The sequence below is a fragment of the Neolamprologus multifasciatus genome, chromosome 15 (genome assembly GCF_963576455.1).
Source record: "Neolamprologus multifasciatus chromosome 15, fNeoMul1.2, whole genome shotgun sequence".
NCBI lineage: Eukaryota > Metazoa > Chordata > Actinopteri > Cichliformes > Cichlidae > Neolamprologus > Neolamprologus multifasciatus.
The window spans coordinates 1,041,169-1,102,116 of NC_140453.1; the positions used below are offsets into that span (position 1 = coordinate 1,041,169).

The 60,948-nt window shown below is 43.3% G+C and overlaps 2 protein-coding genes and 2 long non-coding RNA genes across 8 annotated transcripts; 2 read left to right on the top strand and 2 right to left on the bottom strand.

The window, feature by feature from the left end:
- Window positions 1–5,390: 5,390 nt before the first annotated feature.
- LOC146501246 (uncharacterized) lies at window positions 5,391–15,841 on the bottom strand. 5 transcript variants are annotated; one of them, XM_085133895.1, is made up of 6 exons: window positions 15,735–15,841; window positions 14,108–14,147; window positions 10,816–13,840; window positions 7,546–7,689; window positions 6,977–7,057; window positions 5,391–6,067 (listed from the first exon to the last, which is right to left on the bottom strand). In XM_085133895.1, the coding sequence occupies exons 3-6, from the start codon at window positions 13,817–13,819 to the stop codon at window positions 5,949–5,951; spliced, it is 3,348 nt and encodes a 1,115-aa protein (XP_084990021.1). In that variant the 5' UTR covers window positions 13,820–13,840; window positions 14,108–14,147; window positions 15,735–15,841; the 3' UTR covers window positions 5,391–5,948. The 5 variants fall into 5 exon arrangements, with proteins under 5 accessions (XP_084990021.1, XP_084990020.1, XP_084990019.1 ...); XM_085133894.1 differs by lacking the exon at window positions 15,735–15,841 and adding an exon at window positions 15,515–15,716; XM_085133893.1 differs by lacking the exon at window positions 15,735–15,841 and adding an exon at window positions 15,471–15,716.
- Window positions 15,842–15,901: 60 nt separating this feature from the next.
- Window positions 15,902–60,510, top strand: vsnl1a (visinin-like 1a). The gene is made up of 4 exons (XM_085133926.1): window positions 15,902–16,150; window positions 24,981–25,147; window positions 55,828–56,043; window positions 58,468–60,510. Exons 2-4 carry the CDS (start codon window positions 24,986–24,988, stop codon window positions 58,663–58,665), a joined length of 576 nt encoding a protein of 191 aa, XP_084990052.1. The 5' UTR covers window positions 15,902–16,150; window positions 24,981–24,985; the 3' UTR covers window positions 58,666–60,510.
- LOC146501248 (uncharacterized) lies at window positions 25,657–33,917 on the bottom strand. Its single transcript, XR_014869567.1, has 2 exons — window positions 33,801–33,917; window positions 25,657–33,764 (listed from the first exon to the last, which is right to left on the bottom strand). It is a non-coding gene; the product is annotated as an uncharacterized LOC146501248 (long non-coding RNA).
- Window positions 37,269–44,130, top strand: LOC146501249 (uncharacterized). The gene is made up of 2 exons (XR_014869565.1): window positions 37,269–37,368; window positions 39,773–44,130. It is a non-coding gene; the product is annotated as an uncharacterized LOC146501249 (long non-coding RNA).
- Window positions 60,511–60,948: the final 438 nt, after the last annotated feature.

Here is a 60,948-nt window from a genome sequence, read left to right on the forward strand (position 1 = left end):
CTTCATCCCGTTCCACACCAAAACACAGATTACAGTGCTGAGAGACTGTGTGGAAACAGTTTTCACCAATATTGCACGTTCACTTTTGATTTAACAGCTTATGAAACGTCCACTGAACACTGTCTGTGTCCCGGTCCACTCCCAGGTGATATCGCATCAGGTTAAAGATGAAGAGCAGCACACACTTTTATTAAAAGTAATGAAATTTCTACAATCAAAATCACTTTCATGCTACTACAGTCCAGCAGTATTACTGCTGGTGCAAGCGTGTGAATGAGTATGGATACAGATGACACATGTTAGAAACATACAGGCTGTAAACAAGCTTTTAATGCAACCAGTGTCTTCATATAAAGGTGAAAAGAATAAGATGTTACACTTTCCTGGAGAAACCTTAGTTGCATATTCAGTGGTCCTATTTTGCTTCTGTCCCAGCCCAAAGAAAAAGCCGCCTCATAACTGCTCTTGCTAGCTGATGAAATATTGAACACATATCAGCTGATTCCTCATTGATTATCGCCTAAATTTCCAGTAATAAGCTTTCTAAGTATAGACCTTGGTCGTTCTTCCTACGCAGTGGAGTCACGTAGATGATTCAAAGGGCATAAAGCGAGAGGGGAAACACGTCTACTCTTCAGGGTCTCTCCGTGTACATAATAACATTACTTGGACCCCCATGCTGGGATAATGCCGTCCTCATTCTGCCAATGAAAATAAACAAATGTGTGCATGTCTAATCCTTCATTTTAGTGGTGTGGACGAAATTAACAAACAGGAATATAAATCCCTGCCAGGTTTCACTTCTTGTGTTGTTTTACATCTCAGGTCCTCGCGTTGCTAGGAGCTCATAATTTTTGCTAAGTGAAATATACAATGAAGCTTTTGATATGGGGGAGGAGTCATTTTGTAAGAACCTAAAAAGAAAAAGTGATAAATTCTGGCTTCACTGGAGCCTTTGAAGTCTTTTTACTGTTTCTAAAGCTGGGATGTTTCTTTCATGCTACATGGAGAAGAAGCAGATGAGCATTTAAAGAAACCTTGTATGACATCCAACATAAAAGGGAAAGGAAAATTAACTCTGCTGTTTGAGTTATTTTATTCAGAAGAAGAAATCCAAGTTTGAAACTTCGTTCCACTTGAGTTGTTTCTAAGTCTGTTCATTATTCCCAGTTAGTATTACTGGGTAGCTGGAACACTGACAGAGGTGGTAGTGTTACACATAATTACACATCTTTATCATTGTGCAAAGCATTGCACTAATCATGACAGTGTTTTTAATCTAAAACGTCATTTAGGTCATTTTAGTCAGATGAAACGACAGCTGTGGTTAGCAGATCTGTAGGGATGGAGTCAACCCAAGACCTCGAGGAAGCTTCGGATTCCTCCATGACAAACGGCGCCTTAAATACTCTCAGCTATTAAAGGACTAAACCATTATTTACTCACAGGTGAGTTCACCAAATTCTTTTTCGTTTGAAAACGCATCGTTTTCTCTCCGTTTTGGCCTCCCGTCCACACTGAGACGATGTTTTCAATTAAAAACGCAGCATTTTGAAAAGGGTGCTTTCGCGTCGCAGTGTGGACAGTGAAAACGATGAGTTTCTAAAACGATGACACATGTCAGTCATATGATGCAGTCATGTGACCAATTAAACCAAGAAAGCGGGGCTGTTTTGTTTGACAGCCCTATTAAAGATTAACATCAGTCTGTACATGCTCCAGAGAGCCTTTCTTCAAACTCTCACTCGCTTTTGCAACTTTGTACTTTTGTGTTACTCGCAGCAACAACTCCACCTCATTGTGAGTCCATTTAAAAACTCGCTGCTTTTCCTCCACATTTTGCCGCCATGTTTCAAAGAGCCGGAAAGTAAATAAACAGCAGACAGAAATGAGGCAGGTCGAATCTTCTTGTGTTTCACGCATGTGCAGGACTGGAACGTGAGCGTTTTTGGCCGTTTCAATGTGGACGCACAACTCTGTGAAAACGACTGAAAACGATAGTGTGGACGCGGAGCGTTTTCAGACGAAAACCCCATCAATCAACTTTTTGGGATATGCATTTGACCGTTTTCTAATAATTGTTAAATATTTTATATTTTAATCTTACATCTCAGCACCATCATGAACAAAAAAATCCATGTAAAGAAATTCCCCACACTCCCTTAACCCATGGCCTATCCTGGGACCTGGTCTCCCGACCCCGGGGAAGCATTTCCCCAAACACCCTGAGAGGACACCGCAAACATTTAAGTAATCACATTTCAACAAACAACTTCTTTACACTAACACTTTTTTCTTTATCCCTGTTTGTTTAATGTTTGTGACTTTACACACAAACATGTGTCTTGTTTTCGCTAACCAGTAGACCTTATTTGCTCCCAGTAACAATTCTTTCCTCCACACTTCCTAATGAGGAGCAGCTGTGCAGGTCCTACAACAAAAGGCCTACTCGCCAAATTTGGCGGGCCAGAGTTTGACACCTATGAATTAGATCATTCATAAATACCCAATAAATATTCAATAAATAATTAAACTTCTTGTATGCAAATGGCCATATACATATATATGTATATATAATGTAAGTGCTGTACCAGTTACCACAATGAAAATACATGTAAGGGAGCTCTCTTCATTACAGAGCTACTGACTGGGGATATTTACAGGTGGTGGGAAAAACACTGAAGTATTCCATGTAGTCCATGTATCCTGCTTAGAATAACATCCATCCATCCATTCACTTCTGCTTATCCTTTTCAGGGTTGTGGGGGGCGCTGGAGCCTATCCCAGCTGTCTTAGGGCGAGAGGCGGGGTACGCCCTGGACAGGTCGCCAGTCTGTCGCAGGGCTAAGACACAGAGACAGACAACCAACCGCACTCACATTCACACCTGTGGGCAATTTAGATTGATCAATTAACCCTTGCTTACAATATGTGGAAGACAAATGGCTAATTTATTAGCCAGCTGTAACTGTACTTGGTTGTCAAACTAACAATTGAGTGTGGAGTGTTTTATATTATTTGGACAAAAGTACCAGGCTACATATAGGTTACAACTACAGAACCTGGATGGCCATGGAAATCCATGCTACTTAACTTGGTTAAGTTTTTATACTAATGTTAATGCCAGCTCGGATAGTGAGGAGAGAGAAACAAACTGATTTATTGCAACAGCATCATCCTGTTACAGTATCCTGCACAGACTCTGTCAGCTCTCTGGAACAACCTGTCCTTCTACAGCTGTAAAAGCAGACATAGGACTTTATGCACGTGTGACAATGAGACTAAAACACCTGCATTCAAAGTTTACATGTGTCTCGTTTACATCTCCATATGATCTTCATCTGTGTGGACTGCTCTCTGCCTGCTAGGCTTTATTTGTTTAAATGAGTTCTACATACACATAAAAAGCTGGTATTTGAAGCACATTAAGTCATTCTAGCCTCATTATTTTCATTTTAATCCATGTCCTCATTACCATGTGATCAGTGATTACTCTTTTAAAAAAGCAGCAAATGCAGAATCTAATTTTCAAACTGCTTTAGCAGAAACTCTGACACAGCCAGCGGATATAGCACCACTACTGTGTGTTTCAGCAATTTAAAGGACATTTAAAATCAAGTTCTTGTGCAATTTTACAAAAACATATAGCAGACAAAAGTCGTTGTAGACTTTGTATCTCAATCTCTCCCCACAAGAACAGCACAGAAACATTTGTAAAGATCTGAGAACAGAGACACAGTTACTGGAACCGTTGGTGACCACAGATAACAAGCTAAGGCTGACCAGTATTCTTACTGGATACCATTATGCATCACAAGTGCATCACTTTGCCAAATGTGTTTTACAAAGTGTGAATGTGTTTCATTTCTTAATAAATAATAAAATCATCTTAATAAAGTTAATAAAGCTACTTATTCACAAGGAGTCATCGCAGCGGGTCGCTCAGACAACTTCCTGTCAAAGCGCCCAATCTGCAAAAAGAGTTCCCGAGATCTACACTGAAAACTGTTCGTGCACTTCCGTTTCTATGTATGGTAAGTATAGTTCATCAACTGGAAAACTGTCTGGAATAAACTTCTCATCCTCATTATGTGCAAAAAGGGCTCATAAAGGGCCCTTTATTCAGAAATGTGACCATTATGTAACAGTTGCTAACACACTCGACTGCACGTCTAGTTAAGTGTTACTAAAACATGACGATTACAGGCTGGTGTGTAATCAATAAGAAATGATTAAAGATGAAACAGCAGCAGTTGGAGATGGAAATATGGTATCATTGAGCTATTAGAATAATAGCTATTGATAAATGAATAACGTATTAAGAAGTTATCAGTTTGTAGGAGTCATAAAACAAATCTGTCATTAAAAAGAAACTGAGCTGAAAATGTCTCCGAGAGGGAAAATATCCACACGAAGAAAGGAGCGGCAACAAATCAGCAAACACCGCTCAGACACAACTAGCACTGACAAAATCATTACCAACAAACCCAAAAGGAGAGAAATCTAATTCTACACCCACAGCCTTCACAGACTGGGCCTGATTAAAAAGGCAGATTGAATGTTTAGCGTCTGAATCCAATTATTTTTGGAAAGCCATACCGTGGCATTGTTTCTCTGTGATTTGTACTTGCCCGTCTGCCAGCTGAGACACCTTGCTCATTGAGACAAAGAAAAGTTTCACCGTTTCGATTCTGAGATGTGATGAAAACATTAAATAAAAAATCTTGTTCCAAAATCTCGAAAAACAGGCGTGAATACAACACTGCTCAAATTGGGGGACAGCAGTTAACAACAAAAGGACCAAATGGAGCCAACTTGAAGAGAAATGTCCTGATTGCGAAACAAAATGTGTCATGTGACTTGTACTTTTTCATGTGTCTCCTGTTTAAAAAGAACTTGTAATCTGTATAAAATTCTGACATAATAATGGCAATGCTATGATACAATGTGGATTTTACTTTAAACAGGTGCAGCCAGTTGTCAGCAAACTCCTCCAATTTTAATAAAATGTCTGAATTGAGAATAAAAACAATCCCATTCACTTTACAAACGAGGAGCTGTGAATGTAGGCATGCAAACCTTAAAAGCACTTCTGATACTGTTGCTACAACTTAAACTGAGGTGTCCCTTCCACTGCCTGCAGCCAGCATAACCACTGCTGACTCAGAGTTCAGATCGATGCACTAGCTCAGTTCTGAAAGAGGAGCTTACATCGTTTTAACACTAGAAGGTTTTAAATACACGAGTCGAGTAAATTTGTAGTCATTTCATGAATATTTGCTGGTATTTTGTGCTTCAATAGTTTGTCTGAAAGCTGCTTGAGGACGCTACAGTCGCCCAGCTGCTGAGAAAAAGTCAACGTAAAGAATGTAACGCAAGAAAAGCAACAATCTGATCAAGTTTTTAATAACACTGCAGGAAACTAATGATGGAATAACATTAAAACAAGGAAAACTGCAGATACAGCCATGCATAGTGTGGACATCAGAAACATATTTGAATAAATAACATATTTGAATAAATAAAGCAGCTTCAGTACTGAACTCCAGCTAACAGGAGACCAGCTCAGGACAACAGTAACAGCAGAATGCAAAGATAACACACCCACACTGTCAGCTAGAAAGAAGCCGATAAATACAGTAAATAAATACATAAAGATCTAAATGTTTTGCCATTAAAAACCTGAATATTTTTCTGGCTTGGACAATATGGAGAACGGATCCTTGTCAGGATATTTTATGGACCCAAACATCTTTGGATAACGGGGGAACTAAAATGTACGGAAACCTCAAACACTCAGGAAAAAATAACAGCGACTTGATGCAGAAGAAAAAACAGGAACGCTGTAAATCCGATAATAACCCTCGAGGTCGTGAACACTGCATCACAAAGCTTCAAACGAGGTCGTTTACACTCACACACCTCACCCTTGATTGCATGTCCAACGTTCACTTGTAGGGGCGGGGCCGGTGCAGGTGTTTGGTCTTGGCTCTCTTTGAAAGTCCAACCCGGATCGGCCGTGCACATGTTTTCAGCGGCTCTAGTCTCCTGGGCTGCTCAGGCGCTCCTGCACACAACACACACCATAAACACATCCTCACTCATGTGACTTCTGTCTCAGAGAGTGACACTATATGCAGTCCATTTCCTACTAAACATTCTGCTCTCTATATATAAGTTCAATCACTCCTAACCAGCTTTCCTGCACCTTCCTGTTTCTCTGTGGCTCCAGAGAGGTGTGTGTGTGTGTGTGACAAGTCAACAAGACATTTAATGTTCTCTGCCTGCGTTGCTGGCACCAGAAATACTAATCAGTAAAACAGATAGTATTTGATTAGCATGCAAAGACATTTACCTGTAGGCGTTACTACCTGGCTATCCTACATTAGCTGTGCCTCTCTGTCTTTGAATTAAACAAATTAGGTGAAATGAAAGACATGTGACAGCTGCATGTGTTAAAGTAAATTGGCATATAACTACACAACCACATTCTGCAGATGCATGTGGACATTAAAATGCAAGAAAACAGGCTGCTTCCCCAAGTGCTGCTAATGTTGGCCACAATCATCAACCTGAGATGACACTGTGTGCGTGTTTGCAGTATTATACACAGCAAAAATAAGAGCCACACACTTCATATACTAACACTGAAAAGATTAACATGACAGAGTAGCGCTGCTGTTATTCTGTCCTGCATATAGAAAAGGAGAAAACATTGCATCTCCAGAAAGGCAGGTGGTAAGAGTCCTCTCCTGTTAAACACTCAGAGGCACACTTGGGGTTATAAATGCAGGACAAACTCATTCTGTTCAAATGTCTATTTTTGACAAAGCGATTAGTCTAAAATATTACTGAACGAGCTACACTATTCCCCTCTGGCCCCTCTTTAAATCCTGGAAAAAATATGAATCCCATCCCAAGTGTTTTATCCATGAGATGTTTTTAAGTACAAGCTCAGCCTTTACATATAACTCACTGTGGCTCAGTTGTTCCATGAGAGTCAAACACATAGAGGATGGAGACCACACTTCCTGTTTGTGCTCCATCTCCCGGGGCTCTGAAAGCAGCATATTGACAGGCAGAGAAGAAGCACTCGCTAATTCTGTCCTACTGTATTTGCTGCTCTGTTTACCCATCAGCCCATGTTTCTGCATTTGTGGAGCGCGTTATCGTTCCACCGCAGCATATTGTGGAAGGGGAGGGAATATTAATGAGAGTACGCTGCGCCAGGTTGAAATGACAAATCAATAAAAGTAATTATATTTCCACAGTGAATTAACCCAGCTGACCTTTTAATCACCCGCTGCTCTGTAAAAACAGTGTTAACTGAAAACAATGGAATAAAAAAGCACTTAACTCTAATTAAACAACTCTCATGAAATGTTTTTTTCAAGCCTGTCATTTTTCCTTCTGATGTTTTCAACCATGTCATTTATGTTAATCACAGAGACACTTTGTTGCTCCTTTTCTTCAGAAATATATTCATCTTTGTTGTTTATTTCTTTTTAACAGAGGCAGAAATATTGAATTAAATCAACTGTGAACCTCTGTGTTTCTCTGCAACAGAAGCTTCCCGGCACAGGTGTCCGCTAAGAGGCACTTCCTGCTCTCCGTCACTACTGACAGCAGTCCGAGAAACCACCGGATCACCTTCACACATGTCCAGGCTGTGGTCCTCGGCAACATCATCTAAAAATGTGAAAACAATAAACAGAAAACAATATATTTTTCCACTGAGCAGTCAAAATCAGAACAAACTGGCAGAATTATCAGGATATCCAAGAAGAATCAGTTGAGCTCCTAAGTGAACCAATAAATAGTTATATACAGTGGATTATGGACATATATACATGATGAAAGTCATCCATTGGTTTATAAAGCACTGTTAGGAAGCCTCTTGACCGCTGTCACCTTTACCTGTTGAAAGTAACTTTAGGAAGGATGACTGAGAACCTTTGCTTCATTTTTCAGACGCTGGACTGAAACAGCTGAAGTTCATCAAACTTTTTCTTCCATGTGAGTCAGTTCTACTTGTTATTTTTGATAATGTTAACTATTTTGCATATCAAGTACCAGCTACTTTAAAAATATAATTTAATTTCCCTTATTTGCTTAAATGATATGACAGACATCTTTGGAAGCTTTTGATTCCTGGGGTCAATCTGACCCAAACGTAAAAGATATTAGTTTTTAGTTTTTGATATAACAGCTGGGATGATTTAAATTAAATGGAGTAAAAGTAAAATTTGCTTGTCTTTTATCAATTTTTCAGGTTCTTGCACTTATATCATGAACCAAGTTTAACAAATTGTTTTGGATTTTATTTCGCTTTGGAGTTTTTATTTGGTTGCTTTTACATCTTTTTGTAACATTACATAAAAACGAAGGTACAATAATTAATGCTATCATGTGCACAGTCTGACCACAGAGTCTTATCATCTCTGTTAGTCATGAGAAACAAATACGTGTATTTCTGCAAACTATTCACTGATGATTTATTCGTCTCAGCATGCTAGCTTTGGTTTGGACATCTAAATAAGGACAGTGTACATGAGGGCTGTCACAGTACTAGAACTTCAAACGTAACACCGATACCCAGGAAACTACTCGTCACTTGAAAAACAACTAAGGGGCTCTTATTATTAACCACAGCTGTGAGGTGGTCCTTTAATAACATGAGATGACTAATGTGGTTATTTAACTGCTAACAGTTCAGTGGGTGACATTAAAGTATGCACTCGTAAGGTTAACGTTGTAGTAACAGGAACTTTACTGACCTCTGTAATACTTCACAAAGTGTTTTTCAGTGTTTTGAAAGTCAGTAACAGGAAGTGCCGTGTGCCTGTCTGGGTGAAGTTAGGTCAACTGGAGGAGGTGCAGGCAGCACTGCTGGTATTGATGCAGTTGCAAATTAATGCATACACTTAAATAGAATTTTAAGTATTGATTAGAGCTTAAGTATTAGCAGGGCTCGCAAAATCGCTAGCCCGACATCCCGGGGCTAGCGATTTTTCCAGTCGAGCTACCAAAATCTATCTCTGCCCTGCCCGTCGGCCTATCGTAGGAAGGAAAAATATATGTCAATGCTTTTGCATTCTTTTGGAAATGTAGCTGGGTAATTATGTCATTGGCATCGGTGAGCCACTGTCAATGTGTGACATATTGAAATTGCGTTTGAATTTGCGCTTGTTTTTTGCTTTCACTTTGCAATCGCGTGAACTATGTATAGAGAGCGACAGCACTGATTGGTGAGTGACAATAATTTGCGCACCAATTCCTCTGACATCGTCTTATCAATCGTTAGCTTACTATGCAAACATGACAAGTGAAATCTCCCGCAGCTTAAACATGTGAGAGTTTGATCGCGCAGAGAATCGCTGAGCGTTATGTGAGTGCGTGTGTAAAAGCAGCAGGATATATATTTTAGTTCTGCTGAGCCAAATAAGACAGGTGAGCATGAAGAAGTGACAGCCAAAGAAAAGCTTACCACAAAACGGAAAAGTTATGACAAATCAGACTATAAGGCAAAAAGAAAGTGCAGCTTTATGGTTTCATGGACAAAAGAATTTCTGTGGCTGCAATATGACGAGCTAAATAACCAGGGCGGCACATAAGTGGTCCGCAGGTGCGCATTCGCTGTCAAAATAAAAAAACACGCACAAGATAAGAAGTTGTTTGCGTACATATGATTTTCTGGAGAGGACAGACATTTGTTTATAACTCTTAAAGATGTCGAAGAAGCTCCTTTAAGCAATTACTTTGGTGTTCCTCCACCTCCAAAGAAATGTCAGAAGGAGTCCGAACCACAAAAGAAGCGCGTATTCTCGGACAAGTGGTTGCAGGAGGTGAGCTGGCTTCAAACAAATGATGAACGCACAGAGATGTGGTGCAGAATGTGCCGTGAAAATCCCACTCTAGGACAAAAACAGCCTTTTATATGGACACAAACGCGCGCTGCAACTTCTTATCTGGTGCGCGTCTTTTATTTTGACAGCGAATGCGCACATGCGGACCACTTATGTGCAGCCGTGTAAATAACATAATGTTCTGCCGGGTGTGTTGTTGGTTTTCCCTCGATTTCTGAGTCGACAAGCGCCTTTGTTACTGGGACCAGTCATTTTAAGAAAGGCCCCTATTAGAACCCATGAGAAATGCAAGAAATGCATTATTGCTCAATTTGCAATATCTTTCCCAGAACAAACACCAATTGCAAATAGAACAGCTACTATGTTGCAAAGAGTGAACTACCACTGGCACAATTTAGCAGTCTTTGCAAACTTCAAAAAGCAAACGGCCTCGATCTTGGCTCCACTTGCCTCTTACCCGTGACTTCAGTGGAAATTTCAGATTCAGGATCTGACACAGACTGATTCATGTCCTACACAGTTCTTACACGTTCATAGAAATTTCTGTTCAATTAGAACCAAATATTTGAGTTGATGATTGTACTTTTTAGACAATGTTGTAATTTGTGTTTCAACAATTTTTTGATTAATGTTTTGTTTCCTTTACAATATTATACTTTAATGTATAATAATGTAAAGGAAACAAAACAAGAAACAAAACATCAATCAAAAATTTGCTCTCTTTTTTATTCGGGCTACTTAAATTTATTTTGGGCTACCAAAAACTGAAGAGTCCCTGCCCGAAGGGCTACCAGGGATTTTGAAATTTTGCGAGCCCTGATTAGTATTTTTAACAACCCTAGTTTAAACTGTGCAGCTGAAGTATCTTATTTGAACGGTCAATGGAAACGCCTGTGGTGCTTACTGCTGTCAGTATTACTGTGTGTGTTTCTATCCTACGTATAACTACCTGATGCGGCGCCTCTGTGGCGTCCCACGTCTGGACTGGTGAGACGCTCTGTCCGTTCTGAAGCGCTGCCTTCCAAGACTTTAGTTCTGTCAGTGCACTGCTCAGGTGAGACGAAGTTTGCTTTGCAGTCGCTTTCAAAGTCACTTCTACTGATCTCAAAAAACAAATTCAGCTCTTTCAGGACCGAGTCGAACTGGTTTTTCATTTCAAACTCAGCACAGCTGTTCACACCAGAGGCAGGGCTGTCACTCTCAGCGGAAACAGTAGGGGACATTAACTCTGGGTTTAATTCATCCTGAATGTGCTCAGAGGAATCACAGACCGATTCACAGTTAGGCTCTCGCTCGGGCCATTCGAGAGCAATGGCATCTGCTCCTAAGATGAAGTTTGGGAGTTCATTACAGGCAGAATCACTGCTAAGAAGCCTGTTTTCCATGTTCTCAGTGGTACACTCCTCCTCTTCTGGTATCCTCTCATGCATGTTGCTTTCTGCCACTGACATAAAGTGGTATAGCAGCTGCCCAGGCGAGCTGACGAGGACAGGGATGTTGCCCACTCCAGTGGCGTCATCATCATCTAGTGAGAGTTGGATCTTTTCGAAAGTGTCAAACCCCTCCGGCACTAGGTTACAGAAAGCAGATGGCAATGGGGAAAATCTGTCAATGCAGTTTATGGAAGTGGGATTACTGTGAGCCTTCTGTGAATGGCTTAAATTGCCCTGACACGGTACGACTGCATCGCTTGTTGAAGAAAAGCTGAAGGCTGAAGAGTCAGCTTTATTTTCAGCTTTGTCTTGGCAATCAGAGACACAACTAAGCTTGTGTTCTTGTCCATCTTCGCTTCCCAAGGGCAATGTGCTCCACTCTGTCCATTCATCAGCGCCATCACCAGATGACAGTTGAGTCACGTCTGCTTTGTGGTCATTTTGCCACTGAACATAATCCTCAGATTGCACCAGTGTTGCTGAGTCTTCAGGCCCATCAGTTTTCATTTCGTCTCCAACTTCTGTCATGGAAATATCAGCACTGAATGGTTGGTCAGACAAACGCTCGAGCTTGCTTCTTTGTTCAGTTTCAGTGAGCTTTAATTCACTGTCCCATTCATGTGCTTCACCCTCACTGCATTCAGCCTTGCAATCACAAGTAAGTAGTTCAGTTGTGTTATCCTTGTGCTGTCCATTCTGCAGTAGCGGTTTTTCCTCCACTGTCCTCTTCGGGTTCATATATTCATTCATTTCCAATTCTTTCCCAAAACAGAAGATTTCTTTGCTTTCTTTTATCACAGCTGTCATGTCCACGCTGTCAATTTCTCTCTGTGAATGTTCGACTTCTGACGTCTCCAGGGGGTCAAGCCTGACAGAAAAACAGCTGGAGCGACTCTGCTCTTTGAACTCATGTCCCATGGAACCGTGGCTTCCATGTATTGCATGATCCCCAGGAGGGAGAGGCTTTGTAGGGCTCCTGCTGAACCTGGATTTCCATTGACAGTCACATTCAATGAAAGTCTTGTGCGTTTCATTGGTGGTGACGGAAGAAGACTGTAGTCCTGCCTGACAGAAGTCATCGTTTGCACCCTCCTGATGCCATGTCCTGCTTTCATTATTAAAGCACTCTGTCCAGTCGGGACATGAAACCTTTTCTGATGTCCTCATGTGGGAATGGAGTGGAAGAGGCATTTCCATCTTGTCGACTTCTACTGATGGAGATAATTTGGGACCTGCAGCGCTTGCTGAGTTACAGCCGTTTTCTTCAGCTTCCCTGTCAGTTTCACTACAGATCGCAGGATCAATTACATGGAAAGGGCCTTCATCATTATCTCCTTCAGCCGGCTCTTGACTGATTCTAGCCGGCAACGTAGTCACTGTTGTGTGATCAGCTGTTTCACTCTGAGCTTTGGCTATTATCTTGCAAGCACCATCCGCTCTTTTTTCCCCACAGAGGTCATCAACATCGAGATCCGCGCTCTCATTTGCAGGATTTCTTTCTAACATCACATCATGAGAAAGAATTGATCCTTCACCGCATACAGCAGCAAAAAGGATGAGGGCTTTCTTATTAACTTGGCCTTCTGTTTTCCCATCACAGACAGAAACATTTTCCTTCTCACAGAACTGTAATCCTGAATCACTTTTTTCCTTTTTCCCAGCTTCTACCAAGTTCCCAGAGGGCTCTTCTACAGGGTCTGAACAGAGTGGTTTAGAATCTGCATAATCACTGGAAGATCTCTTACTCTCACTCTCTTCCTTAGTGAAAACAATATACCCATTAAACTCAGGTTCAGTCCTCTTCTGAGTCATCTCTACAACTTCAGCAAATTGGCTCCTTGTGCTACAGTAACCTACGTCACAGACTGATTCTTTATTAGTACAATTAGGCTGACATCTGACCTCTTCATTTCTCGTCTGCATTTCATTGACATTTTTTTGTACCTGTCTCCCATATTTTTCATTTCCAGTGGAAGGACAGCAACCACCAGGGGTTTGATCTTTAAGGGATGTCCCTGGTAGCCTGCCATCAGAATGACTGGATGTGTTAGTACTGGCTATGGTGGCAGACTCTCCTAATGAACCATCTGTATCATCCGACTGGTAAAAGCTGAGTTTGTCTGTTTCAGTAGCTGGAAGCTGCTCCTCTTTCCCCAGGAGTAGGTAGCTCTCAGTGGGAATAAAACACACTTTAGATGATTCCATGTGTGTACTCTTATTGTATGAAGTCACCTCAGTATTAGGACTGACGTCAGACTTAGTGTCTTGTGGTCGCTCCTGAGATTTCTCATCTTCCAAACATTCAAATGTGCTAATCAGGCCTTCGATTTTCTGCAGGGTACTTGCTGATGATGGGGAATGATTAGTTTTCCTAAATGTCAAAAGCTCTGGAAAGTCGAAGCTGCTTAAGCCACTGTGGTCATTCATCACTCTACACTCAGGTCTGGATCGTTTTGGGGAGGGTGGTGACGTGAGCTCCCTCTCTGTTTGTGAGATGTCATCATCTTGTGGGACTTTCATGTTCTCATCGAATTATAAAACCTAAAAAAAAAGCCCACCACAGTGTGAGCTCTGCATCTGGCAGCTACACAGCTCAAATCCGAGTGTTACTCGTCAAATAAGCAATCATGTCCAGAATGTTGCTAATACAAAACTTACTGCTGACAAATAACATTTTTAGGAAGGAAAACCACAGTGCAGAGGCTGGATTACAAAGGCATCATTATAACAATGCTGGTGAACAATGAGCTACTTCATCATGTACAAGAGTGCACATTTCATTACACAGCAGCACGTGCAGCATCTCACCTTATGACTCCAATCACATGGAAGTAATCCCTCAACAATCCTTTAAAGAAACAAAAGATAATATTGTGTTATTCTAGTATCAAGTACTGATGTGGTTTCTGACCATACCACTGACGTTTACACACTATACACCTCAGTACCAGTACTTTGTGTACAATGAGCATGATAAGCCTCTTTTTATAAGATATTTTGACTGATCAAATAACATATTAACAAGTTTTATTAGCATTTTTTACATCAGCTCCCACAGCATTCAACTGACCCTATAACCTAAAACTGAAACAGCTGAGTGGAAGTCAGTCAGCATTCATTTCATGATTTGTGCTTCTAAAACAAAAGACAGAAGGAAGAATTTCAGGACAACAGGGTGCCTGGCATATCCTGTCACACATAAATACTGTAACGGTCTACTACATGATATATATACACTATATGGAGAGCATTGGGTCACATCCCTTAACGTTTGAATTCGTGTGTTTTTCAGTCCCATTGAAACAGGTGTATAAAACCAAGCACATAACCGTGCAGTCTGCCTTTATAATCATTTTTTAAAGAATGGATCGATGAGATCAGAGCTCAATGATTTCAGGTATGCTACTGTAATAGAATATCATCATTGCAACAAGCCAGTTTGTGAAATTTCTGCCCACCTAGATATTCCAATCAGCTGTGAGTAGAATTAATCCAAACTCAAAGCATTTAGACACCACAGCAGTTCAGCCACAAATGGCACACCAGGTAAACTTGGAGCAGGGCTGCTGAGGTGTATAGTGTGTCAAGGTCACTAAAGCTCTGCTGACTCAATTTTCTGTAAAGCTCCATTAACATCAGCACAAAACTATGCACCAGGAGCTTCATGACAGCTGCTGTAGGTGTAGCTTGTAGCTGGCTTAGTGAAACAACCACAAAAGAAATTCTCCAAAGACAGAAAACATGTGTAGATGTTAATGACCACTGTCGTGAACAATGATCAAAAAACTAAAAAATGCCATGAGACTGCTCACCACACGATGGAATATTTCCTTATTGTACCCATGCTACTATAACAAGGTAGTCTCCTGTAGCTAGCAAAGGTAAAAAGAGACTTAGGTTTGCTAGCTGTTAGCCTTCATTTAGCCTTTACTTTCTAGCCATTGCAACAGAACTAACAGTTCATACAAAGTGCCTGCCTCTTCAGAGATCCCTAAATTACTCTTTAAAGTCACTTGTAATAGTGTAACTTGGTTTTTGTATGTTAGGTATAGCTGCTTTATAGATGTAAGCTAGCTGGCTTCTCACTAGCTTAGTTCGTTATATTGGTATAATAATGAAAGAAAACAGACTGCGACTTTGTTTTACACTGTAAGCTATAATGATCACTTACTCTCTAGATGCTGTAAGTTAAGTTTTTTGCCCCACGTTTGTTACCTTCTGAAGGAAAGCTTTTCACCAGGCTGCTGTATTTACAATCGCTGGCTAACTGATGTCCCACATTTGGCGCGAAACTAACAGGGCTGATTAATATGACGTAACTCAGGCTTTAGCTAACATAAGTCAACACCATCGATATTAGCCTCTGCTCTTTAACACAACCGCTCATTGAAATATGTATTTCTGACACTGGAAGGCAAAGAAAGGTTTGTATTACTTCACAAAATATTATTGGGGACACAAACGCTGGTGTTTGTCTGCTCCTCGCTGCCTTTATTGTCTGTATCGGTGATCCACAGCCACAGGCTGGCAGCGGGAGCGAGGCAGACGCACACTGCGCGCTCTCTCAGTATCTGTCTCCTCCTCTCAGCACATCAGCAGCAGTTTGTGTTGCGCAGCATCATCCTACGGACCTGCACAGCTTCCTCTCTGTAAAAGCCCGACTTCTCCCCAGCATTAAACTAAAATTAAATAAATCCAACAACCCAAAAGGCACCGCTAATCTTCAGCTCGACAGAAGAGCATTTCTTGCTGTTTCCCGTACTCGCAGGTGTTTTCTTTCTTTTTCTTTCTTTTGGACCACTCCAGACAACACACCGGACTCCACACTCGTTGACTCCACACTCTCGCAAGGTAGGATGAAGGCTTTGCGTAAAATCTTGACAGATGCATGAAAATCTAATTATTATTGTACTGCTCGGCATCATCTCAGTTTATATTTATTTATATTTATATCAGCATGATGTAACTCAGTGCGTCATCCTTTCGGTATCATAAGGCTAATGTATCGATGTATTGTGGTTGAAGTCCATTTTAATAAGGACACACACAAATATATATATCAGTACATCTGCATTAGATAAACACTGTTGTTTCTTACCTGGGTTTACTCTTGCTGCTTACGCGCGCGCGCGCGCACACACACACACACACACACACACACACACAAGGCTTGTGGATTTAACAACAAAAGTGAGGAGAGAGAGGCTGTTCTGTGTAACAGTGGACTGTGTGAAATTTGACGATTTGTACTTGTGACTTGCGTGGGGTGGGCTGCTATGACATGGCACCGTGTGGTGTGATGTGCTGTAGTTTGTCACTGGTGCTGATGTTGCGCAAGGGTGTGTGTGTGTGTGTGTGTGCAAGAAGAAGACGGGGGTGTGGTGTGTGTCCTTAACCCCAATCATCCTCAGTGGGAAGCGCCTGGTTGTTGTTTTTTTTCTTTTGCAAATCAATCTTGCATGACCACATCCACCAGCCCCATCCAATCATTGTTGCCCCCCCCCCCTTCTACAGACACACATTAATCTCTCCTGTAATATTTGCCCAAATTAAAGCCTCAGATTGCTTTGTTCCCATCCTTGCTGTCTCAGCCCGGACTCTGCCCGCCTCTCAAGGTCATCCATGTTGGCAAATGATGGCAAAGGGATAGTGTTATGTAACAGCCCACAGAGCTCTGGAGCAGGTCTGGTGTGTCAGACCATACCTGTGTGCTGATGTGTAATTACATGATGTGTAATTACTATCTGTTGAACCCTCAGTGGACTGTGAGACAAAGGGCTATGACTCAGGTTTGGAGTCAGCATGGCGCTCTGCTCTGCATCGCACTGCAGAGTGACCCCTCGTCCCAGACTCAGCCCCACTCAACTCTCTTGCTAAAACAAACCACTGGCTGATGATGCACTAGCTGCCCCCCTTGGCCCTTTGTAGATGTGATTAACAGCCTCAATACATTACAGTGCATATGACTAAGTGCCATCAGGCGTATTTCTTTGGGGGGGTTGTACACCCTAAGTCTCCAGTCACCTCCCTGATTGCTTTCCTTGCCTTCATCCCATTTCTTGCAGTGCGCCGTCTCTCTGGTGTTGACAGTGTAACAAAGTAAGGATGGAAACGAGTTCAGTCATTATTGCATTTGTTAGCCGAGAGGCGACGTTCATGTAAAAAGATACTTTTGATTCCATTTCTCATTTTATTGCGATTCAGTAAACATCAACAACGAGGAAGGTGACAGGGAGTTACCGAGCTCGTAGGCAGCTCGCAAGAATGACAGTCAGTGGAACAGCAATGTTTTCAGATACACAGACCATGTGGGTTGCTTTGATACAGCCGATAAATACGTCACTCAATTCATTCGCTGCAGACATAAATGAAATGTGTCAGAAAAAAACGCTTTTAAAAAATGTGTAGGTTGAATAGGTTTTGAAATCGTGCCGTGTTGCCTCACGCGTCACTTTAAAGGCTGTGCAGGTTTTATATGAAGCGAGATGGTGGGAGGTATCAAGACGATGTGTGACTTGTCATTTTTACTCCTCGAGAAAGGATATCATTGCTTTCTCTTATATAAACACGATATTCATTTATAAGTCCAACTGAGGGTGTAGCAGTGTGTGTGTGTGTGTGTGCGCTCGGTGTGGGACGAGAAGCTGTCGACATGTTTGCCAGAAGAAAAAATTCTAAAAAGCTGTTGGCAATGATAATATATCAATTATATTTCTGAGATCTATGTGTTAACTCGAACTACACATGGAGTTAATGCTGTGAATGGTCTTACTGCACCAGCATATGCATCAAACTGTTAAACTGTGAGCACCGAGCTTGTCTGGTTCCTATAAAGGACGTCTCCCGTCCCAGTGTTGTTAAAGCTGAACATCGTTCTGCTGACTTTAAAGTCCGTTTTTTCTGATGTTACACAACATTTAAGTGTCTCAACTCTTTCAGTAAAAATTACAGTCAGAAACTCAAGAGCCGCCCGTGAAGCTGAACCCATGAATTTCGCGTACCCTCCCCTCCTGAAGGCTCAGCTATGGCACCGTGTGCTGTAAAGCTGGATCCTAGCAGCACGCTGGCACACACTGCAGATGCAGATTCAGCCCTTGTTCACTTGCATTGTGATGCGACGCTCTTGTTAAGCAGGTTTTGAATGTTTTAGAGCAGAATCACCATGAAGTAGCGCAGAAGATGTTTGTGTCTTTTATCATTCGGTCCCTGGAGGTTTTGAGCGTGCGCTGCCGCAGCACTGCATATGCTGCTGCTTGCTCTTACTGTGCTCAGGGCGCCTTGAGATGTTCCTCAAATGTTTATGAGCTCCATTATCTTTGGGATGCAAAGTGCACTCAATTCATTCTCAATCAGCGAGCGTCTGTGACAGACTTGCGCTCCTAAACACATGAGTAATGCCTCCGTACATGCACACGTGCTTTATAAATACAAATGCATTTACTTTGTCTCTCTGTCACACAGTCACTCACGTATGCACTGACAGTAAGTGAGACCGTCTTCTGCTCACATCTCTTCCAGGACACGGTGGCCTCCTGCTGCAGCTGCGTCCTTCTGCACTCAGGCTCCTCAGTTTCACTGCAACACTGAGGAGTTTTAACCTGCTGCTGCCCGTTACAGGCAAACGCTCGTTTACATGTTTCACATCGAGCCTGTGGTACTCACCTCAAAGGGACGCTCGTTTCTACATATTTTTACTCTAAAAATTGCTTTGTATGAGTCACAGTTCCGAATATTTATTTATGCGCCTCATAAACAGAAAGCTTGAACAGCAGGTGGGAGGGGCTTGTTTCCTTAGAACGGCCATATTAGTGCTATCTGCTCTCAGTGACATCATACAGAGCCGAGCGTAGATTATCTGCAATATGAGCCAAATGCCCGAGCACTTGTACAAACGCCAACGTCGTTATTTTAAACTTTTTTAATCAGCCATGTGCTGATGTTTCCTTTTTTCTTTTCTCATTTGTAATTAAAACACATTTTCACAAAGGAGCCTTATTTCATAACATAGCAGCGCCGTAGCTGTGTGGCTGATTCACTTCTGTTGAATAATTGCTGCCAAAAATCTTAGAAAGCCAGCTTAGTGGATCCTCACATTGAAAGCACAGTGGAAGGATCACAGGCTGAGTTATGAATGAGGAAACTGTTCAGCTTCGTCTTCTTTACAGAACGAGCTAAAAGCATTTAGGATGCAGGTCACAGTAACACAGGCGTGCTTTTCTGCAAGGTTTGTTTTTAACTGAACATTTTTGAGTGTTCAGGTTGTTTAATCTGTGTTATAACTACGAGCCAAGTACGTCTGCATTTACAGGTCATGGCTGGTGTAATCAGGGAGATGTTATTCTGCTGTAGCTTTATGTCCCAAAGCTCAGGTGATGATTAGCTCCAATAATATCCATGTATCTGAGCGTCTGGTTCATTTGTTGGTTTGAATGAATGAAGATGATTAAAACAAATTATGAACACACTGATGACGCTGCAGTGCTGACGCAGCTCCTCCCTCAGTGAGCAGCACACAGTAGTGTTGGGATGCGTCCGGTGTACTGCATCTGTTGCATCTGTTGCATCTGTTGGGCTGCTGTGATATCAGGGTTTTTCTGAAGTTCTTGGCTCCCTGAAAAGCCAGATACAAAGTAAAACTGGAAACATTAAACAAAATCTTTAGTACATTTTCTAAAAGCAGTTTTTCTGTTTGTTTGTTTTTCTTTGAACAGTTTGAGCTTCATTTCTTTTTCTGTCACGAGGCAGCTGTTTGAGTGGATATGTGTTCGTGGTATGTGTGGCTTAGAGTCTGACTGATATCAGGTGATTGATCTGTTTTTCTTCTGATCATGTTTTTAAAAAGTAACTAAGGAATAAAGTAACTAATTAGTTTTGAAAATAAGTAATCATTAAAGTAATAGGATTATTTTCTTCTTATTTTAATAATCCTAACTAATATTAGGATTATTAGTTCTAATTAGTAACTATTTTCAGGTAAACTGACCAACTGTTTATAGCTAACTGTGTATTTGCAGAGTGCCCCCTGCTGGACAAACTGTGCAACGTCAACACCTAATATGGTTGAAGGGTGTTTCTCCTTTCTCTTCTTTACTGTTTAATTTTCATTTATCGACCGTTATATATTCTGACACTGATGAGTGATCAGCAAACAGGTCTTATCAACAGCCTGTTGTTAATGTTGACCTGCTGATAAGTCAGTCAGGCTCTAGTACAACTAAACTGGACTCGTGAAAGTCGTTAAGTGTAAATTACTCTACACGATGAGCACTTGTTATCTTAGCACAAAGGTTTTAGGCCAGCAGTAGAAGGATACAACATTGGTGTTAAAGTTGATACCAGCGCTAGCTAGCTAACAGTTGCAGAGTTCACTCAGGCGTGCAGGCCAGCCCACAGTGTTAATGTTAAACTGGTGTATTTACTGTAGAGTAATTTCACTACGTGTGCACAGACTCATGAAACTTTTCGTTCGTTCACAGCTTGCTGTTAAACATCATATACACACAGTAAACATGCAGAATACATAGTTAGTGTAACGCTGTGTCCACAGCAGCCGTTTACTTGTTGTGCGTCACATTGAAGCTGACGGCTGGTCATGAGCAGAGATTCCAAGCTCGAAAGCAGCATCCTGCAATTTCCTCCCCGGTCCTTCCCTCAGAGTTGGGAAAAGTTGGCATTACATCCTCACCGTGACCGTCGTTGTCTTTCTACGGTCTCTTACTGAGCATTAGGAAAAAGCTCAGACATTCTCCATCTGTATTCTCCTCTCTCTTTGTTCCTCTCTGCTTCCATCTTTTCCCAGTTTTGGCTGGATTCCCAGCTCCCATCAGGTATTAAAGCTAATGGCTCTGCGTCACACTGTTTCTCTGATTTAATTGGATTTTTGTTCACTGTTATCAAAATTTCATATTTTCAGTGCAGTCTGTGTCATAGTGCACCTGCAGCACTTTAATCATGATGAGTTCATGTATTTGTTGAAATTTCCATGTAGCTTGCAGACAATGTGCTGTCACACTTAGTCATTGCATAACTCAAATTTCCGTTTGGTATGTTATTAATCCAAACTGTCCCTGTGAGCTTGGGTCGAGCTGAGCCGAGCTGCAAAAAACCTTTGAAATTGGCTTTCAGGACAAAGTATATTTATCTCACGTAGACAAACAATTCCCAGATTTTGGTGCAGGGAGTGTCTGAGCTGTTGAAAAGTCGGCTTCACACGGTCTTCATGAACTTTTCATTTTTCCCCATTTGCTAAGAATAACTTTTCTGATCTGATGTGTCGCTTTTTCCACTGCTCGAGTTCTCCATCAACAATCCTGCAGATAGATTAGATCAAGCAACTGAGATGTCCACACACACACACACAGACACACACACACACACACACACAGACACAGACACACACACACCATCCGTATCATTTCACGATGGATTAAAATAGCCTGCCCTGTGGTTCAGGGCTCTTCATCACAGTGAAAGAACACAAACCTATTTTAAACTTCCAGGAAGACGTTTGAAACTGAGTTTGGTGATAACGAGATGGGACTGAAACTCTTCCATGTTTGTGACCATATGAACCAAAATGTTATCACTTTAAAATGACATAAAAATGCGTTTTTCTCCTTATTATATTTTCCCGTTACGATACGATGTCACTTTGGCTGCAGGCAGCATCGCACGCTTCAGATCGCTGCTTATGTGTTTGTTTTAATTTGGGGATTCACATGTAAACACTCTTTGAGCTTGGGGAGCTGACATCTCTCTGACTCACAGCTGTTACGCTTCATTTCACCTCCTCGCGGCCGACCGAGCACCTTTCGTAGCCCTTTATTGACTTTCCTTTTGTGAACAGTGCTGCTTCATGAAACGAAGGTCTTGCTCTGCTGCTGCCCTCTCTCCTGTTCAGCGAGTGAGCAGCAGGGCTTCAAAAACCTGCAGTGGCTGTCAAACATCGGGGCGGGCGCCGCTGCTGTGGAAAAGCTCCACCGTATAACCTGCAGCTAGTTAGCGAGTGCTTGCAGATATGTCAGCATCTTCCATATAAACTTGTCTTCTAGCAGCCAAGAAGGTTTTTGGATCTGCAACAAGCAAAAACCAGCAACCGCTCTGGAAAAGTGTGGAAATACACATTTTTCCCCAGTGACCACAGGTCGGCAGGGGGTTGCCAACCAGTCACTAGGCTTTTGTGACTGAGGCTTAAGTTGCATGGTTAGGAATATTTTGGGGGGGAAACAAAAGCGAGTTATCAGATGCTGCTGAGTTTTAGTTTTCTGAAATCAGCTTTTTAATGATTAGATAAAAAGTTGTGCAGGAGAAAGTTTGGTTTGCAAGATGAAGCGTGAGACCTGCAACTTTCTCTGAGTGACCATCGTACCTGTAAATGCAGCCAAATCCCAGTACAGCCAGTGTCTGTGCTGTCTGTGGATGGTGACTGTTGTCAGATAGGGCTGCCACAAATGATTATTTTGATAGTCGACTAGTCACCATTATTTTTGCGATTAGTCGACTAATCAGATCATCATCCATTGGACGTAAAACGTACAGCTTATTGCACCAGCAGCATCTGCTCTTATATAACTATCATTAGCTTACAGCTTTAAGTGTTTAAGGTCTGTGCTAACTAAAAATAAAGACAAGATGATAGTTATATCATCATAAATATAACAGGACACCGGAGTAAATTCTCGAGCATCTCACACTTCTGATAATCAGCTGTCTGCTTGACGTTTATTCAGCTGTGTAAAAACTATAACTTTAATCTCAGCCAAACCGATTTACTCAGGAACAAATAAAATACTAAAAAAAGCCAAACAATAACATTTTTAAGTTATCTAAGTGACTTATATATCATGTTTAACCTGAGGAGCGAAAGACGGCGGTGATTAGCCGGGAGTCCGGTGTTCTCACGGCTCTAGTTAGCCTAGCCCCCGGCTAGCTATCGAGCTAGTGGGTAACAGACGTCTCCGAAAACGTCGGAGCGCTTTTGAAAATATGTGGTGTCTTGATAAACTGAGCAGATATTTGAGGTTTACACAGCTACATTCTCGCCTGAAAATATGTTAAACGTTTATTTTGTGACCCAGAAAGATTAATAAGAGTAATATTAAAACTAACTAGCTGCCGCCATTGTTGGAAACTGAGCTGGGCTGCGCTATGAATTCTGGGACACAGCTTCTTCTTCTTCGGGGTTTAACGGCAGCTGGCATCCTTGTACATGCAGTGCTGCCATCTTCTGTTTCAGTCCGTTATTACACTCTTAAATCCTACTACTTATTCCTGCGTCTTTTGTGATCTTACAAAGCTTCAAACAACGCGTCGACTATTAAATCAGTCGTCGACGATTTTAATAGTCGACGTAATCGTGGCAGCCCTATTGTCAGATGATCTCGGCACACCTGCCTCTTATTTGACACAGAAGAAGGGAAACTTGCTTCTCGTCGAGCACTGATCGCTTTGCAAAGTTGCCCACATTTAAATGACCGGCGGGGTGTAACAGCTGCGACAAAATCAGCTGCAATAGATGATCAATAAGCAAACTTGGCAACTGTAAACTCGTTGTTAATTTAATAACCTCTCACAGTGCACGGCTGCTGTTTGGCAGATGTGAGAGGATCGTTAACACAGGGACACTTATAAACCAGTCCCTGCGCTGCCACACTCACAGTGTAACTCTGCCAATACAGAGCAAAACAATCATCTTTCTAAAGTTTGAGCTCTTTTGATTTTCCCCACATATCGAAGCCTCGACACGCCAAGAAAGGTGCTCACGCAGAGACACACATCACATACTGTTGCTGCCTCACGTGCTCCCTGGTTTTTGAGCTGCAGAGATCTAATAAAACATCTCAGGAGAGCGCGAGTGGAAATGTTCCAAAACTCGAAACCATCTTTTTCACATTAGGATAATTATGAGTTGGTTAATGCGCTAATCAAGGCCATAAAGTGGCAGCATCAGCATTACGCAGATGCAGGCAGCTCGATGGAGGAGAGGCGGCTCGATGGAGGAGAGGCGGCCGGGTGACAGAAATTAAGGGACTTAATAAACATACTTGAGTGTTTCAGTGGGTCACAGTCACAGTGGGTCACAGTCACAGTGGGTTAACTACTTTAGGATCCTAACATGTCATTGGGACCCTTTCCAACAGCCAGAGATTCATTTTTAGGATTTTAGGACGAGATTCTCTCTGTTTAGGAGGAACTAAAGGCCAGAACAGGAAATGTGGTTAAAGGTTTAACCTTTAAGATTTTAATGTAACGTGGTCTTAAAAATAATTAAAAGAAGGACAGGCACACACCTACGTAAAAAGCTTTTATATGTTGTTTCCCTGGACTGGTAGTCTGCACACATTGTAGTCGTCTAGGATCATTTTCTTATTTAATCTGGGCTAATCTTCTTTAATGAATTTTTTAATGAGTTTTCCTTTAAAAACAAAGTAAACAAAAGTGGCCGAGCAGCTGCTCAAAGGCAGCGAGTCTGACAAACCGACCCTGTTATCCAGGAGGTACAAACAGCATTTCACTCCATTTGTTTCAAAGCGTATTTTTAGACTCTGGCGTCGACTTCTCTGCTTCCCCATGAATCGCTCTGCAGACTTTTCCTGCAGATTCACACAAGGAGACGTTCTCCTCTGTGCTCTGTATTAATCTAAAGATGCTGTGCCCCTCCCCCTTTTTGTGCTTGTCACAGGAAAAATGGGGAAACAGAACAGCAAGCTGACCCCTGAAGTGATGGAGGATCTGGTGAAGAACACGGAGTTTAACGAGCACGAGCTGAAGCAGTGGTACAAGGGATTCCTGAAGGACTGTCCCAGCGGCCGGCTCAACCTGGAGGAGTTCCAGCAGCTCTACGTCAAGGTGAGGCTCCACTGGCTCACGTTCATTGTGACGGACTGCACACGTGTGCTGCTACACGACACACTGACTCCTGTAGCTCAGCGAGTTCACAGAGCAGCTGTTTGGCGTGGCGGCTAACAGTGAGGGCAGATTACAGTAGACGAGACGCTGTGTGAACTGGAGAATAAAGAGGCAGCAGCACAGTTTGCTTCAGAGAGGGACGCTCGACTCGCTGCGTGAAGAGAAACCAACGATTTCAGCCAACAGGCTTAATCGTCTTAAAACATCTGCAGTAGGGCTGCACGATTTTGCATAAAATGAGAATCACGATTTTTTGGCTTAGAATTGAGATCACGATTCTCTCACGATTTTCTTTTCCAGTATAAATATTTATTGCACTTATTAACTGCACATCGACTTTGTAACAGTTGAGACTGAACATAAAAACAATAAATAAACATAAAAACAACAAATGTCTCACGTTTTGTCGTTGCCGCAAAATGTTGTACTGCTTGAAATTCCGTCTCCACCGTTGCTCGACGCTGCGTGTATAGAGCAGGTAGTGCAACAATAGAAAAATAGTTGCAGCACTGTGTAGCGTTTGTCTAGGGTGTTGATCATTCTCCTAAATCCCTCGTTTTGCACAGTGTTGATGGAGCCATATCTTTGGTCAGGTGATAAGTAATAGCCTCCGTAATTTCTTTGTGCCTGCGGGAGTTCGACGGGTATAGGGAAGCGCTGTATAAGGTTCCCGTTATTGATGTTTGGGTGGTTGACCGGGACGGATTCTCTCCGGTCACTTCCTCGTCATCGCTGACGTGCTCTCCGTTGTTTTTCCTGCCAATTTTAGCAGCCAGCTTCTGTATCACGTGGTATAAAGCTCCGCCCTCGTCATTTGTTGAGCAGGAAGAGTGAGCGCTTGTTTTCATGCAGATTACGTCCCGGATCAAAATGCGCTACAATCATTGTCATTTGGAAATGAGATGAATCGAGATCGCGATTTTCTAACGATTAATCGTGCAGCCCTAATCTGAAATATTTAACACATATTTTCACCTATGAATGCTGAATGTTGCAGTACACTGGAGGGTTAATGACATAAACCAGTTATAAAACTATTTCTAATCATCCCGACGACACCACAAAGCTTCTGGTTAACATTTCCAGGCGAGAGGAAACAACAGAAGTGAGAAGAGAAGAGAAGGAAGGGGAGGATCTGCAGTAACGTCTAAATACCGTCGGCTGTTGTTTCCACAAATCAAACAGCTAAAGACAAACTGGATTTAAGAAATGGGAGAGTTGGGAAACGTTAGGTGCTCCCCTGCTTGGGAGTAAACCATCCGCTGTCTCCTCTGAGACCAGTTCACTGAGCTCGGGACTGGAGTTCCCCCACAAAGACCAGTAATAAACCAAAGACCAGTAATAAACCAAAGACCAGTAATAAACCAAAGACCAGTAATAAACCAAAGACCAGTAAATACACTTTTGTGTTTTTGTCAGTCGAGGCGAAACAGACCTGATAAAAAAACTCTACATCATGAAGTTACAGTTGTTTGAATATGTTGGACCATAAACAGCTGATGACAGAAGCAGCGCTCTCAAACGCTCCTCCTCTCAGCCACCGGGGCCCCGCCCACTCTCACCGCCTCACCTCTGTGAACTCTGCGTCTTCGTATTGATGCACATTTTGTTTCGCCGTGTTTTCCTCCGCGGTCACGTTAAGTTCGGGTTCAAGTTGAAAATCAGGACACGGTCCAACCGTATGATGTCCCGTCGTGGTGCAGGAGGGTTGGATCATATTTATAACACAAAAAAACAAGCAAACAAACTATTTAAGTGTCATAAACAAGCAAACAATAAGCTGATTTTAGCATTTTCAAACATCTCAGGTTTGAAACTGAAGGAACAAGCTGTGATGAAGAATGCTCCATAAAGCTACATGAACCTGCAGAGGTTACTTAAGCCAACACAAGCGTACATACAGCTGGATCTTACTGGGCACTTCATCCAGCCCAGTTTAACCAGTCCAGTTAATGAGTAATTCGATCTGATGGGAACCTTAAAACATAGAACTCCCCAAAAAGCTTATTTTTGTGTTCTCGAGCTTCGTGGTGAATGCAGCAGCAGCAGGAACATCTGGAGACCAGAAGCAGTGTGAAGCTTTATAAAGGTGGAGTTCACTGAGGGAGTCGAATCAGCATCATCAGCTTAAATCTACATAGACGTGTGCTCCCCTTGATGTAACCTAACATGATGCTCTGCACCAGCACGTTACTGTAAACTCCACCACAGTGCTGCAGGCTAACCTCTTTAGCTGCACACACTCCCCAGTTTTTTCCGTCAATCTTTGGATAACAAAGCGTTAATATACTTCGGTTTGCACGGCAGGATGTTTCCCGCTATGAGAAAGCATCACCTCAGCAGCACATCTTTTCAAAAGCCTCAAAAAGGAGGGCTTTGCACACAAGCTTTACGTTTCCAGTCCTTACCTTTAAATATCACCGCCGTCTGTTTCTTCTCTCTCCCTGGGAAATAGCAGCTGGACCTGCAGCCAGCAGACACACTGTGCCACAGACTGTACGTATGTATGTTTGCTGATATTTGTGGTACCGCAACCCAAACTTATAGACGTCTGCATCAAAAACGCTGTTGGGATCATCCCGGCTCACCTCGACCCCTCAGCGTGGCTCCGTACACGATGCATAGATGATGTGCTTTTTTTTTGGATGGTCTTCTATGTAACAAGCCTGTTTTTGAGTGAACAGCAGAGATATTTGTGTAAAAAGCATAAATACTCAAGAATAGTAGAGATACATGAAAATTCTACTGAAGTACAAAGTGATTGTACATCTTCACCTCGGCCAGAAGTCGCCGTCATTAGTTGGACATAAAGTATTTTTTTATTAGCGGGACCACGCCTCCAAACGCTCCTTCCAGCTCTCATCTATACATGTTCCCCCCCCCAGCTCTACAAGCTGTTTGTTCTCATTTTCGTGCCCCACCCTCCCTCACACTTCTAGTTAGTACACGGGGCTCTGCTGGGCCGGGAGCCGCCGCAGTCCCCTTCAGTTCGTACCTTTAGCTACTAAAACGCTGTCAAACCTAAAATGAGGACGTGAGCCCAGCGAGCTGATGATGCTCTTTAGCATCACTTGCCAAATTCCACCTTCATACGAGCTCTACGCTTGTAGCATCTTAGCTCGTGTAACAGTAGCTAATATGTTTGGCTTAATCCACAAAGATCAGGCGTGCTGCCGTTCCACAGAGAAACTAATCTACGGGAGCAGACAGTCTGCGAGGAGCTTCTCTGAGGTGAAATATTTTCCTTGCTGCTATGCTAGCGGTGTGGATTTTCAGGTTTCCCCAGAGACTAAATCGAACTTTGAGCTGTGCTCACCGGATCTGGTCTGAAATGACCAAAGTTTCCTGTCACAGGCTGGAAACTTTCCCAGATCAGCCTTATCGTCGAAGGCTTTTAGTCCACCAATCCCAGCTCTGAATACAGTGAAGTCGACTGGGTCCCTTTGGTTCAGTTTAGCAGAGATTTTGCATGCGAGCAGGTTTGCAGTAAAACTACCAGCAGTCAGTGAAGTAAGTAGGGTAAGCTGATATTGTGGCATCAGTGTTAGTAGATGTGTTAATTTTAAAACCACTATAAAGTGTACTTAGTGAGTTTTCCCACAGTTGGTGTGAGCAGGGCTGATTGGAGGCTCACTTGAGTGTACTCTGAATCGCCACAAGAACCACTGAGGCAAATTACGCTGCCATTAAAAACCCTTCTGGGTTTGAGCCGGCATGCTTCCACGTTCCCATTCTCCTCGTTTGTATCTGGGCAGAAAACCATCGGAGGCTGATATCAGAGATGATTATCTTCTAATGCTAATATCCCACCGTATCGCATTACCGCTGACCGATTTCTTCATTTAGTCTTACAAAACAAGGATGAACGCATTCAATGATGATCCAAGAACAAACAAACTGCAATAAAATGGCAAAAAAAATAAAAATATCGACTTTAACAATTATTCTCTATTAGCCGGAGTGATGCTACTGAGGTTTTCATGACTCGAAGTGATCCAGCAGATCTAAACTCGTCCACTTTTATTCATTCACACGTGTGGCAGATCATAATCCCGCCAGCTCCCAGCAGCCTGTGAGAGGAGCAACCAGCCCTAAAAGCACTGATACATGAAGTGCAGCAGAGTGCTTCTGTACTATCTTGCTGTTGCATCAGGCTTATCGCAGCATCTCGTCCTCGTTCACGTGTTTTAAGCACTCTGAGCCTGAGTAAGAAGAGGCATTAAGCTTTCATCAGGAGTGCCAGGAAATGCTTCTTAACCTGAGGGAGTTACCGTTATGTAAGACACGCCTTGCCAGTGAGGTCATCGGCGCACTTCCTCTAAACGCCGTCGGAAGTCATGCATCAGCTGAGACCAGCTGTTATAAAGAAAAGAAGAAAACATTGGAAATGAGTGAAGGTATTCTTGGAGAAAAGAACCCGAACAAAGAACGTCTGTCAGGGCCAGAAGTGACATTTTCCATGTGGATCAGTTGTTCCATTAAAGTCTCCTGAAAGGCGCCGAAAATCTTTTAAAACGACGGCGCAGAAATAACCCGAGCTCCCGATGGACGCAAACAGGCACAAAAGAAAAAGAAAGAAGCCTCTTTACCTCTCAGTGCGACACAGGAACAGTTTGGGGCAACGTGGCCCCCATTTAAAGGGTCCTGCAGGCTTCGGGGGTAAAATGCTATTATTATCATTACTGCATCATATTGTGTTTCCAGGCAACAGAGTATCAGCGGTACGGCTTTATTTAAATGCAGAGGGCTGATAAGTGTGGAAAAACAGGGCCGCACACTAACAGGACAGATTGTTCCTGGGTGGCTCGTGGTGGGTGGGAGTGCTGGGGTGGGGGGGTCATGTGTTTAGCAGGAGGGGGGCGGGACAGCATGTTTGCGTTGGCTGAAAGCGAGCAGAGAGGAGAAAAGTATAAGCAAGCGAAAGGAAGCCCGCGTGCATTATTTATTCGTCATTAGGCCTCGTTGGAGTCGAGCTTCCTACGTTTACATCCTGCCGTCCCCACACGGGCCTGCGACAGCCGTCCACAAGCCCTCCCTGTCAGGGTGCTAAACACGGTGTTACCTCCACTCGGCTGCCAGCCTGGAGTTAATGCACTGTTTTGGTTGGACACACACACTTTGTCTCTCACTCTTGTAGGAGGATGCAGGCACTGCGATCGAGCGCAGGTGCAGAGTGTCAGCTGGAAATAACAGTGTCAGTATCTGAGGGCACACGCGTGACGAGTCAGTGTTTGTCCGTACATGTTAACGGTGTGATTGCTCGCTCTGCTTATTCGATTTGATTGGAGCTGGAGGGTCATGAACGAGCTGCATGATCATTAGAGAACATCTCATTAAATGTGCTGAATTATGCTTCTTTGAAGCCAGTTTTAAAGATAGGAAATCACACTGAGTCACGTTTAGATTTTAGATTGTAAAATTGGATGAAATGTCCAGATGATAACGGCACAATGCAAATGTGCATTAGTGCGGTAAATGAAATGGAATTTATCCATTTAAATGCAGTTTATATGAAGAGTGAATGAAGTTCTTCAGAAAACACCCACAAATCCACAAATCAACCGCTTGTGGATTAAATAAAAGAACCTTCTTCTGATTGGCTGACAGAAAGTCTGAACCACAGGTGGTGACTAAGCTTCTATTTGGCTGAAATGACCATATTAGGGTTATCCTCTCTGTGTGATGTCATACAGAGCCAACAGTATGGAGGACTGTCTCACACAAAGCGTTTAGATTGTGGCTCGCAGCAGTATAAGCATCCAGCACTGTAACAACATACATGACAGAAAACAGGGAAACCATCATATGTTCTCTTATATCCACATATTTGATCTTTCTCATAAATCATACTCGCTAGGATGTTGTGAAGCTGAAGCGGAGCAGAGGCTGGTTGTCTTCTGTACGTAAAAGTTAGTTTTAGCTGTAATGAAAATAGGACCGGGCGAGTTTTTAAATATATCGATATATTTTTATACGAGGTATGAGATGTGACAATATCGTTTATATCGATATAGTCCACGTTACGTTATAACTATACCTGTGGAGCCGCTAGTTTGCCTCTCTTCCGTCCGCTTTTGTCTCTACGCTGCGTTGCTCCGCCTCCCCGTCGCTTCACCTGCAGGCAACGACAGGACGGACACGGCAGCTATCACAGAGCAGCTGCTCGGTAAACAACAACATTTGGAGATATTCTAGTGCTGTCAGCGTGACGTTAACGCCATAACTGCATTAACAGGACAAATCTCTGTTAACGAGTTACCGCGGATCGCCCCGTGCGTGGGGCTGCACAGCGTCAAGGCGTTAGCGAGCTAACCAGGCTAACGAGCTAACCGGGCTAACCAGGCTAACGAGCTAACCGGGCTAAAGAGCTAACCGGGCTAACGCGTTGACGCCTAAAATCCTTTCATTTTCTCAAAAATCAACAGTGCGCCTGATGTATGAGTTCTGGTTGTGCTAACTGACCGCGAACCACTTTTCTGTTCACGGCGTTCAGCAACCTTTCAAACAATGTTTCAGTGCGACTTTGCTAAGCTATGGAGCTGCACCGCTTGATGGATTGTTGGAGCATTACGGCTGCCGAGGAGCCTCGCGGAGTGATACGTACTGTGCTTCAACACAATATTACCGTATTGTGTGTGTATAAGGACCACAGATGACACCTGTAAGAGACGCGGTTACAAAGAGGATTTCAAACTCCAGGCTGTCGGTCACACAGTAGAAGTTGGGAACAGAGCAGCTGTGTTATTACGCTCATCGTCTTTGTTTACATTTTAACTGCACAATTGTGAGCTTTTTGTTATGCACAAAAACAACATTATTTTATTTTATTTATGGAGCATTATTATTTAACAAATGCTGATAATTTATTTCTGAGTAATTGCTTCATGTACATCTGCGCTGTAAGTTAATAAAAGTGCCTGTGTGACATCGGGGACTCAGCTTTGACTAAGAACTCTGTTTGTTCTTACTTTATGGCTTTAAAAAGTATCGAGATATATTTATCGTATATCGCCATCCAGCTAAAGAATATCAAGATATGAGTTTTGGGTCATATCGCCCAGTCCTAAAGGAAAAGTTTACCCACCAACGTGCAGCCATTGGAGGCCAGTTGTAAAGGCAACTATAGCAAAGAGCATTTTTATAACGTGACTCATTGCCTTAGTAAACACATTGTGTCAGCTGTTCATTTCATGACTTATTAAATTCAACAAGATGTTTAGTTTGTTCCAGTTGCAGCCAAGCAGGACATAAAGCAGAGTCTGTGGAATCCACAGATCCTGGTCAAACTGTCCCAGGTCGCTGACATGACTCGTTGCAGCCATCGCGATCTTCACGTTTAGCGGCACTGCCAACACCAGACAGCCACATAAAAATGGATCGCAGGCTTCTGTGCCAACTCGCACTCGAGTGCGTGCATGCCACAGTGTGTGAAATTTGTCATCCATGACATGCCAGCTGCTCCGTGAGCCATTTGTAACAGGATAATGACACTCGCAGAAACACAGAGGTGATGGAGTTTTGTCACTGCAAATTTTATTGAGTTTTTCTGTTTTTTGTGCTTGATGCATGCACACATGCACACACACATGCACACACACATGCACACACACATGCACACACATGCACGCACACACACATGCGCACACACATGCACACACACATGCACACACACATGCACACACATGCACGCACATGCACGCACACACACATGCGCACACACATGCACACACACATGCGCACACACATGCACACACACATGCGCACCTTTAACAGTGATCCATACACTTGCAAAACAGGATTCATACCTTCTTGGTGTTGTGTGTCTGTGTGTTATTGTGTTGTTTGCCTGACTCCTGCATTAAAACAGCAAAAAGATGAAACTAAACCAGTTTGAGTGTTCGCTAAATTTAACGAGGTCCTCATAGTCCGTAAAACCAGGGAAACATACACGGAGACATCATACGTGTGCTTTGTGTGCGCGGGAGGCGATTGGCGCATTGTTGTAACGCTGGCCCTCGCTCAGCCAGATGCTGACCTGAATATGCAGCAGATGTATGGATGGATTCTGCTCGGTCGCGTCACGCTTTCATAGCCTCGAGGCTTTTCCTGTCGACGGGTGTGATGCGCTGTGTTTGTGTGCACCGTTCAGCAGCGTAGACCGCGAGGCTCCCCGTGTTCCCCACAAACAGACAGAAAGACGGATCGGAGGGCTGAATGTGAGGAAGGTAAAGGGAGCGACAGAAGGACGCTGACATCATCTGGCCAACAGCCCGTCTCTGCGAGGAAACATATGTCCCCTAATCACAGGAGACAAAGACTGAAACGACCGCGCCGCAGCGTCAGATTGACATGGAAAATTAGCTATAGATCGTTGGGCATAGATGTGACAGCGCACACTTGTACAGAAACAAATAAAAGTCTTGGGCGTATACATATTTAATAATTCTGTGACAGCTTGGAGCTGAGAGATCTCTGTACTGCAGAACAAAATGTGAATATTTTAAGAGGCTGCTACATCACTAATTGTTGGGATGTGTCAGCGTGGACCAGTATCAACCTCAGTATCAACCTCAGTATCAACCTCAGTATCAACCTCAGTTACAGTGAAGATTTCTTGTTTTTCTAGCTACAAAAATGGAAAACAAATGACACCAAAACAAATCACCATGTTTTGGACGAAGGGTGCAAAATCAGGAACGACCAAAATGGAAATAGCAATCCAGCTACTGATAGGCAGCAACTCGTTAGAGTGGGTGATGGTGGATGTTAACACATTGGATTTTAATCAGACAATTTTAATTTCATTAAATAATTAAAAATAATAATAATGATAATTAGACTGTGACGATGCTTACCAGTGTCTCTCTGTCTACTCGCTGTGCCACAAACTGGAGACAACAGCACACAGCTGTGTAGCGTAGCTTCAGCTCCTGCTTCAGACTTCATGAATGCACTGCTGCTGCTGCTGCAGCTGCTGCTGCTGCAGCTGCTGCTGCTGCTGCAAGGAGAAAGCAGTGCATGATTTAGCTGTGATTACCCAACATAACTCACTAAGTAACTCTTTAAGACACCCCATCAGGAGACGGTGCAGCCCACACCCATCGCAGTGTTGCAAACAAACTATTTCAGATTTACATCTATACAGGCCCGGTGAAGGCCACACCAGATGCAAAAGGCAAAGCCGTCTGCCAGTCGCAATCCTGGCCTCAAGTCCTGCAACAGAGCCGCCGCTATGGTCCGACCACAAAACACTAGGCTGACCATTAGATGGAGGCTGTCGCTGAGGGGCACCTGCTACCCGAAAGAGGGTCTGGCTGCCGCATTCAAGCTGTAAAACTAGTTGACCGCTGCACAAATGGGAGGAAGGCTCCCCTCAACAAGCCCCACACTGTGCCACCCTTCGAGTCGAGTGCACCCACGCTCCAGAAACTCCTGAAGAGGCTTACGCCTGCTGAATGGCCTCCACGACCCAGCGGGACAACAGGAAGTTAGACAGGGCTCTGCCCAGGATCCCGGAATGGAAGATGACAAACAGCTGGTCCTGCTAATCGGCCCGATACGTCTGACGTACGCCGCCAAAGCACACACAGGGCAGCCTGGCACCGAGCCGCCTCCTCGCCCTGAGTGCGAGCTGTCCGAGGCTCAGCGGGGGCAGCTGGAATTCGGACAGGGCCTTTGGCAGGAACACAGGACTGGGCCGGACCAGCGCTTTCCCATCCAGCAGCTACCTGCAGCAGAGCGTGGAGTTCACAAAAAGGCTGTTTTCTTATCCAGTTACTTAAGTAATCGATGAAATAATCAGTAGAATACTCGATTACTAAAATAACCAAACGCTGCAGCCCTACACACTTTTGTGTAACGGTTCATAATGTCATCTTTGTGTTTTGTCTTTTATTTGTGTTACATTTCACTCATTCTGTGGATCGTTCTCACGCTGTTTTCTGTAAATTCTTGATGTTCTGTTATTCTGGTTTAGAAAGATGCAAAAAATGTGTTACTATAATTTTACTGTAAAATAATAAATGTAACAAAACTACATACCGAGCAGGACAACACCAAAGCTCGAAAATGCACAAAGAATATCAAATTATTATAATATAATTTGTAATGTTTCCTATTTGATTCCCATGTCGATTCCTTCCCTTCTCCCTCCTTCCTTTCTGCATCTTCCCCTTTGTTATTTCCTCCATCTTTGCCCACTTCCTCTCTCACCTCCCTTCCTCTCAGCCCAAGGAGGCTTGTGGCTGCCGTGCACTAAAAATAGCTTTTGTCATCTCAGAAGCGCTCATGCCATTCTCCATCGTTGTCACAACAAAGCGCACACACACACACACAGTGCTGAGTGCTACACACTGCAGCTCCTGAAAGGCAGAGATCCCATCAACAGCATGAAATACTTTGTGTTGACTTCAGTTCACGAGTTGCACAAATATAGAAACAATCCCGACGCTCTCGAAGCTGCTCAGGAAACGCGAAGCAGACAAACGACGATGATCAACTGGAGACTAACTGACTCACTCATTATGAACACGAGTAGTTTACATTGTTTGGAAAGCACACAGGGAGGAGAATCTGACACTGAGTAAGCAGACTGTAATTTTCACAAAGACAAACAGTGGTTTCTACACCGCGAGTCCTTCAGAACAGAAAATTGGTGTTAATTGCTCAGAGCGTCTGTTTGCAGATCGGATGCACTAGAAGCTGCAGAGCTGTGACGGACACGTGAATGTGCTTGCAGAGGCACGTCGAGACAGAGAGCGAAAAGGCCGACGCACAGATGGTGACTCGGAATAATGAATTGCTTTTAAGCCTTCCGGCTGCTCTCTGGCCTCTTTGCGGCGCCTCAGTCCGGACTGTAAAAGTGTAATTGAATTATTCAGTAACTTTGAGGGCACCTCACCGCTGCTGCTGAGGTGTGAGAGCAAGAGAAGAGGAAGTTAGTGAGGGCCTTTAGATGCACGGAGAGCGATAATGGCGTCTGTTCAGCAGGGGAAATTATATTCAGACTGAGCCGCACACTGGCACATCCTCTATCACAGACGAGTGGGGAACAGGGCTATTAGTGTCTCGGTGCAGGCTAAATCCCGCCGTGGCAGCCAGAGTGACCTTCAGCTGGTTAACAAGAGGTCAAACCACCATGTCAGCAAGCCTCCACCCAAGAGAGACGCCGCAGCCCCATCGTTCTGACCCCTGACTTTCATGTGGAAGAATTTAAGATTTTATACACACATTTTATATTTACCAGTTTTCAAAAGGCGTGCATATTCTCAAACACATGGACCTTGAACCCTTTAAGACCTGCCATAGAACCAAGTCCACCAGAGCTTATATTATATTTTTACATGCTGTGGAGCCATTTTTGGGAGCATTTCAAGTTGATATACATCAATACAACCATTACAGCCTAAATTTTAATAATATGTCTGCATTAAGTGCATAGTAATTACATAAATTGCAAAAAAGTGCAATAAACTACAAAAAAATTGAAAATCGTTTTTGTTTTTTTTAACATATATTTCTAGTTAGAGAAATTTAAGAGGCTTATCCCTCAAAACTGAAAATACAAAAAAGTTGCACAAAATAGTTTCCCACCACAGGAAATTTATTTTGAGTGTCTTCATAGTTTTATTTTTGAAATACACCAATCTTTATACACTGCAGGAAAACTAAAATAAATATTATAATGCAAATTTGCAAAAAAGCAGCATATGCATCAAAATAAACTATTTCCAGCAGTGCAATATGAGTCCTAAGCATCCCAGAAACCACACAGAAAGTCATAAAGTCAAAGATAACTTTTAAAAACACCAGTATAGGCTCATGAGGCCCTGATGGTAAAAAACTACATTTCCGCGAAAATGACGTCACTTCTGGTTTCGGGCAGGTCATGGCGGACATGCGATAGTTCGCGCTGACGTCTATTCCAACGTAGGAAGTGTTACAAACAGCTGATCGGATCAGCAAAGCGTGTTTCTGGAATATTATGTTTTTGTTGCTGCAAGTGCTTTTTATGCAGTTTTTGCAAAGTTATATGTGGAAGGAAACTGTGACCGAGGACAAGCTGATGGCATAAGATGTAAGTACAACTCCTCCGGTTTCATATGCAAAAAAAATAATTGCGCTAGCTCACGTGGTTGCAGAGCTACCGGGATTTAAAAGTAGTTTTGCAAAACGGAGCGTGCTGCTCCGACCGGTTTTAAAGGGTTAAAAATAGGATAAGATTTGCATCGTGAGCTTTTCAGGCTTTAAAACTGTTCAATAAAAAAATATAATTATTGTTAGAGAGGATCTATTACACTCACGTCTACCTCTCTGCTTGGACTTGATTTACAGTTCAGTGAAATCCAGGTTTATCCTGATGACCCCTCACAAACACAAGTCCTACACTCACTGTGGTGCGCCTGCTGTTCGAGTCCACTGTTTCAGATTTTACTCACTGTCCTCGCTGACCCAGCTGTCCAGTCTGGTTTCCTTGTCATGACTGCAAGACTAGAGAGAAACTATCGTCACACCGTTACAAAAGTGAAGCCATTACAGCAACGAGACCTTTGTTCTGTCACAAAATGATCCCAACCACACAACCGCTCGTGTCATGCTGCAGTTTGTGCCATAATTGCATCTATATGATTTGAGCAGTAAGATAAACACATTAATAAATTTGTGGTTATGCAGTGAGGGTCTCTTAGGCTATGTTCACACTGCAGGCGAAAGCGCATCAAATCTGATTTTTCTGACCCTGTGTGACACATATCCGATCATGGTGTGTCAGTGTGAACGGCACAAATCCGATGTTTTCAAATCCGATCTGGGTCACTTTCGTATGTGGTCCTGAATCCGATACATATCTGATGTTTCAGAAAGCTGCTGTTTGATGGTCATGTCGCATTAAATCCGTCTTTTACGTCACCGACACAAGACAGACGCCAATTATCAGCGCCGGAGAAGACATCACGAACGCTTCCTGTCCATCCGGTGTAGATGTCAGTGAAACTGTTGGGAACAACGTTGGAGAAACGTGAACATTTTCTTTGTACTGTATAATCTGCAGATTCTGACAGAAATCTGCAACTATCCTTTGAAGCAGCGCTCCTCTAAAACAGCAATAAGGATCATTATTAGGTTATTTACATTATTATGTAAATAACAAAATAGTCTTTATATTAACGGCCATCAGTCAAACAATACTGTTGCTCTGGGTCTAAACAGAGCGCGTTGTGTGTGACGTCTTTTGCGCATGCGGCCGCTTTGAGCGTCACACTAGAGCGCGTTTGCTGTCACATTTTATTTGTAGTTTGAACGAGCAGAGAAAAAAATTGGATTTGATCAAAAAATCTGAATTGAGCATCAAGACCTGCAGAGTGAACGTAGCCTTTATCAGCAGCATCTGAATTTCCTTCCCCGTGGGTATGCTGTGTCAGATAATAAAGCCAACAGATTCCCAGAATGAAGTTTGTTTTTCCAAAAGCATTAATTATGGAGGCAAATCTGGACCGATTCAAACTGCTGTGACTGCAGTGATAAGTGCTGCAGAATATCACGTATAAGCTACTCTAGTAGAGCGCGTGTGATGTGCGTACGCTTTTGATCAGAGCTGCAAACATGCACTCATGGGCTCTTCATTAGATACTCTTGGCTGGTACCAGGTTTATATGGCACAGATTTAACAAGATGCGAGATCTTGGTCCATATTGAAATGACAGGATCACACCGTTGCTGCAGATTAGTTTGGTGCACGTGATGCAAATCTTCCGTTCCATCACATCCAACAACGATGCTCTGCTGGACTGAGATCTGGTGACTGTGGAGGCCATTTGAACGAACTACAGTGAAGTACAGCGTCATGTTCAAGAAAGTGGAATGATGCTGGAAGCAGCCATCGGATACGCTGTGGTCGTAAAGGGATGAACACGATCAGCAGCAATACTCAGGTAGGCTGTGGTGTTGAAATGATCCTCAGTTGGTACCATGGGCCCAAAGGGTGCAAGGAAAATAGCTCAACACTGTTACGCTACCTGCAGCAGCCTGCACCATTAAGGCGGGATGGACCCATGAAATGGCTTCATGTTGTTAAAATTCTGGCCTATGGGCAAGAGATGTTTGCAAAGGTGCTACCTTGTACCTCCATCTCAGTACTCACCACGAGGATGGTGTGATGCATCACGGAGGACGCCTCGCCGCTCTTCCATGACTCCCAAAGTTGAGTCACAAGAGGTGGGAAGTTGTCATGCTCTGGGATTTTAGACCTGTGGTTTCTTACGAGGGCCGTGAGATTGTTACTGACCTGCAGTCGTACTGTTGTGATGTTTACATCCACAGCAAGTGAAAAATACCAAGCGATACAACAAAGAACTATATGGGGCGATCGTGGCTCAAGAGTTTGAGCTTGTAATCGGAAGGTTGCCGGTTCGAGCCCCGGCTTGGACAGTCTCGACCATTGTGTCCTTGGGCGAGACACTTCACCCGTTGCCTACTGGTGGTGGTCAGAGGGGCCGGTGGCGCCAGTGTTCAGCAGCCTCGCCTCTGTTAGTGCGCCCCAGGGTGGCTGTGGCTACAATGTAGCTGTAGCCACCAATGGGTGGATGACTGGACGAGTAAAGCGCTATACAAATACAGGCCTTTTACCATTTATAAGGTTTGACATGTTGTGCAATCAGAGATGCTCTTCTTCATACCTCGGTTTGAGTTACTGTTGCCTGTTTCCCTCTGACCACTGACATCAACAACACATTTTTGCTGGACGTGTTGTCTTTGTTAGGCTGGTCTCTGTACTTTATTGTGTTTCTGAAACATTCACTGCACCAACAACCATGTCACTGAAATCACATTTCTTCTGTATTCTGATGCCTTGTACCGTCGGCAGGTCATTGCAATCATGTCTACATGCCTCAGAGAAACAGAGCGAGGCTTTTGCATCGGACAGACTAGTTACCCTCCGAGCAAACTCAGGAGCAGGCAGGACGCCCGTACCTGTGAGAAGATCGAGAGAGGAAAGGTTGCTGCTGTTCATGTAATTGCGACACCACAGGACACAACACATCAAATCAGAGCACTGCTGATTACTTAAAATTAGAGCAGTCAGCTGGCAGCACTTCAGTGCGTGTAAGGCAGGTGCTCCTAAAGTAGGTTACAGACGTGTCTGTAGCCTCCAGAGTGCAGCTAGCTGTACGTTGGCATGCAGCTCAGGGTGAGAACGAGCACACGTCAAAATTACATCCCTGACTTTTATAAATAGGCTCATACGGGGGAGATGATAGAAGCCATTACGACATCGTGTGGGTGTGTTAGCACTCGCTAAGTCAGATGGAAATAACACCGTGACAGCAGAGGCGACAGAGCCAGTGCAGAGTCAGGGCCGGGCTTTTCCATGTGTGCACGCATGCACAGACTCACATGGCTGAGCAGTCATGAATAATGAATTCATGCTCGAGGAGGAAGAAGCCAAGGATGTTTGATGAGTCATGTAAAATGGAAGCACAATGCAAGTAATGAAGCGTGCTGCAGACATGCAGAGAGAACTCAGAGGACGTTGTTGTTGTGTTGTTGGGGTTTTTCCCCGTTGTGTGGTATTTCCTCACCGCCTCAAGTCCTCCCTTAAGAACAGGAACTTCTATGTGTCAATTAGCCAGTTTTCATCACAAAATATAGAAATCACATGCGGGGTCCCCCAGGGCTCCATCCTAGGGCCTCTTATTTAGCATTTACATGCTCCCGTTAAGCCAGATTATAACCACCAATAATATTAACTACCACAATTATGCAGACGATACTCAACTTTATATCTCAATGTCACCAGGTGATGTTGGACCTATTAAAACTCTTAATAAATGCATTGAGCAAATTAATAACTGGATGTCTCATAATTTCCTTCAACTGAACAGTAACAAAACTGAAGTACTTCTCTTTGGACCCAAAAAAGATCAATTAAATATCAGTAACCAGCTCAAACTGGTCCAACTAGAAACTACCGACCAGGCCAGAAATTTAGGTGTAATAATGAGAGCTGAACCTCGAGGGCCACATAAAGGTTATAACAAAGTCGGCCTTCTGTCACCTGAGGAACATTTGTAGGATTAAAGGACTGATGACACAAGGAGACCTAGAAAAACTCATCCATGCATTTATCTCCTTGGTTACTGTAACAGACAACTGCAGCTGATCCAGAACGCTGCTGCTCGTCTTCTCACTAGAACCAAGAAAATAGAGCACATTACTCCAGTTCTAAAGTCATTACACTGGCTCCCTGTAGCTCAGAGAATAGACTTTAAAGTGCTTTTATTAGTTTACTAATCTTTGAATGGGTTAGCACCAGAGTACATTAGAGATCTGCTATCATGGTACAAACCATCCAGATCAGTCGGGTCCTGCAGCTCTCGTTTACTGACCGTCCCCAGAACCAGAACTAAACCTGGAGAAGCAGCTTTTAGTTTCTATGCTCCTCACATCTGGAACGCTATCAGGAGACTGCACAGCTGCAGAGACACTGAACTCTTTTAAGTCTAAAATTAAAACTTACTTATTTAGACTTGCTTATGAGTAACTGATCCTATTATGTCTGTGAAGGTTCTCAGTCATCCAGGTCATTGTAGTCAAAGGAGCTTGCAAAGAAAAGTCCATCTGCATCTAAAGGTCAAAGGTCACTCTTTCGAGGATGTCAGTGTTCACATTTTGGACAGAGAGGACAGATGGTTTGAAAGAGGAGTGAAAGAAGCATCTATGTCCACTGTGAGCGACCATCTTTGAACAGAGGCGGTGGTTTACGACACCAACTCTCTGCCATCTATAATCCAGTTTTGAGTTCCCTCCCCAGACGCCTTAACGCCCACTCACACCCTGGGCCATCTGACCTCAGGAAATCACATGATAAGGTGGGGCCAGGTTTCACAATGAACTCACCTGAAACTCTGGCTGATTGGGACCCACACCCAGTTCCACACCTTGGCTCAGGCGATTAGAGGATCATCAGGGGGTCCTTTTGTCCCTCTGTGGGGGGAAACTCCCACTAGGTTTAAATCTGGGACTCTCCACCATTTGACCTTAGAACTGAAGAAGCTTCTCGGATGAAGGTGAAACATCTTCAAGTAACTTAAAGAAGTCCAGACGCTTTTCTTTGCAAGCTCCTTTGACTGATCCTATTATGGCTCTCTACCTGTTTGTTTTAATTTTTCATATAAATTATTGTCTTGATTATTGTCGGGGCGATCGTGGCTCAAGAGTTGGGAGTTCGCCTTGTAATCGGAAGGTTCGAGCCCCGGCTCGGACAGTCTCGGTCGTTGTGTCCTTGGGCAAGACACTTCACCCGTTGCCTACTGGTGGTGGTCAGAGGGCCCGGTGGCGCCAGTGTCCGGCAGCCTCGCCTCTGTCAGTGCGCCCCAGGGTGGCTGTGGCTACAATGTAGCTGCCATCACCAGTGTGTGGATGTGTGCATGACTGTGTAAAGCGCTTTGGGGTCCTTAGGGACGAGTAAAGCGCTTTACAAATACAGGCCACAGGTGTTTAATGTTTTATTTTTCGTGTTTTATTTTAATCATGCACCTTGAATTGCCTTGTGCTGAAAGTGTGCTACACAAATAAAATTGCCTTGCCTCTCCCCCTCCTTGCCTCTCCCCCTCCTTGCCTCTCCCCCTCCCTCCCTCTCCCCCTCCCTGCCTCTTCCCCTCCCTCTCAAACCGCCACATCTCTTTCTTCCCTCCTTTCTTCTCCTGGCCCGGCTAAGCAGGAGAAGCTCGATCGTGAGCTTTTGTTTAAAAGACGCCTTCAAAAAAGCACAAGCTGCTGTGGATTTATCTGCCAAGCTCTTAAAAGACCATTTTAGACTCACCGCTGGCAAAGGGAAGATAAAACAGTCGTCCTTTTATTTCTCCCCTGTTGTTCTGCTTCACTTTGAACTACGTCACCAGGAGCAGAGGGTAGCCCTCAGGTCCACCTGCCAAAGCTGGCAGTGACTCACTCCTGCACCCCTCACTAGCTTTTCTGTGTCTGATGAGAGACGAGGAGGAATAATGGTGAATAAGACCGACTAATACACACACATATATATATATATATTTGATATTTATACATCAGAATGAAGAGTTTTAATCTGGATTACTGTTTAGGAATTTTGCTATGGAAGCAACACGATGTGTTTATTCATTCTTTCTCCTCACTCGCTCCCTCGGGCATTAAATATGCTTCCTCACCTCAACAGTGCCATCTGCTGTTGTGCTGTCATTTATGCTCCTAATGCAGAGTTACTGCTGCCAGATGGGTGTTTTGTAACCACTGATAACCAGGGCTGGAGACGGGTTAGTGCCAAATTCCTCTCAAAGCACCAGCAGCCCAGGAACGGGCTTTTCTGGACTGCAGCGGGACATCTCGCCAGCTTCTCGAAGCAGGCTTTCATATCGTTTGTATGTGGTGTCGTAACAGACACTGGTGGGACTGTGAAGTGGCTTCTCTTGCTCAAGGCCCAATATTTAGTCCTTTTTTTAAAATCCTCCCCCTTTAATCAAAGCAAATTGTTTACTTAAAATCGTAATCTTAAAAAAACGGCACTCCTGGCTACTATGGTAACAGCACGTGTGGTTTAAGACTACAGCAAACCCCGGTTCAGTGGCTTTTTGGGGAATTTAGTCAAAAAGCAGCTGGTTTGCAGAGAGACAGCAGGTGGTGGCGCAGAGCAGAGCGTCCCCCACTCAGCAGCACAGAAACGCTGACGTGTTGTCAGTCAGCTTTAGCACATTTCTCCCCGATGGTACCGTGGAGAAAAATGTAGTAATGTCTGAAGGCTGTGGGAGTTTTTCCTTCCCACTGTCGCCAAGAGCTTCCAGGATAAAGTTCCCTCAGGAGACTGTGGCTGTGATTTGGTATAAACTGGAACTTAAACAGGACAAAAAGAAGAACATCTGCACTAAGATTACAGTTGTACATTTACATTTATGAGATGTTCTCTGAGATACATTTGACTCAGAAGATTTTGTATGTTTGATGTTAAAGTCTAACATAAGCTCAGGTTATTATTCCCAAAAGTTTGAAACATCTCTCAAGTTTTTTCAGGACATTTTCCAGTTTGTTTCATAAGACGTTATAATATCAGAGAAAATCTGATTCTTGTAATAAATAAGTGACTTTGACCTCAGAAATGTGTTTTTTTAATCGTTCCGTTTTCCTGCGCTCCCTAAGATGCTCGTGTAGAAGAAAGAAACAGATGTTTGACTGTGTGAGGATGGAAGTTTCATCAATCATCAACCAAATGAAAAGCAGCTTTGATTTCACGAAAATAATTCTACTATGAAAACGACACTCGTGTCTTCGGTGTGCTCTTCTTGTTCACTGTTCTTCAAACACTGCTCCCTTGCTACAAAGCTAATATCGCAGCAGGCACTCACCTGAGCGGACGACTAAAAATGCTTTTTCCAGAGCAAAGTGTGTGTTTGTGTTGTCTGTTTGAATCCCGGGGCCTTGGAAGCAGGAGCAGCCACAGATTTGCGCCGGCTCAGTGTCTGTATCTTCCTGGCATGTCACTGAGCGTTTTATGTAAGAGCGCACACAAGCAGACACACCTCCCCATCCCCCCGATTGATTATGCATGTATTCTCCTCTCCTGCTCTCGAGCTCCATGAAGCAGGACCTCCGGTGGCGTGCTGATGTAAACAGCCGCAGAGCAAAGCGAGGCTCGGGCATCTTTGCTTACATCTCACGCTGTTAGCGAAGGAATGCATGAAAGGTGAGGCTTTATTTACCCCCCCGGTGCCACAGCAGCATGATGGAAACCGTATGAAACACGTCAAAGCTAAAGCCTTGTTGTTACAGACCTCGAGCGCTTTGAAGGGCGGATCACAGGCTCAGACTGACCTCTGCACCCTGTGCTCGTGTACTGGAGAGATGCACAGCCAATAGCAAATGTGCCTTTGATAACAACAGAGGCAGAACAGAGTGTCCTGCAGGGCTCTTATGCAAGGAGACCTTGTGTGGATGCATCACCAAGAGATCATAAATTATTACTATATTTATCAGTCTGATTTATTGTTATTGTCTCCCTGTTGGGTTTAATTCCCTGACAAAAGAATATTGAACCATTTTAAGGGAAGCGATGAGCAGCAAACTGAGTGTCGAGTATGTTCACCGTGTGCAGCTCGAAGCAGCAAGTAGAATCATTTGGATTTGAAATGATTCCCAATCCATGGAAAACCGTTACAGTGACGGAGCACGGCATCGACAGGGCAGCGGTTCAGAGCGGGCGCTGTGGGACTCGGAGTGCGTGGATGGTAATAGGTCATGTGGTTTGGCATTTGCAGAGGTCTGCAGCATATAAAGCAGCTCATCTACTGCCTTTCTTTGGTAAGATTAGAAGCAAAATGCATGATAAGGCTGGTTTGCATCTGTTATTATTTTTAACCTCCTGAGACCCGAACTCTTCCACGGCAGCATTTTTAATTTCTCTTTGATATTTGGGCTGATTGGGGCCCGATGAATGTAAAAAAGAATTACCAGATTTTTTTTTACCTTATTTTTGTTTTTAAGAAAAATAAGAGCCACATATGAGGATATTCATTTAAAATTTGATAGAACAGTAGCAGCATAATGTCCTCGTAGGTGGATATCAGGCCCTTGTTGAGCAAAATTGACTATTTTGGTCTAAATAACCCAAAATGTGACGTCCACATATTCAATTCAATTCAATTCAATTTTATTTATATAGCGCCAAATCACAACAAAAGTCGCCTCAAGGCGCTTCATAGATACAGAGAAAAACCCAACAATCATATGACCCCTATGAGCAGCACTTTGGCGACAGTGGGAAGGAAAAACTCCCTTTTAACAGGAAGAAACCTCCAGCAGAACCAGACTCAGGGAGGGGCGGGGCCATCTGCTGTGATTGGTTGGGGTGGTGTCCACATATGTGGACGCCAGGTCCTAGGAGGTTAAAGCAAAGCAGTGATACTTGCATTTAAAAAGAAATCAGTCAAATCAACATGTTATATACCGATGTGGTGGTGTGGTGTGACTTTTGTTGCCATGATGACAGGTCTCTCTTGGAAATGAGATTTTTAATCTCAATGAGATTTTTTACCTGGATAAATAAAGGATTAATAATAAAAAATACATCAGCACTAAATTTACTGATGGATTCTTATAATTTGCTTCCAGGAAAAGCCATCGAATGTATTTACACTTCAGATTACTGCACAGAGAGTCTCCTGTCTCTGTTTAAAAGCAGTTTATCATGTATGACCAGTTTTATCCAAGTGACCTCCAACAACCAGTTGTTTAATACTTACTTTTCCATAGTAACTTGGAGTTGCTGGAGGGGGTGGGGGTGGGCACTGACCCATGTATGAGTAGGGCTGTAGCTGCCAGTTTTACACCAATCACTCACTCGCTGGTCAGGGAATTCTCATTTTTCCCTAGCAACCAGTGCCACCCCAACGATCACAGATGGTCAGAGTCATGACGATGTCACGATAACACCATAATATTCAATTCAATTCAATTTTATTTATATAGCGCCAAATCACAACAAAAGTCGCCTCAAGGCGCTTCATAGATACAGAGAAAAACCCAACAATCATATGACCCCCTATGAGCAGCACTTTGGCGACAGTGGGAAGGAAAAACTCTCTTTTAACAGGAAGAAACCTCCAGCAGAACCAGGCTCAGGGAGGGGCGGGGCCATCTGCTGTGATTGGTTGGGGTGAGAGAAGGAAGACAGGATAAAGACATGCTGTGGAAGAGAGACAGAGGTTAATAACAGATATGATTCAATACAGAGAGGTCTGTTAATACATAGAGAGCGAGAAAGGTGACTGGAAAGGAAAAACTCAATGCATCATGGGAATCCCCGGCAGCCTACATCTATTGCAGCATAACTAAGGGAGGATTCAGGGTCACCTGGTCCAGCCCTAACTATATGCTTTAGCAAAAAGGAAAGTTTGAAGCCTAATCTTGAAAGTAGAGATAGTGTCTGTCTCCTGAATCCAAACTGGAAGCTGGTTCCACAGAAGAGGGGCCTGAAAACTGAAGGCTCTGCCTCCCATTCTACTTTTAAATACTCTAGGAACAACAAGTAGTAATAGGGTCATTGTGTGATGATGGCTCAGAAATGCGTGAAAGTTAGCATGTTAGGATAATCCTGTCACATCGCCTGCATGTATTTATATTTTTAATTTGCATTTGGCGCCGTATCGCCTTCAGAAACTGTACGATATCTTTTGTCTCACCTACACTGTGGACATTTGAGTGGATAAAACTTCAACCTCTCTCTATCTTTCTCTCGTCACTCATATCTGGCAGTGCTGCCCACTTTCATTAGCAAGATGAGCTTGAAAGCTCAGCGAGAGGTAACAGAAACTCAACAGCGCTGGTCAAAATGAAAATACTTCCTGGTTAAAGGTCCGGGGATTTGGATTGACTGCAGAGTTCGTCGTGGGTGGCGAGTTTCGCTCAAACTGCAGAGAAAAGCCAAACAGTTCGTCCTTATCTGCTGCTTCTCATCAGCCTCACACACACATTACAGTGCAGCAGTTTTACTATTAGCAGCTTCCAAACTGTATCAGAAACCGTGGATCGTAAATCGTCTTCAGCTCATATAAATGCTGACCCTTGTGATGTCATCACTCAAAGCTTTTAAGCTGCAGTTTCTCCGTCCAGCCGAACGCTTGACGAGCCGAGTTCAGCTAAAGAGAAACGCAGATCAAACACTTCCTGGAAGTTATTTTGGAATCAAAGTCGTTGTGCTGTCGTTACTGATGAGCTCGTTTGAGGGTTCAGTCACTTGCAGTTTCACGGCACTTTGGAGCTGCAATATTCATCTGCTCCACGATCCTGCAGTCGTTCGCTGCTCTGTCAGTGTGAAACGGCCTTCAGTTAAGTGTGACGATTGAGTGTCTTTCTCTCCCACACGCGTTTCCTGTCCTCTCTCGCCCTGCCTCCCAGCGTTTGGATCAGCACCAGCACCAGCTTGCAGGCTGATTATAAAGGCTTTAATGTTCCATTTACCAGCAGCATGTTTCAGGTGGTGTGTGCTTGTTGACAGAATCAGTCTCGACACACACGCATGCAAACCTTGCGACATTAGCCTTTATTAGAGCAGCTGCGCCTGGCTGAGCGGTCTGGCACTGAGCCCGTCCTTTGATCCTGCAAACAGCCATAGCAGCAAACGGCTGCCAGATCAGCAGGAGAGTACGACTTAATGGAGACGTTAACGGCCTAATATCTGTAAGTGTAAAGTCGAGGACACGGTCCCTTCAACTGTAACTGCGTGCCATCTAGCGACGTAGGGCGGTTTGCTCTTTCTTCATTTTTACGTAACTGTTTCATAACTTAGCAGATTGTTGGGAACTGCAGTGGCGTTCTCTCTCGCTCCCCTCCCACCCCTTAAACATCCTTCCCGCATCCCTTCCTTGGCACCTTTCCTCTCCCCTCTCACTTAGCCTCCTCCTCCCTCTCCTCAACTCTTCCCACGTCGTCCCGCAGGTCCACGTGCCTCCTCCCGTTCCTCCGGGGTTGGGGGATGATCTGAGGCAGAAGCGTACGGGGGAAGGAAGCCACTTTGCATTTATGCACAAAGCGTCCCGTGCATGCAAGCTGGCTCGCGCTGGCTTCCATCCTCGCATTAGTGTGGCGTCTCTGAAAGGGCAGATAAGGACCTGGATCATGGGTGTAAGCTCTGTCGTCCTCACACTTTGTCTGCCTTGCTCCTTTTTTCCTTTCGTTCTTTTGAAATTCTTCTGTCTCGTCTCATCTCTGTGCCCGCTGACACCCTCCTCCCCCGCATATCTTTTCTCTTCTGAACTTCTCTAAACTTCCCACTGCAGTCTGATCGGCTCGCACTGCAGCAAAAGTTACATGGGTGGGACCTCATCTCACTTTATAACCTGAGCTAACACGGTCTAACCCTTACTCTCTATGGTTTCATCCCTCATCTCCAAGTCACTGCGATCTATTTTCCCATTAGGATTCATGGCCTTGTCTCCTCCCCCAGTCTTGATTCCAGACAGTTTGTGCTGGGTTGTTCGTCTTAGTGCAGGATCCTTGTTTCTGAGTGTGACGAGACTGTCTGCTGCACACATGGGCTTTGGCTTGCTGTAGTTGATCAGTATACAGACACATGTATACATGCATGTACAGGTCCTGTAGCAGAGGCCGAGGAGTTTGAGGTTTCTGTGCATCTTAGCTGTTCCTCAAACTTCTGATGTTGTGCCTGGAATCTGCTGGAGTCACTGTTCCAGGTTCAGGGTTACAGGGCCTAATAGCACCGAGTATGTCTTTATTTTGTTGTTCGTCTGCTGGGAGTCTCTCATCTATCGTTGTTAGGGATGGGTACCGGTATCCGGTGCCATGATGGCATAAACGGTAGTAACCAGACTGAAAAGCAGCGCACATTTCGGTGCTTTTTTTTTTTCCTGAGCTGTGATACACTTTAGATTCTAGCCAATCATTTTACGTTTCCGAGGATAGTAGGCGGGTCCAGGTACGTACGTTCTTGTAGAGCAGAGCTACAGATTAAAAATGTCCAAGGTGAAGCGGTCAAAGTCTGGCTGTACTTCACAGCAAAAGATGCAAACTCAGCAGCTGCAACAAGTGCTTTAAGCTGATACTGTGATACTGTCAAAGAAGGTAACACCTCGAATCTGATGAAACACCTGGCGACGCATAGCGTTTTTTTAAAAGCAGAGAAATGCGCCGTATTTGATAGCTTGCTGCGAGACCTCACACCGAGCACATCTACTGCGGGTGTGGTGCCTGTTATCGACCCGGAGTTAGCAACATCCCCCAAAAACCCGAAGAGTAGAGTCCTGGCCCCTAGCCCTGCCAGTGTAGCAGAAATGATGAGGATGATGATGCAGCAGCAGCCGTTCTTCTCTGCGTGAGTAGCTTAATGTTGTTCGTGTGTAATTTACGTTGAGTAGGCTAACCACGTTATTACATTAATGCATGTAAGGTGAACTAGCAAACACCATCATAGCTACATGCGGCTGTCTTCTTGTTTGATGGCAGATGCTCCCTTCACCCTGGACAAAAAGGCTAAAATGACCAAAGAAAAAGTGGAAAACAGTTAAACATGAGAGGTTTTTGGACAAAGTTTGTGTTTTTTCCATTGTTTAAGCTGCTTCCAGCCAAGAGTGATACCATATATGCCCCATAGCTGCAGAAAAGGCTAACATTGTTATCTTTTTACAAAAAAACAGCTGAACATGAGAGGTTTTTGGACCAATTTTGTGTTCTCCATTCTTTAAGCACCGGGTTGAGCACCGTTTAAGCACCGGCACCGTTTCAAAAGTACCGGTTTGGCACCGGTATCGGATAAAACCTAAACGATACCCATCCCTAATCGTTGTCAGTCACCACTGTGTGTGGTTGGTTGGCCAGCAGCTGCTTGTCTGGAACACTGGAAGCTCCTATGGGAGCTCGGGGACTTCATACGTGGCACCGATGTTCCTGTACACTAGCACAGCCACTTGGTTGTGCCTCCCACTGTACACCATCCCAGCTTGCTTCTAACATCTTGCTGCTCTGTGCTGAGTCTCTGGGGCACTTTTGGACAGTCTGCATGGGTGACATAGTCGGTGGACTCCTGCCTCTGTGGTGCTTAGAGGACGCTCTTGTGCTGCTGTGATCAGAGCTTCTGTGCTGTCCTGTAACCTACACAAACACCTAACGAATGTTTCTAAACAAGCAAACAAGCAACTACATGCTGCATAAGTCATATCACTTTAGCATGTGAGAGTCAATGAGAGTCATTACACTTCCAGTTCATCTTCTGTGTATTCCAGTATCGTTACACTGGCTTTTAAACAACAGAACATTACATTTCTCAGTCCTCATTGGCCCAAAGCTGAGATCTAGCCAAAGTTATACAACCAAGGGACAGCCAACAGCTCTGGAAGCTAGCTGAAAACAGATTCAACAACGGTGCGAACGCTGAAAAACACCTTTGACTGCACTTCATTTGGGAATAAAACAGAAAATTTGTCATGCAGGGTTTGGTTTAAGTAGAGAGGCTACGTGAGGTTCCCATCAAAACATGTGCTGCTGGTGTCTGACGTAACAGGATGTCAGGGACAGAACCTGTGGTTGCCCCTCAAGAGTCCAGTGCTGGGAAGCGTCCTTAAATGCTCCTGTGTGCATGTGCTGATAACGAATAATGATTGACGGGTGCTCTCCTCTGGCTGCAGCCTTTGAAACTGATGGGTTTGTTTCGGTCATCGGCTGCTATCATTTTTAAAATATCACCGTTTAAACCGAAGGTGTGAAGATTGTTGTGGTCAGCTTGTAGAGAGTTCTCCTCTGACTCTGGAGTTATAGTCAGCTTTGCAGAGCTCTGTTGTGTGACTAAGTTCATGGTTACCTTGTATGGACACGAGTACTGGGCTACCAGCCTTGGAAATCCATGCTATGAAGCTTGAGGCGTACAGTTTTTGTGCTGATGTTAGCACCGGAGGAATAACAGCTGAATAACTCTGTAGTTACTCAGTCAGCAGAGAGTCTCAAAGTATGTCTGGGTGTTTGATTTTATCACCTGTGGAAACACAGGAATCCACAGAACACTAGAGGTGGGAATCACCAGACATCCCACGATACGATATTATCACAATACTTTCGTCTTTCTAACAGTACATGTTTTAATCTTTGCTGAATTAAAACATATGAAAGACATAACTTTTCAACCTTTTTTCCCCTAAAAAGTCCTTTTTTTGCCCAAAGCACGAGGTTATGTTTTAGAGGTGGGGATCACCATACATCCCACGATACGATATTATCACAATACTTAACGCACGATACGATATTATTGCAATTTTTAAAAATATTTTGCGATATTCAGATTCTGTACATAAAGGTAAACTTTATCAATATTCATTTTCTCTAATATCAAAGTCTCACACTCAGTCTTTCTCTCATTTCAGTTTGATTGTTGACAAACTGAACGGTTTGTATTACAGTCTAGTCCAACTTAACTGAACAACCATCTGGTACAATTATAGCTATTCTGAACTATGCAGTTTATGAAAACTATGCAGCCCCTTCAGCAACTGAAGAATTTGAAAGTAAATTAAAACAAAATATAATTTTACATGAAATAAAAAAGTTTTACACTTAATTAAAATAAAACATGTCTTAAATTAAAATAAGTAAACTGTCATGTTTATTAAACACATTTGGACAGTGAAGGAATGTCAGGATTCTTGCTCAGAAAAAGGATCAACATGCTCTGAAGTCAGAGCACAAAAACCTTTTTGTAACAAAGTATCGATTTCTGCTGTCCCTGTATCCATACATTATTAGCAAACAAAATATCACCATGCTACACAGTATCCATTTTTCCCCCCACCCCTACAGAACACGTCTGACCAGATACATTTTTCATCTAAATGAAGGCTCTGCTGGAAACTACGTGTCCAACACTGAACAGCAAAGCTGCTGGTGAACATGGGGGAGCACGAGGCTTCTACACAAACCCGAGTCTCACACTGATGTTGGCCAGAACAGAGCTCGGTGACTTTAGCAATTCAAATAAATGCTAATGTTGCTTTAACTCCACAGGTTGTGAAAACCAGCCAGATTTCACTGCTGCCAGTTACCCATCAGCTTTTTTCAACACTTTGAAGTTACAGCTTCAACTTTTCACGCTTTTCATGCTTTTCACGGCTTAATCGACGCCATATCTTTGTCATTGATTCCCTCTGTGCTGTGCCGGGGTCTTGCTTGTGCTTTTTATGTGTGCAAGGCTGGTAAGGTCCAAGGACAAATCCATGCTGTCAAAGATTACTGCACAAGGAAATATCAGTCTTCTTTTGACGACAGCGTTTCTTTCTGAGTGAAATCTGATAGTGGAAATGTGACGTTCACTGAAAAGAAAAGAAAAAATTGTGTTTCAACTCAGCTGCTCATTGTGTAGTTCTGCAAATGTCAGTACAAGCAGGATGTCTTGACATTTGCAGATATATTAAACGGGGAAGGTGCATGCCTGCTGTGGTTCCTGAATGTGAGCCTGTGGACACGCAGAGATTACACAAAGTTTACGAGGGCCTGACTTTCTTCTTTTGCTCATATTCTACACGTTCACTCTGTGGCTGCGCCTGACCTTGAATGAGTTATGGTGAAATCAGGTGCAAAAGTAATAAAACAACAATATCTTTCTCTTTGTTTTGTTCCATTTGCTCGATGAAGATTGAAGCAGCCTGCCCAAGTCCTCAGGGGGCAGCCTCGCTCAGGCTAAGATTAACCATCGACCCAGACTTTTTACCAGGGAGGTCAAACAGAAGGTTGTGTCTAATGAATGGCTCAGCTTCTCGCAGCCGCCCACAGGGTTCGTGCTGCACGCTAGATGACGAAGAGCCGAGCGGGGGCTTGGTGGCCTTCCACGCAGTTACAGCATTAATCTCTGCCCTTGTGTTCATATGCTGCTGGCGTGCAGTAATGATATGGATTGCTTCGACTGTCAACACACTTTTTGTGCTTCAAGTACTTTACTGGGGGTAAAACCCAGAGGATCCTGAGCCTTTACTGGACTGTAGAGAGCAGAGATGGGCTGTGTAGTTAGGCATCTGCAACATTCAACAAATGAAATGATGTTGCACATGGTTACACCTTCAACTGGTTTGTTTTTAGTTACATAATTCAGGTATTATCTACAGAACTGCCTTAAAGGTAGCATCTATGCTAATCAGAATGCTAATGTGGTCCTGCTGAAAAGGCTGATGATGATAATTATCAGCATTTTTCACTGGCAATCAGGCTAAAGTGCTAAATTAAAGTAAGTTAATCACTAAAGTAATTACAAAACATTGATTTAATTAGGTTTGATGAAATGACAAAAGTATGGGCTCTACCACGCTTGCAGGTGAATATCATCACCCTCACGTTAGCAACAGCCAACAGATGCACATGTATCAGACATCAGATCAGCATCAGCGGGGAAGTCCGGCGACACAAAGCTGTGAGGGGAAAGGTCATGTAACTTGGAACCGCATTAAAGTCACACGTGTCAGGATAAAACAGCCGTGTGAATATCTCTCGGAGCTAAAGTGTACAGTAGTTCTCGCTGCGACTTGTGTCAGAGATCCTGATTCATTACTCATGGGAAAGCCTGGGGTCACCTTCAGGGACTCATGAACACGGTGAACCGGAGTTGCCTGTTTTGGAACTAGAATTGAAGAAAAGACTGCACTAGTGCTGCTCAATTAATCGAATTTTAATCTCGATTACGATCTGGGCTTTCAACGATCATTAAAAATGACTGAGCCGATTATTAGCCCCTCCCTCGTGCTTTACTCTCGCGCTGCTCTGTGTGGCAAATCGAGCGCACCTCTCTGCGTTTCGAACACGTGTCACAACAATTAAGAGCAGCGGTCTCCAACCTTTGTTGCGCCACGGACCGGTTTATGCCCGACAATATTTTCATGGACCGGCCTTTAAGGTGTCGCGGATAAATACAACAAAATAAAACTAGTACTGGTACCGAAAAAAAGAAGATTTATTGATAACACACGTGAAAAGACCCAGGAAAACCGAGTAAACGATAAAAACGATAACAAAATAACGCTGAAAACCGATAAAAACCCTGAAAACTATACATTTCACACCTGAGCCTCAACTCTCGCGGCCCGGTACCAAACGACTCACGGACCGGTACCGGTCCGAGGCCCGGGGGTTGGGGACCGCTGATTAAGAGGACCCGAGGGAAGCTCGGAAAGCTAAGCAGAAGTTATTTGGAGAGGAGAGTGATGCTGTTGGTTGAAAAGAGGTAAAAAAAACTTGAGTGGTGTGGAAACATTATGGGTTCATGAGTCAGACGTGGATCAAGTAGACACAGTGTGTAAACTTTGCTACAGTGTCGTAGCTGCACCACAGAGCAACACTGCAAACTTCACTAAACATAGATGTTTACATTTTTCATTTCTTTCTTATATTGCAAACATTTGCACTGTTATCAGTATTTGCACTATTTTATATTATTTTTGACAATCTTTAAAGTCATTATTCAACACATTGTTATTGTTAAATAAATATCGTCAAATAATCGAGATATCAGTGAAAATAATCGTGATGATCATTTTTGCCATAATCGAGCAGCCCTAGACTGCAGGCTCTGGGCGTTTGGAAGCGACAGCGATCCAGGACATCTTTACAGTATGGATAGTTGCACATGAATACACAGCAACAGCCACGTGAGACTGAAAACCTCGACCAAGGCTGGATCCACAAGGATATCGAGTCTTTTGTTAGTTCAGTTCATCCATCTCAGATTAGCTTCAGACGTTCAGCCACACTTCTGCTAAATCTTTCTGCACATTTGTCCACAGCTTTGAGTAATCCTGCTGCCAAACAGACAACCTGGAACAATTACTGTCCTTGGTGAATCTAATGAGAACAAAGCCTACAAAACACTGAGTTGCAATAGGAAATCGAAGTTCATTTAGCCACCCAAGATAATCAGCGTTTACTGATTGCAAATGCTTTGCTTTCTCAGGAGACGTCATGTTTGTACATTATTTGGCCACTCGTGTGAAAAACACTAGAGGTTGTTTCTGAAACATTATCTAAAGGCTCTTGTGCCCGATGACTTCAAATGACTAAATCATAAATAAATCATAGAAACATACGCAAGTACTTACCCACCCTTTTCTTTCTCTTTGTAGTTCTTCCCTTATGGCGATGCGTCCAAGTTTGCCCAGCACGCCTTCAGGACCTTCGACAAGAACGGCGATGGCACAATCGACTTCAGAGAGTTCATCTGCGCGCTGTCCATCACATCACGGGGCAGTTTCGAGCAGAAGCTTAACTGGGCTTTCAACATGTACGACCTGGATGGAGACGGCAAAATCACACGGGTGGAGATGCTGGAGATCATCGAGGTATAATGTGGTTCGAAACTTTCTGAAGCCGTTAAAGGGGTTTGATTATTTTTACTTGGACAGCCTTATACTAGCTTTGTAACTTGCTGAGTCACCAGGACAACTATTTTTGTACTTTGGTTACTGAGCGCTGAGGTTATTCAAACAGTTTGCAGCTAAAGACAAACGTCCTCGTCTGTAATTCAGGCCACTCCTGCTCGACCTGTTTGCATTGAGGCATCCATTATTTTATCATTCTTTCCTGATCCTTGTGTAAGGATCAATAATATGCCATTTGGAGAAACATGGAATTGATGCCTCTTCATATTCAGCATTCAGTTCATTTTCATGCTTCCCAAAGGCATTTCCCACTGTTTCATGCAGGCAAACATTAGTAACAACATCCACAGTGAAGTTGTTCACCGTTGTTGTTCTGAACGGTAACGTCACATCCGAAGACACCCGAAGACATTCGAATGTGACAGCTGAAGGAAAATATGCAGTGTTCGTTCTCCCCCTGCAGGCGATCTGAAACATGTAGAATTTAATGTCTCTCTGACTAGAAAAGACATAATTAAAAAGCTTTGTGTCAGCAGCAATAGAAGAGAGACAGTGTTCAGGTTTTTCAGAGGAAACTTGCACAGATTTGTATTTCACCCTGTCAGTCGTGCAGGTGAACAACACTAACAACATCTGTAGTCGGCGCAGGTTGCAGATATTGTGTTGTCCTTGTTTTATTTGATCAGCATATCCAATTATACCAACAAATAGAACCTCCTAATCGACATTACAGCAAACGTTACTATCAAAGTCTCCACTTTTAAGCAGCTTCATACTTCAGCATCCTTGATAGGTTTAGCTAAAGCACACGTGAAGGCTCTGCAGCAGACTGGCTATAACTGCAGTGGAGTTTCTCTCTTTGAAGACGTTACTGGAAATGCTTAGTAGGAAACAACAGTAAAGAGCATGTTTGTCATAGTTGTTGTTGTCAGACGACACAATAAGCTACTGTGTAGAGCAGGGGTGTCAAACACAGTGGGCCAAAATTCAAAACTGGAACAAAGTCGCAGGCTAACATTAATATTTATTGAAAAAAAAAATCTTCCTCCAGATATAAGAATGAATCTTTTCTTATGGAAGTTTTGCTGAAAAGCTGAATATGGAACAAGCAAAGCTTAATACTAAACAATATATGTATTAGCTGTATAATACCAGTAGGCCAGCTCTAATAGTAATTAGAGTAATAGTAATTGGTATGGCTTCGCGGGCCAAATGTAATTAGGCTGCGGGCCAAATTTGGCCTGCGGGCCAGAGTTTGACACCTATGGTGTAGAGTTTGTGATTACAGTATTTTTATCACGTAGATCGAACTCAGAAGCTTAAATTCCACGTAAAGGTACAGTAAGTAATTTATTGAGGGTATTTATAGAAAAATAAGAATATTGTAAATATACATCGATTAGTGATTAATTCTGTATTTTCATAAACTCATAATTAATCCACAGAGAATACGTAGGAGCAGACACAGTTTGGGGAACTTGCCATGTTGTAAATCTTAAATAGAGGTGTTGGACTGTGGCTAGAGAGCCGCCACATGTGTGGTACACTTATGATAGAAGTTGCTTTAAATTTTAAGATCACAAATAGCTCTTTCAAACTATAAATGTGCAACAGTTGAACATGTACATCTTTCACAGTCTCCCTCCTTCCTCATTTCCACGTCATCCTCTTCCTCCTCACCTCAAGCCTCGCCTCTAACACACAAAACTGTTCATTTATTCCCAATATTGTCGCAATTACTTATTGTCAGCAGTTCAGACTTGCAGCCCTCACATCTCCAGACAGCTGACAACAAGCCAGCTAATATAAGCTAATATTATGCCAGCCAGTACCAGGCTCAACTATCCCAAAAATCTCACTTTCATATTGTGTGAGAATGATTATGTGTGTCCGAGCTCAACAATGTAAAGCATCTTTAACGTGTGCTAGCATCTGCTAACAGCAGCTAATAGTATCTAATAGTATCTAACAGCAGCTAACAGCAGCTAATAGTATCTAACAGGCTAACAGCAGCTAACAGCAGCTAATAGTATCTAATAGTATCTAACAGGCTAACAGCAGTTAATAGTATCTAATAGTATCTAACTGGCTAACAGCAGCTAACAGCAGCTAATAGTATCTAATAGTATCTAACAGGCTAACAGCAGCTAATAGTATCTAATAGTATCTAACAGGCTAACAGCAGCTAACAGCAGCTAATAGTATCTAACAAGCTAACAGCAGCTAACAGCAGCTAACACAAGTGCTAGTTTCACAACGTTTTACAGCCTCCTCAGGAATAAATAGACAGGAACATATATTTAGAGTACAGATTTAGAGACTGGCAGCTGAAGGAAACTTTGCAGCGTGCTCTAAAGGTCTTCTGCCCTCTTCCTCCCCCTGCAGGCCATCTACAAGATGGTGGGCACGGTGATCATGATGAAGATGAACGAGGACGGCCTGACGCCCGAGCAGAGGGTGGACAAGATCTTCTCCAAGATGGATAAGAACAACGACGATCAGATCTCGCTGGAGGAGTTCAAAGAGGCGGCCAAGAGCGACCCGTCCATCGTATTACTGCTGCAGTGTGACCTCCAGAAATAGGCCGGAGGGCAAGCGGAGCGCTCCACCAGCCGCCACGGACTGCACAGAAAGAATTTCATGTTCCATTCAGTTTGCAGCTATTTCCACTGAAAAAAAAATCTCTATATATGCTTGGACTACCTTTCAATGGATCTGCTTCTTGTGTTTGAAACACTCGTGTGCATGAGAATGTTATTTGCTATAAAAGATCTACACACAACATACAACCAGTGTGCAGGTGCCAACGGTACGGGTGCGCACTCACAGTACAAACACACACACACACACAACTCTCACTACATATAAACACCTCGCACAATTAATATATATATATATATATATATAGATCTATAAATATGAATATATATTTAAATTATTTAAAGATCAACTGCCAAAATGTGAAGTGTGCAAAGTATTTTCCATACAGGTTCATTCCACTGGAGCTTGCGCATCAGCGATGTGCTACGTTGAATTTGCCGCTACTCTATTTATTGTTCCGAGTTTACTGGCGCTAGCTGTGTGTGTTTCATTATACCGAGTAACGTCAACCGAACCAAATTCCTATGATAATGTATCTGCCTCCAATAAGACACTCTATCCATCGTCTCAAGTACCAATAGCTCTAGAAGAGATGGATTTTGTCCAACTTTTCCTTCCGAAAACATGCTCGTGCTGTCGGTAAATACTGTAAATGTAGTTAATTTGCATGCCTTTAGGTTCTGCCTTAAAAAAAAAGCTCCTCCTTTTGCATCCTATGATCGAAGACAGGAAGCCTTATCGGAGCAGCGCAATGACTTTGGTGGTGGGAGAACCGGGAGAGATAATTCTTACTGACTAGGAAGGAAATAGTTGACCGCAGTCAGTCCGTCGAATGGGATGTAGTTTTTTTGTGATTTGTCGAGACGTTTTCTTTTGACTGCTTTAAGTGTGGGAGCATGTTTCCTTGTAGATTAGGTGTGGTACATGTTACTAAGAACTAAACCCCTGCTCCACGTGCACTGAAACACAACAATCCAGTCATCATACGAACTAACAGGTGTTGAACGTGGAGGATTTTTGAAGTGGAAGCGCTGGAGCTAAAACACTTCAGCAGTTAGATCGTTCTACGTTACCATCGCGTCCGCTTCGTTCAAGTTCGCCCACGGGTTGCATATCATCACGATGGATTCAGAGGTTTTTTCTTGTTTGTTTCTTAGGCTGTTGGAGTGTCTTGTTTGTCTTTTTCAGTGGAAGTAAATGAGTGCTAAAGCAGCAAAAGGAGCAGTGAATGACGTTTCATTACTACCAGAGGACGGCCCTTCCCGTAAAGCCGCGTGTTTAGCAGATCGGACGATTTTTGCCCCCCTCCTCAACCCCTCAAAGTCTTTCTCTCTAACCAGTCAGTCAGACTTTTTGTACTTTTTTACTCCTTTTCTCTCACAAATTGTACTGATGCAAACCAAGTGTAGAGAAGTTCAGTGAAGCGCAGAATGCTTTGGAAATCACCCGTTTGCCCTGCTCTGACGTTTTCCAGCCTGCGTAAAACTACCGGTATTTTACGAGCTAGCGGAGGATAAAGGAGACGTGACGTCATAATATACACAGCACTGCAATAACGATATATCATAGCAGTCCATCGTCATCTTACAGCAGTGTGACTTGTCCCCCTGTCGAGTTTCTAATCTGAACTTCTTTACATGAACATCTTTGGCCAGATAATGTTTCTAATTACAACTCTGTTATTATTCTTACTGCTATCAAGATACCAAATGTAAGCATTGGCAACCGTGTACGAGGATTCTTTTGTAGCATGTATTGTGTCCCTGACGACATGGCTGCACTACTCCCTGTGTTGTGGTTTAATCTAATAAAAGGAATTCAATGGGCTGTTGTCTGCTCTGTTACTTGAAGGTCACTCGTGGTCCCCAACCTTCGGTCTGTGTGGCCCCTCATAGTTACCTGGTAGGAGTTGCTGATGTCGTTGTTTAAGAGCTAGCGACACAAAAAGGTGTCACTGATACGATTGGACACATGTTAGCATTAGCTGTTCTTCTGGCTAATACATTTATTTCTCAGTTACCTTAAAGTAATAATTATTACAAACACAATTTCAAAAACAAAATGCTAAGATGTTTTATTCTCAGTGGAACATAGAAAACATACCAAAGGTTTAAACTGAGACATTTTACTCTTTCATTTAAAATATTAGCTCTTAAGTGGAACTGAAAAATATAACATTTTGTAAATAATGAACGTAGTCACATGACTGACGCAGGCAGCGTTTCTCAGAAGTGTCGGCAGAGGTTCACCAATCTGCAAAAAACA

Coding starts and splice junctions, on each gene's coding strand:
- LOC146501246 (XM_085133895.1), bottom strand. CDS start 13,819: ATGAAAGTCCCACAAGATGATGACATCTCACAAACAGAGAGGGAGCTC. Junction 7,058..7,545: donor TGTTGCAGAGAAACACAGAG/GTTCACAGTTGA, acceptor TGCTGCTTTCAG/AGCCCCGGGAGATGGAGCAC. Junction 6,068..6,976: donor CATGGAACAACTGAGCCACA/GTGAGTTATATG, acceptor TGTTGTGTGCAG/GAGCGCCTGAGCAGCCCAGG.
- vsnl1a (XM_085133926.1), top strand. CDS start 24,986: ATGGGGAAACAGAACAGCAAGCTGACCCCTGAAGTGATGGAGGATCTG. Junction 25,148..55,827: donor TCCAGCAGCTCTACGTCAAG/GTGAGGCTCCAC, acceptor TTCTCTTTGTAG/TTCTTCCCTTATGGCGATGC. Junction 56,044..58,467: donor AGATGCTGGAGATCATCGAG/GTATAATGTGGT, acceptor CTCCCCCTGCAG/GCCATCTACAAGATGGTGGG.